Genomic DNA, 60,948 nt, shown 5'->3' with positions numbered 1-60,948 from the left:
AGTAGTAGAGCTGGGGATGGGCCTGGGGTCTTGCACGTGCTAGGTGGGTGGTCTGTGACTGAGGTATATTGTCAACCTTGATTCTGTAAATGTTAGTAGTAATATATGTTCATAAGTTACAGGCATGATTTAAAAAGTAATAATAAAAATTTCTTGATTGATAAAATAATGATGAAACTTTGTATGTTAATCTAAGAAATTACTTGGAAAAATTGAAAACCCAATATGATCGTGGCTTCATGTGTAATGCTTTTATGTCAGTTTTTCTTTTGGTCATGTATTTTTTTAAATTATTTATGTGTGTTTTATGTACATTAGTGTTTTTCCTGCATAGATGACTATGTGAGCGTGTCAGGTCCCCTGGAACAGGTGTTCTAGACAGTTATGAGCTGCCATGTGGATGCTAGGAATTGAACCCAGATCCTCTGGAGGAGCAGGAGTGCTCTTAACTGCTGAACCATCTCTTCAGCCCCTGGCCACATATTTTTAACATAAGAGAAAATTTTGAAAAAGCATTTAAAATATTCAATGGTAAGTAATATGCTAGTCTCTATTGGGTGATGCTTTTATATTTTCATATCAAGCAGAAAGAAATATATATATTAGGTTTGGAAGTTCAGAAGCCTATATTCACACCCTACTCATAATTGAGTTTCTTTTCACTATGTAGCTCAAAATATCCTTTAACTTTTGAGCTTCTGCCTCAGCAGGTTTTATGACACCCGGCTTTGTATCTTCCTGACTGTATCTAATTCTGCTTCAATTCAGGCAAATTGCCATCTCCAAGCTTAGTTTACTCATCTGTAAGACGGAATGATACTTTTGCTACTGTGTGGTAACCAAACATTAACTAAGTTTTTGAACATTGAAGATGCTCAGTAAGTAATAAGCATAGTCTCTCAGTGTGTCTCAGGATGGCGCACTTTTCATAGACTTTGCTATTTATTTATTTTCCTTACACAAACTTGTATTTTAAATTTTGCTTAATTATAGTTAATTCTTAATTTTGATAAAGGTTTGAAGGTTTGCAAACCTTTCACAGGCTATACTATATACTTTGAATCTTCTTATATAATTGTGTGAATTTCATTTTGGCTTTCTACCACTTGAATGCCCCGGACTAAAGAGGTTGGTAAATGTATTACTAAGAACATTTCCAGGAGAATGTGGCAGTTCTCTTTGAATTACCTTGCCTTGCTGAGCCCAGCGACCTTGAGTGTTTGGCTCAAGCACTTCTCTATCAGTTAGCTTGTGCTGTGGAACAAACACTCCAAAACTCAATGGCTTCAAATAGCAAACACTCAGCTCATCCTTCCGATAGCAGCCCTTATGGTATGAACCTGGCTCTACGTACATATCTGCGTTCCCCTCTGTCTTTGGAGTTGGCTGCAGCAGCGAGCACATGCCTTCACATGCCTTTGATCTTCCAGCAGCCTAATTCATGCTGATTCACACCATGGTGTCAGGTTCCAAAAGCAACAAGAGCAGTCTCCTGAGGTCTGGAGACCATACAGCATCTCTTTCATTGCTTTCTACCAGGCGAAGGCTGTTGTAAGAATGACTGCTTCCAAAGGTGGAGATTCAGACCCCATCTTTTCATTGCAGAAGCTGTAATAGAGAAAGGTGAACAGACTGGGGGCATTCGTGTAGTCTATTCCAGATGCATAGCTAATTAGTCAGTATGCCGCAGTGAGAAATCTGCACTGATGACTGATTAGTCTAGACAAACTACAATATATTTTTTTGCCATAAAACAGAGTAAACTGACAGCTGAATGTGTTCCTAATTTTCCCTTGATCTCGTAATGTCTTTAGATTTGCATGACATTCAGTCCAAAGAGAAAAGCAAAGTTTCTTTTTTTTGTATTTTCCAAGAGCTACCCACCACAGAGTTAGCTATTTCCGAAAAGTAGACTGCTGTCTCGGTGACATTCTGAAAGAGGGATGGTAAAACCTGTCTTCCGTGAGCCGCATCTAGGACAACACTGTTGAGAAGGATGAGGAGTGATGACAGTATACGTAAGGACGTTAATGTCCCCCAAACAGTCACGAATGAAAAGTTAAAGAAATACTCACAACACTTTAAAAAGTGTGCCTCGGGCAATCTCAAAAATGTTGGATATTTCTTTTATTGGAAAAATGTAGCTTTTTGTAAATAAAAAAGTTTCGACAACTGAACGTGACTTTAAGACCTGGTAAAATCAGGTGAGTGACGCATCTGATCATCTCAACATTGGTTTTTAAATGTTAACAATGGGAAATTGAAAGCTGTGGGTTTTTACCTGTACATGGAGTAGCTGCTGTACTGAAAAGGTCCCCAAGAAAAACATTTTTAGATTTCAATGATGCCTAGGCTTGCAAAAGCTTAAAGAATGCAAACTAAGTTTTCCCCATGCCCTACTTTCTACGACAGCTAGAAAGCAGGCCTACTACATTAGCATTTTGAAAGAAATAATTTTATTTGATTTGCTAGCAATAGTCAATAGTGTCCATGGGATTGAGACAGCTACCTATAGAGGATGATCAAAAGGTGACTTATTCATGTTTCTCCACACACACCTGGAAGCCATAGACATGTTATACGACTAACTACCAGGGTGTGGAGCACAGGGTTTCCTTTATCAAGCCATGTGAACTAGAAGCTGTTTGGTTATCAGCATGTTTGTGCATGTGTGCAAAGGCCAGAGGACAACTTTGGGTGTCGTTCCTCCGGCGACATTCACCTTTTGTTTTTGAGACAGGGGTCTGTCATCAGCCTGGAACTCATCAAATAAGCTACCCAGTCTGGCCAGTCAGTCCTAAGGATTCCCAGTACTGGGATTATAAACACACAACAGTATGCTTATTTTCTACATGAGTTCTCAGTGTTGAACTCAGGTATTTCTGCCTATAAGATAAGCACTTTGCTGGTTGAGCTATGTCTCCAGGCTGCATGAACTTTTCTAACCAGACAAATGTTATGAAATCATGGTTTGCAAGCATTAAATAGCTGTAAGTCTGTTAAAAATAACCAAAATTTCATGATTATTTTAGAAATGGAATGATACAATACAGAAGAAAATTCAGGAAATAGAGACAACTTTCTATTAGACTTGCTATTTCAGGAGTCTCTTAACTCTACTCCACCATTTGTGGCATTGTACAGAGTGCACAGGTTGTACTAGGATTATACATATATGCATATAACATATGTAACAGTAATTGTTGAAAAGAGAGGCCGTGATTTGAAAGAGAGCAAGGAGGAGTGCATGGGAAGGTTTGGAGGGAGGAAAGGGAAGGATGGAATGATGTACACTAGATTATCATTTCAAAATGCAAGAGAAATTTTAAAAAGAAAATTATAGAATTTGTTTAAATCAAACATCTAGCTTCCTTTAACTGCGAATGTTTCCATTAGAGGGTCTATAAACTTTAAAGTCATGAACTTTCTTTCTTTCTTTCTTTCTTTCTTTCTTTCTTTCTTTCTTTCTTTCTTTCTTTCTTTCTTTCTTTCTTTCGAGACAAGATTTCTCTGTAGCTTTGGTGCCTGTCCTGGAACTAGCTGTTGTAGACCAGGCTGGCCTTGAACTCACAGAGATCCGTCCGCCTTTGCCTCCCGAGTGCTGGGATTAAAGGCGTGCACCACCACCACCCAGCAGTCATGAACTTTCTAATGGTCTATATTAATCCCTCATGAAACTCCCTGGCTTTATGAAGATTAGGAGTTTTCTTGTGATGCTATGTGTATAGAATTCTGAAGTTTATTTGCATATGCTAACACATCATAACTCTCTTCATATGTGTATGCTCACCCCGTCTTCCTTTTCTGTACTTTCTATCTTTTGTTCTGATAGACCTCTGTGACTATAGATGACTGCTGTGGCCAGTGGTTTCCTATAGTGAATTTCTCACTTGCCTCTCATTCCCTTTCTCTGAAGTTTAGTTCCCAAGTGCTGCCTTTAGTTCTTTCCGAAGAGAGTCTTATATAAGTGAACTAATACACAAATAATGTTTTTACTTCCAGGTAAGCCCTATTACTTCTGAGAAGCCTCAGAACCACAGGGGTAATACTGACAGACACCAAGGGTGCAAACAGCAAGAAGAAGGGCTGGAGAGACCTAAAGACTACATACACAAACCATTGAGTTCAGAGAAATATCATATGACTAAATACTTGCATGCCGTTAAGAACTGGTAGATAAACTGAACAGAAAATAGAAGAGTCAGAGGTAATTTCCTTGAAGTGACAGGATTAAGCTTAGTTAAAAAGAGTAAGAGGGGTTAGCCAGGCGAAGAAAGATCAAAAGTATTCCAGACAGGGGACACAAACATGATTAAAGATATGGGTGCGGGGAACAGAGTATTTTCTGGATTACTGGACTGCAAAGGCCAAGGCAGAATGACTGGAAAGAGAAGTAACTGCTATATTGCAGAAGCGCTAAAGAGTAAGAATGCTTTGGAGTGGGAACGAGGGTAAAGTGCAAAAGAATTATGAAGCCCTTGTTTGTAATGACTTCCCTGGTGCTGTCTGCAGAGACTTCTGTATATTCGCGCACTTGGTGTTGGAGTTAAGTTCATCACATTTCCCAGCTTCCGGCAATCAGTATCCTATTTGCACAAAGCTTTTCTCTTTTATCTGTACCTTTTGATGCTTATTATTTATCAAATTTTCCCTTTCTCCTGACTTTCATTCCCATCCCATTGTATCTATTATATCTGCTTTATAAAGTATATTTTAAAACATGCATTTTATATTTTCACAAATAATAGCTTACTTGTGTTTCTTGTTGTTTTCATCCAGCTCTCTATTTTTAAGATCGTGTGACATTATTCTGCATCTGCTTAGCATGTCTGATAAATCACAGTTGATATACTGTATTTTCACTCCTTATAAATATTTTGCTATGGCAAATAGCTGTTTCCTGGGCATCCTCATTCACATTCTCTGTTGAACTAGATGAAAAAACACCTACCCTCAAAGTTGTGTCCCTAGGTCCGAATCACAAGTATGGTACTGTTTGTAGTGATGTGTCAAGAAAAAAGAGGACAATGGCCATCAAATTCTAGTATGTCTCAGGACTCCTCAGTAAAGCTTGTAAGACAGACCGCAGGATGCACGAAACCCAGAACAGGCATCCTATCAAGTACCACCCACCTATACTTTCATGACTGAGAGTGAGCACCTTCTTTAATTGTGAGTAACCTATGGCTTTGTTCCTTGTCCTAGCCAGACTAACGAACACACTAAGGTGTTCTTACTTAGTAAATAAATAGGCGTAAGGTTCACTTCTCTAGAAAATTTATGCATGATACTGATGCTTCTGTCCAAGCACCATCTTTTGAGAATTACTACTTCCATTGCCTGAGATACACCTTTGACCCGATGAACAGCAATATTTACATCCCCTAGGAGCTTCTTAGAGATGCTGAATTTGGGGACCTACTCCAAGCTCTAAAAACAAAACAAAACAGAATTTGAGTTTGAACAAGATCATCAGTTGTTGGTATGGACACTTAAAAGGTGGCACACTTCTGAGAGAGGATATATCTTTCTACCAGGGGAACGAAGTCCATATGGGTCACATATTTCTTGTACTCATCCAGAGTGTACTTTTCAGGAAACAAAAGTTAATTTTGTCACCTTAGAGCAATATAGTGGGACATATTCTACTTAGGGTGTATTATTGGTGGGTGGGGGGCATCAAGTTTGTTCATTTTTTACTAGAGGTACTGGTTTTGATTAGAAAACTATCTCATTTCTGCCCCTGTTCCCCTCTCTTCCTTCTCACCCTTGTGTGTCTCTCTGTGTGTGTGTGTGTGTGTGTGTGTGTGTGTTCATCCGTGAGTGCATGTATGTAGAGGCTAGAGACCAATGTGCTCTTTGATCGGTCTCCTCCCTACTTTTTGAGACAGGGTCTTTCACTGCACCTGGCACTTATCTATTTGGCTAAAATGTCTGGCCCACCAGTGTCAGGGATCCTCTTATCTCTATATTCCCAGTTGTGGGATTCTAGGCGTGTGCCACCCCCACGCATTTTACATGAGTTTTGGAAATCAAACTTGCGTCTTCAGGTTTGTGCAGTAAGCACTTTACTAACTGGGCTGTCACATCAGTCTGGACTGATTTTTTTTAAATGTGCCTAGCTTTTACTTTTATCTCCTGCCTAATGCGGTTACTTGAAAGGCATGAAGGGTACTTTGGCTGCTTTCTCAGGTTTTCATTTTGTCCCCCACCCCCAACAAACCACAAAAGAACCCAAAACAAACAAGAAAAATGAGCAGCCCAGCATGCATAGACATACCTACGGGCCTCGACTGTCGTATGAGGTCAACACAACTGTGTGATTTGAAGAGCTCAAGCAGTTCCTATTCCAGAGCAGCTCAGAGGTGGAAAGATAAAATCTCTCTTCAGCACAACCCCAGAAACTGCAGATAACAATGCATCACTAGAATCTGCTTCCAATGGCTTGAGCATGAGATACCAAAGTAAAGTGACACACAAGGAAGCGTTACTCTTAGTGTGCAGGAGACTCTACGTTACTGATCTTTAAATCATCAAAATGATGTCGCATCCAAAAAATCAGGTCTAACTTTTGTAAGGACTTCAAATGCCCCCCTTGTCTGGTTCCTCTCTCTTGAAGCTACAAGTGCAAACTCACCTATCTTCTTGAACAGGGAGAAACAGGGCATGCGGGTGGGGGTGGAGCAAAGAAGGAGGGAAGTACTCCCCAACATTTCAGAAATACAATCTGTGTGTTTCACAGTGTGCAGACACAGTTTTGTTTATGGATGTCCTTGTAAAAAGTAACAAGTGCGTACTACAGAGCTATGGGAAATTTTGTGGGAAGGAGATGGAAACGCTTGCAGTGACTAAGGGTTATGCCTGCTCATGTTTAACCAGGAGCTCCAGGCCTGGGAAGCGAAGTGGAATCAGCAATTACCCAAAGGGAAAACATCAGTGCCCCCATCAGGAGAAAACGGGAGATGCAATGAAGTAGTCAGACTATCCTGACTTAGATTCACCAAGCACATACACGGTCAGGATTCTGCCCTCATTCACTGTTACCTGCAACTTGGAATACGCCCTCCTTTTGCTCTCTTCCTCCTAATTTGCATGCTTGAATCTAGATACTGCCAAGCTGAAGTAATTTTTATCACAAGGCTAACGTGATTTACCCTCATTGGGATATTTATCTAGCTCTTTAAAAATGATTTCTGTATTAACATAGCCATCTCCCTCATTATTTTTTTCACTTTTGATATATATCACAATATTATTAAACAGCAACCCCTTATCGCTACCTCTTTATAGCTGCTGGTAATTTCTATTTTTATTTGCCTTTCTAATAATTTATTCTATGAAATACATGTAAGTGGAATCATGTATTTTTCCTTTGTACTGGCTTATTTCACCTAGCATAGCACTTTCAAGGTTTATCTATGCAAAAGCATGCATTAGGATTTCATTCTCTTTTGAGGCTAATATATACAATGTATACAACATATATAAAATATGCTGTACATATACCATTGTATATACACATATATAATGATACATAGTTGTATGTACACGTATAATGATATATATAAATCTTTTAGTTATCAATATATGAAAGGATGGTTTGTTTTCATCTTTGCCTGTTGTGAACTTTTGCACAATGTGTATGTGTTTCAGTGTCTATTTTTAGTTTTTTGGGTAATATTCAGAATGAGATTGCTAGATCATATAGTACTTCTATGGTTATGTTTCTCATTTTTATTTTGAGTTATTCAAACAAACGAAAAGCCCACACAATAATGTAAGAACTACCTATAAGAGCTCTTAGTCAGAGACCTACAGCTGTACCTTTCAACAATTCAGTCTAATTAACCTAATTCACCTGCTTGTTACTCTGAGCAATAAACCAATTACAGGCTGTGGTTCCTCAAAGTATAGTGTTCACTTCATTGGGTCTCCAACAGAATGATTCTGACTCTACATTTGTGTCATTTTCTTCTCTGTTTTTAAAATGATTTATTATATTATACAGTGTTCTGCCTGCATGTACACCTGCCGGCCAGAAGAGGGCACCAGATCTCAGATCTCATTGCATTTGGTTGTGAGACTCCATATGGTTGTGAGACACCATATGGTTGCTGGGAATTGAACTCAGGACTTCTGGAAGGGCAGCCAGTGCTCTTGCCTGCTGAGTCATCTCTCCAGCCCGTTTTTTGTTAAATATATATAACCGAGCATTTGCAGCAGCATATGGGGTCCTTTTCCAGTTTCAGCTATTGATGGCCTGTGGCATACTCCTCTTCTTGAGCACAGCACTTTCTGTGCAGGAAGTAGGATGCTTTTCTCTTTTCTCTACCTCCTGGTAAGTGGTATCTTTTTGGCTACCCTTGAATAGTTGAACACTGAGCATTTGCAGTTCCTTATCTGTTTAGTGTATAGCTTTACTGTGATTAAGGCAGTGTAGAATTATTTCAGTCCCTGTTCTTAGAATGGGAACAGAAATGATACAAGGCACTTCTGGAATATATATATGTATTATTCCATGTAACTTATGTGTTTGTCTATATATTAGCTGAATAACACTAGAGGGACCTAAATGTTGCAAAGTAGAAGCTCTAGACTATAAAGTTACTTTCTTGTGTGGAGGACAGCGCAGGAACACTACTGTTCGCACAGTACTTTGTAAGGAGAACGAAGTCAACTTATTTTATGAAGCCATCAAAAGTATGTTTACCCTTTCAGTTTGACAACCCTCTTGAATAAAGACCCAGCCATTCTGTTAACTAGTCTTCATCATCCCCAGCACTGTTTCTCAGTATAGGCGCACACTCACCCTTTGATTAGCCAGCATCTTAGGTGTGATCCCCTGCTTTCTTGGTCACTCCTCTTAGAAGGCAGGTAACCCTGCCTTAACTTTCTTGTGGACGAGTACTTATTCCATGCATGATAATCCATTTGAGGCCACAAGTCCCGCTCTGAAAATCCCTTCTAGCAGGCTTAGCAACCATACATAAATATGCTCTCCAATATCTTGCTATATCACCCTCAGGTATTGAATAAGTATATAGTAAACCAACTTTATGTTGCTTAGTTATTTCTTATTTTACAATGATTAGTGTGCAAAACTACTGTTTTAGTACGAGTATGTCAGACGTCATTAGCAACTTGGGAGTGGGAATTCTGAATTATTCATTTTGTATCTTCAATAGTGCCCAACATACTTTCTTGCAAACTCAAGCGCTAACTAGATGATGACTTTAATGGGGTAGACAGCAGGAGGTTTGCCAAAAGACCCTATCTCTTCCAGCTTAGCAGTGTATGTATATTCATGAAGTACAGAGAGGTTGCTACAGTATTAACCTTTGCAGTCTGAAAGAAAAATACTTCTTAAACTTTTGCGTAAAACCCAGCATGAATCATTCTGTCAAATTATTGAGGCATAATTGTGTGTATAGTTATCAAGTATATAGTTTAGTGACTTTTGGTAAATATAGACAAAACTTTAGAGCCATAATATAAAACAATTCCTACATATATCCAGAAAACTCTCTTGTTTTTCTTTAAGCAAACTAAATCTCTTTATCACTGATACTTCTGTTGACCTAGAAAGACATTGATCTTATTTTTATCACTAAAGATTTTTGTTTATTCTAAAATTTTACACAAACTACAAGTAACATGTGCTGCTGTACATCTACTTTCTTTCATTCAACTTTACACTGATGAGATTTACCAAAATAGTGCGCATGTTAGCACTTCATTTCTTTCTGTTGCTGTCCGTTGTACCCGCATCTCCTTGGTGGAAATCACTCATGTTTCTTCTAGATTTCTAGTAGAGGGCTAATATGATTAGGGCTATTGTGAAATTGCTATTGTTCCCCCCCAAATATCTTTGTAGACATATGTCTCTCTCTAGAACTTTGGAGTAGAACTGTTGGATGATAGGAGCATAGGAGAGATGCATTTTCTAACATTAAAAGAAACTCTAGTACTTATAAACTCGCACCAGCTGAGGTTTCCTGCACAAACCTGTACAAGTTCAGCCAAGCCATCATTCTAGCTAGGGGAAAGAGAGCAAATTTTCCTTGCGGTAGCTTAACCATGCTCCACTGGATAGTTTCATACCAGGGACTATATGAGAACAATTTGGATATATATGTATGTATGTATGTGTGTGTGTTTAAATTGTTTTAATATATAAAAATATATATTAAAAAGGAACTGGAATTGGTATAATAAAGAAATAAAATAAATAATAGCCACTAATGATTGCCCAAAAAAAGGAAATGAAGCTAGGGTGGAGGGAGAGAGAGAGGTGGAGATCAGAGCTGGGCAAAGGAGTCAAGAGTAAATATGATTAAAATAAATTGATTACAATTCTCAAAGAATTAATAAACTATTATGAAAAAAAGAAACCAAAGACAGCCTAAAGTGGGTGTGCCATTTTTCACTTCCAGCAGCAGTGTGAAACGTGTAGCTCCTTCCCAATCCTGCCAACAGATAGCAATATGAGGAGAGAAACCGAGAGAGGATTAGAGGGGAAGAGGAGGAATTAGAGGCGAAGACATAGCAGAGATGAGAAATGGGGAAGAGAGGAAAGAAGGGCACTGTAGAAAATGGAAAGAGTAGAGAGGAGGGAAGGCTGCGTAAGAGGAGGAGCAGGGAAGAGGCAGAAGACAATGGACAGGCAAACACAAAGCTCACTCTTTCAGATATGAAAGAGTTTGTCTTTTTTGAAGGGAACCATATCAGTTTCATAATAAGCCTAATGATCCGAAATCCAAATTAGTTTATCACTTATTTAGCTTTGAGATGGTGCTCTGCTATATACTCCAGGTTTCCCTGGAACTCACTATGTTGCTCGGGCTCATCTCAAACTTGGAGTCTTGCTCTATCAACTTTCGGAGCACTGGGTTTATAGGCATACACCACCGTATGCCACCAGCCCGATGTGCACCTGCTCTGATCTTTCAACAACTAGAATGCACTGCCTCTCGGGAAAGGAATATGAATGCGTATTCTTCCCGTTGTCGGAGGGCTGTAATGAGCGTGGAGTTTGGGCAGTCGGTAGATTTCAAGTGTAGTTGTGATGGGAAAATACAAGTCTGGAAGCTTTATTTTCGTGTTAGGAACTGGTAATAACTTTAAAGTTCTTTTTCATGTTGTAAAACTTGGCTGCTTGGTACTTGCAGTAAATGTATGGTTTCTTTTGTTCAAGCATAAGAAGGAAGGATTTACTCAGCATAGGCATATCAACACAATGATCAGCAAAGGGAGAATGGCCAGTAGCTATGACAGGCAGCGTGGGGAGAGAGAGAAAGGAAATCCGACATGTATTCTTAATGTTACTTCTGCCCAAGCAAGCTCAAAGCTAATTTTGTTCAGCAGATCAATGGCATATGATTTCCAGACCTAGTCTTCCTAGGTGAAAATACGGTCCTTCTGGTGGTGATGAATTTGAATATAGAAAATCAAAAGGCATCCTAAGGAGTGAGAACAACCATAGGGGACTTTTCAAAAATCCATCACAAGTGAATTCCGTTATGAATATCTGTTTACTTTCTAAATCTTTGCTGAAGCAGCCCCAGATACACAGTTCGAGTGTTGGAGAAATATTCATCAGCCAGAAGAAAGTGAATGGGATGTGTTTTTAGCCTTACTGTGAGTTCAGCAAATTGTGTCACAGGAGGGAAATTGGTAGTGTAATAGAGGAAACTGGTAGCTTAAAGAAACATCTGGGCCATTTACCACTAATCAACTTTCTGCAACACCCTAACTGTCATTGTCAAGGCAAAGGGGATGAGTTTCTACCTTCTCCTCCTCATTTAGGCCTTCCTGTTGTCTATTTATTATCTCCTTTTCCCTACAATATGTCCTTAACAATTGAGTTTGACGGATCTAGTGTATGTCACACATGGGAAATGTGATCTCTTACGCATTCATTAATTTGATCAGTATTATTGATGCCCTGATATTGTTTACTAGTTAAGCTCATGGTGCAATTGTGAATCAAACCGAACCAAAGAGAAATCTCCTTTCATACCAGCAGGGGGAGACAGACAATCAAACAAGAAATATGTCCGTTACAGAAAAGTATTAAGAGGTGGTATATATGGAGAAGAAAAGTAAAATAATGCAAGTGGACAGTGTTGAGGGCAGGGAAGGGGCTACAATGGGATAACTGTCATTATAATGCGGATGATTTGTTATTATTATCAGTATGTTTGAAACCAGAATTCACCAACCTGGCAAAGTAGGATTTATCTCACCACTCCTACAGCTATCGTTCACTACCACGACAATTAAAACTGTCACAATGTTTTGAGATAATCTGTTTCCTACTCTGGAGAAGTTGGAATTTGAATAGACTTAAGTTCTGCATAGGTAATGCAAGCACCATGTTTCTCAGAACTTACTGCTTGTCAGATGATTGGTCAAACACAGAAATGAAGAGACCAGCACTGCTGTCTAGTTTCAATGATGATGTAAATTCACTCTTACCCTGTTACACAGTGCATGTGCATAGAGATAGCCTGTTCCTATTCTTTTCTTGTGAATGGAATTCCATTCCTAGTGTCCAGAAGTACTTTTCATAACATGGTTTTATTGTTAGTCTAGTGTTTTTATGTGTTATGATTTTTGAACAATTCTGTTATTTAGTTGGTGTCATTAGTCCATTTGCCTACTTTTCAAGCCTTCACTGTGATAATACTTCTATGTGTAATTTCAAGGACAGTGATGGTTCCGTTTTAAAAATAATTTGGAAAGGGTAGAATTTGGGATTCATAGGACATATATAAATTGCAGGTCCAGAAGCTACCCATGATTTTTTCTGTTTTGCCACAAATTGCTCTCTCTCTCTCTCTCTCTCTCTCTCTCTCTCTCTCTCTATATATATATATATATATATATATATATATATCTATCTATCTATCTATCTATCTATCTATCTATCTATCTATCTATCTATCTATCATCTTTCTATCTAGAGAAGGTGATTTAAGACAGGGTCTCTCTGTGTTGTTACCTTGCCTGTTCTGGAACTAACTCTGTGGACCAGTCTGTTCTCAAACTCAGAGATCCACCTGTCTCTGCCTCCCAGGTACTGGGGCTAAAGGTGTCCAAAAACTATTTTATTTATTTATTTTTAAAGAGATACCTATTAGTATTTGACTTTAAGCTGTTCAATTTATCATGGACTTTTCCTGATTTATTGGTCACCACCCCTATTATGTAAATAATCTTTCAATCTCTTTCTTTTTTCTTTGCAGGTTCTCACCTATTGAGGCCTAGTTTTCACACTCTAAGGTCTGGGATTACAGGCCTGCACCACTGTGCTTTACTTAACACACACACAGACACACACACATATGTGTGTGTGCTTGTGCCTATATACAGAATATTATATGTGTGTGTGCATGTGTGTGTAAAACTTAGCAAATTGTATTATAGTAATATTTGGACTTTATTTTTTTATAGAGGTTGATGTGCTGCTATTTACTTTCCCCCAAACCCTCATCTAATAGTTCCAGGAGTGGGAATATTAATTCAATAATAATTTTTTGTTCACAAATTAACATACTGAAAACCTCACAAGTTACAATGCTTGTAAGAATTATATGAAGGCACTGGATTGGGGTCAAAAGTAGGACACTTGCGATCTCTCCTGACTTTCTCTAATATGAATGTCTTACAAAAGTGAAATTCCTTTTTACTGAAGGATGTTATAGACTATCACAAAGATTGAAAACCTAAGCTCAGTTCCTGAAGAATTCACGTGTCTACCCATGACATTTCAACTAGCAAGAATAGCGTCAGTATGAGAAGAAGACAGAGGGTGGGCTCGACGAACATTTTTATTCCTCAAAGTACATGTAAGTGTTGCACACTGTATTTAAAAAACACAATCCTTTCCCCCCTGTGGACCTTGGGGTCCACTTCAAACAGCTGAGCTGGCTTACCGAGCAGAGCTTCCACTGCAGCATCCGTCCTGCTCTCTATCTTTTCCCTGCTGGCTTCATTATTGAAAATGTGCTACTGTCACATATAAATGATGGTGCTCACTAAGTATGCTCAATAGCATTTTCTTTTCACTCTGTTTTTCTTCCGAATACAACAATACGCCATTTTCCCTTCTTTCAAAAAGATCACAAGCCCTTGTGACTCCTACCAGGCTTACAATGCGCCATGAGTGGCAGCCCAAGTGACTGATCCATAACCTTTGGGCGATCAGGCAATTAAGTTGTCCGTAAGCTTCGCTGTGCCAGCAGAGCAAATAAAAATACATGGGGATCTAATTCTGAGTTAGCAAAGCTGTCTCTTCATGATGTTTTATGGGGTAAGACTTTTTCTTTAAGAAAACATTCTATAGAGGACAATAAAATGTATTTATGTTTTTTATTTGATCACTACAAAACATAAGCTTACGTCTATTGCTCGTCTTGTCCAGGGCTGCAGTTCACGTTCAACCTTTAGCATTTGCTTCTACCGTCTTTCACTATAGCTTGGAACGGGACTCAGGAAATCTGTCTCTTGGGCTGCAGATACAGTTCAGTAGTAGAGTGCTTGCTTAGCACTTTTGAAGCGCTAGATTTGACCCCCAACCCTAGAAAAGACAACAAACCAACAAACAACACCAGAAAACAAATTTCTGACACTCAAAGAAAAATGAAAGTCAAAAATAACCCTTGCGAAGGAAATTTGCAATATTTTCATTCCCACAATGCTGGGAGTTGTCACCGATTTTATTTTCCCTAATGAGGCAATAACTCAAGAGCTGGTCCTCTTCTGTCATAAGACAAATATTATGAAACAGAACTGTCATTTGTCTCTGAGCTATGCTTTGTGCAGAGGCATATGTGTATGTGCTTGTAAGCAAAAAAGGGCATTTTCTCAGGCAGGAAAGAACGAGCTCTGATAGACTTATTCCTAAGTGGTTTATCATAAAATCTCAGTCCTGAAAAAGAACATTAAAGGTCATATGGTTTATTCTCCTGTCTACAAATTTTCTCATTCAAAGCAGAAGGTTCAAGTTAACACATTTTAGAAGCTGCTAAACATTAGCATCTCCTAGTAATACCTCTCTTCCAAAAATGTTCTCTGACATATATATTCTTCAAATTGATTGTCTTTAGAATTTCATGACATTGAGAAAAATTGCACACATTCTGGTCTGGGTTATAATATTCTTAGTAAAATGATATGGTGTTTTTTTTTTCATCTCAGGAGAATGACTGGCTCACCTTCCTGTTTGGTTTTGCTGCTATTTACTGGCTCTAGGAAGATAGGACTTCTTCAACTGTCCTGCAGTTGATTATGGAATTAATGGCCCTCCAAGCATCACACTACCTTGCCTATGCCCATGTGTATTGTTCACAAGCCTGCTTCCTCGATAGTAGACAGGGCATGCGACTTTCTCCTACCAAAGGAACCTTAGAAACTAAGGCATGAGCTGGGAAAGGGCTTGTGCATTGAAGACTGACTTCTGTTTTCTATTTTGCATGTACATGTGTGCTTGGCATGTGTGTGTGTGTGTTTTCTTGTGTGGGGGCACATGTGTGCAGATGCATGTGCACAAATTTTCACTTGCATGCGTAAGGTCAAGGTTGATGTTGAGTGTCTTCTCCCATTTGTTCTCTATATTCTGAGCCAAAGTCTTTCACTTGAATACAGAACTTGTCTAATAGGTCACTCTGGGTAGTCCATCTGCTATGGAGATGACCCATTTCTGTTTCCTAAGCATTAGGATTGCAGCCACTATACCCACCTTCCATTTGTATGGATGCTGTAGGGTCAGTCAAACTCCAGTTTCCTGTTTTATTTTGACAGCTCCAATAAGATCCTTTTGCAAGATATATGTGGCACAAAAACACCAATAATAACATAGACATGTAAGTGATGCTGTCTTTGAACATTTGATCCCAGACTGAAAATGCATAAAATAATACTAGGAGGAGAAACCTGGAGATGAATCCTTTGTTTTTCTCCTGTAATCCTGCCCACTTAGCAAAAAGCAAAAACAAAAAACAAAACAAAACAAAAAATCCAACTAACCTTGACCATATCCAATTTTCATTCTATTTTTCTTTAATATTGAAGATAAGCTTTGCAGAAAAACCAGCAGCGGCAGCAACAACAACAACAACAACCAATTTCTAATAGGCAGGCCTTCAATACTACTGACTAATTACATTTCTATTATATTTCTATTGAAATAAATAAATTTGAGATGAACATTTTATCCTTTATTATCTTTTCTTATATGTCCACATTCCTTATCTCCAGCAAGTAGTAGTGGTATACACATTTGCAGTTGCAACACTTGGGATGCTGAAGAGAGTGAGTTCAGATTGTGCATTTGGGTTGTGAATTTTACGCAAATTTGAAAATGAATGGGAATGGGGATCATAAAAAGAAATAAGACAGACTCAGAAAAACGATCACATTTTGTTTTTCATTTATATAATGTAGATTTAAATACACACACACATACACACACACCTATGCACGCACACACACACATACATTGTCATAGAAGCACAAGGGAACAATTTGGGGATAAGAAACAGAAAAATAGAAGACAAAGGGATAAGAGAGGGTAAGAGAGGTGAGTCTGAACAATGTCCAAGATATACATGGATAAGAATATTATAATTGGAACTCATTGTATTGTATACACATAGGTTAAAAAGGAGAGAATAGAAACAATAACATTTAGCAATTATTACATTTATTTTAATATATGCCTACACATTCTGTTTGTTTGAGACAGAGTCCATTATGAAGTTTCTGGTCTTCAGCTTGGATCGTCCCTGCTCAGTACCCCGAGTGCTTGCATTATAGGTATTCATCAATCCATACTGTCTCACAATGTCCTCGATATGCCAGGAAGTAAATCTCAATTCTTCCTCATTTCCCTTGAGTGTGGTTTTCTAACCAACAGAGTGTTGGAGGGGTACAATGTAACATTGCAGGAACACAACTTATCAGACCCTCAACCAAGTGGTCAAGGTTACTATTGCCTGGGCTAAGTCTTTGATGTCATGTGTACCCTTTGGTGAATTGTATTCAGAAATCCACAATTTCAATCAAATCATGAGATAACGTCATAAAAACCTGACCTGAGGAACTTTGTACAAAGTATTTGACTAGTACTCTTCCAAAATGTCAAGCCTGAGGCTGGGAATGTAGGCCAGTGGGAGAACACTTGCTTAGGATGTACAAGTATGTTCAATGCTAGGCACTGAAAAAAGTCACAAGAGTCATATAAGACAAATATTAGGTGGCTAACTCGATGTGGAAGATAACTAAATATAGTATCTCTCCCGGATTGCATACTGACATAGAAAATTTATATCATGTAGTTTGAATGAGAACATCACCCACTGGCGCAGGCATTTGAACACTTGGTTCCCAGCTGATAGTGCTGACTGGAGAGGTAGAGGAGATGTGGTCTTGTTTGGAAAGTAAGGCCCCGGGGATAAGATTTTAAGGCATATAGCCTCACCTTACTGACTTTCATGCTTCATGCTTGCTGTAAAGATGTAATCTGCTAGCTCTTATTCCTGTTGCCGTATCTGACAGTGCAGCTGTCTGCTGCTGTGCTGCTCCACTGCAATAGACTATTATCCCCTCTGGAAGCTGGACCTGTGATACCAAATGAACACTTTCCTTCCCTAAGCTGTTCTTTTGGCCAGTGTTTTATCAAAGCAACAGAAAAGTAACTAAGACATATTAGTTGTAAAACAGATGAAATTAGGATAACTCCAGTGTGTAGTGTTGTATGAATGCTAATTTCCTAGTTTGGATCATTGTACAATAGTTAAGTAGAATGTTAGCATTATAGGAATCTGTAGGAAAGACACATAATAATTCTCTGTACCATCTTTGCAACTGTTTTTTAAAATTTGTTCTTTATATTTGAGAATTTCACACATGGATACAATGAAATATAATCATATCTTCCATATTCCCCTACATGTTACCTTACAACTTCATGTAATTTTTTGCTAACCCAATTAGTGCTGTCTATATAAGCATGGGAGTGAGGCCATCCACAGAAATACAGAAAACTTACCAGTAATCATATCCTCTAAAAAATCAATGATTCTAACTCCCGCATCAGCTATCAACTGCCACTGATTCTTCAATAAAGGCTGGGGCCTGAGGATTATTCCATTTTTGTGCAGATTTTGGCTATCTTAGTCTTGTATGGGTCTTGTACAGGTAAACAGCTACTGTGAGTTTATGAGTGTTAGAGTCATGTCACCTCTAGAACACAGCATTTCATAGCATTGCCCTGCTTCTTCTGGCTCTTCAATGCTTCTGCCTCTTTTTCTGCAATGTTCCCTGCGCCTTGGTGGTGGAGTTAGTATAGATGTTCCATTTAGGGCGGAGTCTCTTTCTTTCAGTCCTGTGACCAGTTAAACACCTGTCTGCGGTCTACTGAGCACTGAAGCTCCTCTAACCAAGGTTGAAAGAAGACCAGATCAAGGAGTATAAATCTAAATATTCACAAGATAGTTTACTTGCATGATCATTCACAAAACAAACAAACAAATGAAAATACTAGCTTCTACCTTAATACCTACCGAGCAATGATCTTCTGACTAGGATTATGGGATTACATGGAATTCCCTCCTGTGGAGCAGATGTCTCAAATCCAGTCAGAAAGTAGTCATCTCATGACCTTCATAGCAATATTCCACCACTGGGGACATCTTGCTTGAGAGGTCAGTAGTGTAGCATGCAGGGTCCAGCACTGGAGTAGAGGACTGATGCTGTTTCTCTCCCAGCAGCCTACAAAGCACCTTTTAGCATGATGAAAGCTAGCTAGCAAGCAAGGAGGAAATTTCCCAGTCAAGTTGAAATTTTCTGCAGCCAAAGTTGCGGTGTCTTCTGCCATGAGGTCTTCTCATGTAGGGCAATGACAACAGACCTGTGTTCTTTTGGAAGTCTGGGGGAGCAGCAACTTATAGGAAGTCATCACATGCCTTGTACTGTGATTTTCATGTAACAATCCATGTCTTCTGGGTGTGGCTTTGTCTACCACACCAGGTAATTCTGTTGGAAGTCCTTTTTTTAAAAGTTGTATTTTGATATTTACTTACTAATTTCATAAAGTTGTTTCTCACATCCTTAATTTGGGTTAACCCACGGTATCAGTAATTTTTCACTTTGCTATGAGAAAACACTGTGACTCATCCTGCACCATAGTCTAAATACGCTAAGTAGAAAAATATAGGTAAATATATGAGGTATCTATAAGCTGGGGCTCTGGACAATCAGATGGTTCTTCTTGATATCCTCGTTTATTAGCTGTGATGTATTTTGCAAGTTATTATTTCTCTACTAGTTTTGATACCATTTATGAAATGGGGATAATGCCTTATACACTAGATTACTATAGGGATTAATAGAATAATATAGTCCCTGGCACATAGGAATTATTGGTAAATATTGCATACATTTCTATCAGTAATAGGTCCTGGACTTCACTATTACCTTCAAAAATGAGCACCATGAAGAAATAAGAATAATTGTTACTCCATTCTATTTTATATTCATCTGCATCTCACACATGCGAGTATTTATGAGGTGTACAGGTCATAAAGATGGCTGAAATTTGCTTAAAGACAGTCCGTTTCCATTTCCATTTGAAAGTTACTTTGCAAAGTGGTAAGAAAATGTTAAGTATAGATGTGAGCTTCTACAACCTTGTCATTTGAATGTTTCATAAGCAGCTGTATGTATTATGAATATACCTATATGTTCTATGGCTTTTCTTCAAGGGATTTTAGTTGTTAAGATAAATAGGCTCACTTAAGAAGAAATGACTTAGCTGTGGTCCACTGTGGCTCAGCTCTACTCTCCTATGAAATGGTCCATCATTGTTATTGCAAATTACATTATACCTCTGAAAATGGGTGGTCAAAGTACAGTACTAGGTCTTTTGTTTTGTTTCAAACAGGGTTTTTAGTCTATACTTCAAGGTGGTTAGGAACTTGTTATATATCCTTCAAACTACCCTGAAGTAGAAGTGTAATCTTCTGCTTCGGACTTTCAAGTGCTTGGATGACACTCGTGGGTCACCACGTCTAGCTCAGGAATAGGGCACATTCAATTACTCTGAATTATTAGCAAATTTTAGAAGATACCACATATTACATGTGGGATTAGTTTTAGATTTTTTCTATCTTATAATATTCATATTTTGAAATATTTTCTTATTACATTGATAAAGCAGTCCTCTAATTTTTAAAAGAAAATGGAAAACATCCTTAATTTCAACATCAAAGTTAACCACAGTTCCCTATGAACTATGAAAACAACTGTCTTTGCAAGATAAACCCATTGAATTAACAGTAGTGCAAATGTTATGGACACAACTGGCAGTGTTCTGTTTGGCTTTAAAGCCCATTCCATGAACCAGAACTCATGTCTCATACCATTAACTGAGCCAAACGACCATGGATGGCCACACCATAAGCAATAGGAAAGAACCTATTGTTCTGCTAAATTGACAAAGTAATAAACTCTTCCATAACCCTTAATGTTTATACCCATAGATAGACGCAATTCTTAACCCTCATCAGAGAAGCCTTTTCTTGCAGTTGATGGTGATTGATACAAAGATCTACAAGTGGCCAATGTGGAGAGAACAAGAGTATGGAATACACAGTTCTAAAGTAGGTCCTCTGCATCACACCTCATTCCTCCAGGATGTGGGGATCATTGCCAAAGAGGGGGTGGGAAGATTGTACAAGCCTGGGGCAGTAGATGTTTGTAGTTAAACAGTTGTTTTTCCAGATATGATAGGAGAGTTGCACATGTGAACTCATAGTAGCTGTCTGTACAAGGCCTGCACCAACCAGATCAAGCTGATACAGATCCCAGCACAGAAGGCAACTAATGGCTGCCATGGAAGGAAAAGTCAGTTTTCTTAAGGGAAGAGGCCCCAGAGAGGCTACCCATCCTCCAAAAGGTGCTCCTACATCCATGCATATACAAGTAGCACTAAGTGGACTCGGTGGATTGAAATGCAGATCACATGAAATTGGGGGGGATAGGGGAGAAATTGAGGGTGGAGTTGATAAAAACACATTAATTATAAACATTTGAAATTCTCATATAGTTAAAAATTAGCCACAATTAACAAGTTGGATTTTCGGCCAGTCGTTCCTAACTAGAGCTAGGTACACATGGAAAGGACCTCAGAAATTACTTGGTCCAATATATTAATTTTACAAATAAAGATAATTCATTAAAAAGTTGAATTTTTGCCTGGTGTGGTGGTACATTTTAGTATTCAGGATGCAGAGTCAAAAGGAACACACATTCAAGGTCAGTCTTGGTTATATAGTAAGATTCAAGCCAGCTTAACCAGCCCGTCAGACTTCTTTCTCAAGATTCAAAACAAAAAGCAACAGCAAACAATATGGTTGAATCAATTTCTTGTCTTATTTCAATTTGTTGAAACAAGAACAGACTATGACAGCAATTCTGTAATGTAGATGTGTTTGTATAAACCCTGAGTTGTAGCATAAGCCTAGCAAAGATTTGACCTCAAGTACTTGATAGAAACCAATTGATTTCTAAGACCGTCATGGTTTGATCATTGTCCCATAATGAAGCAGTCACTTTGTGACCATGAAGGGGACAAAAAAACCCAAGGAGAAAAAGCCAAAATGGTATTATAAAAAGAACATGCATGCTATATCATGAGATAAAATTGTAAGGGCCACTCAGGAATTGCTTACCCTCAGATTGCTTGGAGAGAAAATGAAATGTTTCTATTGTTCAAACTCCTACAAATTGGGAAGTTGGATATTCTATTACCTGTAGCCTCCTGAAAATCTGAACTCAACCAATGAACCAGTGAGAACACACAAACACTTGCACATGCAGGTACATCATCTGTTTTCTGCCATGCTCCTAAAGATCTTTAAGAAACATTTGTAAATGTTTTCCTAAAACCTAATAGGAAAGGTTATGTTAAGATCGTTTGCTAGTAGGTGTGTATCGAAGGGAAGCTTTCAGTGCTGACTTTGACATTTTGAACCATGGAAATGTACCACTTGTTGAAAAAAGGTAAATATCAAGCTGTTGTAAAATTTTAAGAGCAAAGTTAAATCATGAAAGTTGTGGTGGCAGAGTAAATAAAACATGGAAACTGACATGGAAAGCTCTAGAGAATTAACACTGTATTTTCACTTGTGAAAAGATTTATCTTCAGAAAGACAATGGAAAGAAAAGATCAGACTCTAGTAGGATTCTCCGCAGTTTGTATTCATGCAAGAGAAAATTTGCTAACATTTCAAATATCTAGCAATAGGGTCTTTCCCAGAAAAGCATTTCAAAAATATCTGAGGCTATCACAGGTTATGCCTCTTCAATTCTTTTGAGAATTTTGTATCTGCATATACTGCATTTTTATCAAACCAACTCCCATTGCATTGCCTTCCACTACCTCCCTTCTCCCCTCCTCTTCTCCAAATGTTCCCATCCTAGTTCTTAGGCTGATTTCAGTATAGGAGAAATGCTTAGGCTACATACTCAGCCTCATATTAGTCACCGTGTTCCTATGATCAAAACTCCCGACAGAAACAATTTATTGGTAGAAAGATTTATTTGCCTCATAGTTTCAGGTCTAAGTTCGTCAAGGTGAGGAACATATGGAGAGCTCATACTGGCAAAAAGGTTTTGGCCATCTCGGCACACCAGGAAGCTGAAGGAGTGTGACTAGAACTAGGGATGCCTGAAAACATCAAAGGACCATTCTTTTTTTTTAACAGCAGATTTCTTTTTTAAAAGACTTGTTATATATGCCTGCATATATGCCTACAGGCCAGAAGAGGGCGCCAGATCTCATTACAGATGGTAATAAGTCTACCATGTGGTTGCTGGGACTGAACTCAAGACTTCTGGAAAGAGCAGTCAGGACTCTTAATCTTTGAGCCATCTCTCCAGCCCAAAAGGCCCATTCTTAATGATTTACTTCTACCAATTAAAGCTTCACCTTCAAAAGATTCCACAGCTTACAAAAATAGTGTCACAGACTTTCAAAATATAAGCTTGAAGAGAATGATTTACTTTTAAGTCACAATAAGTATTTCTTGTCGTTCTGTGATAATTGTATACTGGAATAGATGTTTACCAAAATTTACCCAGTTTCTGATGACAGCAAATTCACCATCAGTGTTGTTTTGAAAGCCTTATGATGGCCACAAAAATGCCTTAAATAATAATCTGAGCAAAACTTATTGTTTCATTGTTACAAGGCATCCATTGGTATCGCAAGCAATTGTCCTTATATGATGATTCACAATTTTTAATAACCTCATACTAAGCAAAGAGAGCTATTCCTGAAATAAACAAATAAATAATAAATAAAACAGAATATAAAAAGGAAGCCAGACTCTTTGCTAACTTTCCAATAATATCAATGTCAGGGCAGTGAGGTTTGCTTTTCCCTGGTCTCAGGCCTAATTGTTCTGTCATTATAAGACTCCCTTATTCTAAGGCAAACCAGAACAATTTGTTACATTAATTGATAGGTGCAGTTTCAGGGCAACAAAAAATGAGAGGAAAGGGAAAACAAGGCAGTGAAGCAGCAAAATCAAATGCAAAGTGATCTATTAACAAACCAGTCCGAATTGCAAAAGAATATACTTGATTGATGACCTTGGCAACTTATTTCCAGACAGGATGCCTCAAGCCGCTGCTCCTTAGGTACATCTCTTGACAGGAGGTGTCTGACATTGTCTTCCTGTTTCCTATTTTCACTGGACATTGTAATTAAACAGAGTGTTAAACCTCAGCAATTTCAGGCTCTGTCATCTTGCCCTTATGAAAAGCTTCTGTGGAAACCAAATTATGTGCCACCTGCTACAGTCCTGACACTGAGAGGGACCTGGGAAAGGTAGGACCCCTGTAGGCCTATGGCAAAAGGCAGAATGGAGGTTTGTAGATTGGTGAAGGCAGCATTCACTAGTGGCTAATGCTTACATACGGAGAGTCTAACAGCCTCAGATTTGAATCTCAACCCTGACATTTGCAGGCAGTATCATTCCCCACAAGTTAATCTCTGTAAATGAGGATTACAATTGCAATCTTCATAGAGTTCTGAAAAGTAAACGAAATAAGACCTCTGCGGTTATTACAGACCTCTTGCTATGCAGCAAATATTTCAGAAGCATGACAGAACTCCAAGAGAGGATTCTAGTGCTTATTTCTGTTAATTGATGGTGTTACTTCTTAAAAATTAATCATGTGTCTACTTAACCTGGCAAATTTCAAATAGATTTCTTTATTAAATGCTGATAATAATAAGCACTGCCACTTTTTGAGTAAGAGCGATGTATCAGGTACTGTGCAATCAACTTCACACACTATTCTGAAAAAAAGGAATCCGTGTTTTAAACAGATTGTGCAATTTATTCACATCTCTATGATTGAAAGTAACTGTAAAGACTTTAAAATTTTTTTCCTATATTTTATGTCATTTGAGGTTCTTTTTTTTCTTTCTCATGGTTTATTTTTTTTATTTTTTTATTTTTTATTTTTATTTATTTATTTATTTTTTTTTCGATACAGGGTTTCTCTGTAGCTTTGGAGCCTGTCCTGGAACTAGCTCTTGTAGATCAGGCTGGTCTCGAACTCACAGAGATCCTCCTGCCTCTGCCTCCCGAGTGCTGGGATTAAAGGCGTGCGCCACCGCCGCCCGGCTGGTTTATTTTTTTTTTTTTTTTATATTTAAAAATTTCCATCTCCTTCCCTCCTCCTCCCCCTCCCTCCGCTCCTCCTCCCCCTTCCCGCCCCTCCTTCTCCCCCTTCCCTCCCCTCCCCTCCACCCATACCTCCCCTCCCTCCCTCTCAAGGCCAAGGAGCCATCAGGGTTCCCCACTCTATGCTAAGTCCAAGGTCCTCCCAACTCCCCCCAGGTCCAGGAAGGTGATCGACCAAGCTGAGAAGGCTCCCACAGAGCCCGTCCATGCAGAAGAATCAGAGCCCAGCGCCAATGTTCTTGTGAAAAATAGATGGAACACTTAAACTGGAGAAATAAGGAATGCTTAAAGGTAGTGTACACTTTTAATTCCAGTACTCAGAAGGCAGAGGCAGGTGAATCTCTGTGAGTTCGAGGACAGCCTGGGCTACAGGCGTCAAAGCTATGCAGAGAAGCCCCATCTAGAAAAACAAAAACAAAAATATTGTCTAGATAGCTAGCAAATTGCCTACCTATTGTTTCTTACAACAGGACATACAGAGGCCAAGAAAGATGGTGCAGAACATGAAGGCAAACTGGTTCAGTTGAAAGCTATAATCACTGCTATACCATAAGAAGGTGGTTGGAGAAAGACTAACACATCCACAGAAGAGTTAGCCTTGAACAATGAATCACTGGGCGGGCCCACCTATGAAGCAGATGAACTCTGCTAGGCATTTATGGAACTATAAATCTCTTCAAACTCTATTTCTATTCTGATAAATCCATGCTCCCTTATGCCTATGTCCTTTCCTGATTGTCATTTAATTTTCAATCTTATTCTTTCCAAGCCTCTCACCAGCTAGCCAACTTAATAGTCAATCACCTTGAACTACTATGGAATGTTATTATAAGCTGTCTCTCCCACTAAAGGAAGTGGACAACTATATTTACAACTTGAATTTGTGTTCTCTGGGCAGTTTATCCTTCACCAATGCCTTTCAAGGCCACCTGTGCATAGGACTATAAATTGTAATAGCATTCGACTTCTCTCTAGTGTTAGGATGCTATGAAGATCCATATGTGAACCAGGTCTAAAATTTTGCTTCTATTTCTGGTCAAAGAGAACTCTATTGGAAGTCATATATGTGGATTAAAAACAATATGGCAAAACACAGGTATGTGACAAAGAGTCTAAGCCTACACATTGTGCATCTTATTTATGTCTTTCCTGGACTTGCTCAATCCAATATTGTATATACAATTTCAAATATGAAAGAATATTCTACTTTGAAATCCAATTTTATGAACATAAAGAATAGGTAACACCAAGCTGGCAGCATCTTGGTCAGGCTTTCGCCTTCCAATAGTATCTAGCAGCAGGCAAGATGTCTTCAAAAATATTGTTGGTAGAAGATTCTGCTGCTGAGATCTATCAGAGACTTGGTGCATTTCTGTTGTTTGCTCTCACACACTTCCCCTATGACTCTGTTGAGAGATAAACACTACAGATCGAGTTTTATCTTATCCAAGGTCTACCTTACTGTGTTCAAGAAGCAGAGCCAAATATATATATGACATTAAATCCAACATCATTATGATAGTCTGTAAGGAAAAGCAGTTGCTCTCTTTTAGAGATGATATATCCCAACATACTTCACACTACATACATCTAGATATGTAAATGATGCAGCTAGATTGGATTTCTTGTGGTGTCATCATCTACCCTCTGCCATACATATATCTTGACTGCTTACTTACTACTTACAGACTGTACCTACTCACTGGGTCCAATTACCTCAATGTCATAATCATACTGTATCAGAATGATATTCTACAGGAAATCAAAATGATCAAGTCCTCTCCAGACTCTATTATGGAAGAGAACATGTGAGCATATCCCTGCATAGACTTAGTTAAACTGTTGTCCCTGGTGTGAAGGCAAATGGCTTCTGATCATCATTGCTGATAGAAATGACTTAAACGTTTTTGTTAAGTCAGTGGCTATAAGCCAGGTGTCAGTCTGTTCCTATAAACTTAACATATATAGAATCACAGCTGTGTTTAGAATCATTATCTTGTTAAGCCTGTGATCATCTATATTCTAGGACCAGCTAAATTCTCAAGTCAAATAAGGATAGGAATAGCCGTACTGATATTTTCAAGTCTTAGGCTGTGGTAATTTATCTGTGTAATACTCCATGCAACATTACTTCAATTTTACTATACTGGTGTGACCTAGGAGATATTCCTAGGACTTCCATTTGACCCTCACTGCTATATGAGCCCTAACTTCATAAATCAGGAAGTCACAGTAAATTGTGTGTGTGTGTGTTTCACTGTATAGTCTGTAGCTAGAGAAATAAACCCAGGATGTGTCAATAGCCTTGCTGCATTTGGATCAAGTTTCTGTAACCTGAATTCCTCATTAAAGTCTCAAAAGCTCCTCCCATACATGCTGCCTAAATTCCAGAAAAAATAATTATAGCTTTTTCTGGTAAGGTTTCATTTCCTAGAATTTGCACTTGTTCATATGGTGTTATGGTTTCATATGGTGTTATGGGAGCTTTCATTTGGGGATGCTACCTGCCATGACAGATTCGATGACTAAAAAGTTTTGATGGAGAAAAAAGTATGTAGTAACATATGTTCTATTTATTTGGTTCTGGAAAAATACCAGCACCAAAACCACAACTGTGATTGGAATAACCAGTTGCTTGGAGGAGAAACTGCAGAGTTTGTCTCCTCCAATAAGAGAGGCTCAAAGTTATCCATTTTCTCTGTGTCTGCCCAAGTGTGACTGTTTCTTAGGATCTCATTTAGTAGTTTGTTAGCATAACTCTCGGTTATATAAGCTGAATATTGGCCTTAGGAAGAGGGGTATGGGCAGCAGAAAGTTCAGCAAGGGAAGAGTTACCTGGCCTGTTCTCATTTCTTGTGTGTCTCCCATTCTTCTGCTACTGCTTCTACTGTTTGAACCAAATCTTAAGCCAGGGAAGAGACTCCGTAGTGGTGGGGAGGGGAGTTACAGAACAGAGTACAGATTGGTACAAAGTACATGAGAGGCCAAATGAAAGCATCCAGCAGAATTTTAATTCCTGTGCTTCTCATTGTGTTCTAAAATGCCGACTCTGATCTGTTGTTTTTAATATCAACAGCAAGAGAAAAATGTAGGAGAAATTTCTATTACTTTTATCACTAAAGGATTTCATTTCTTTGTGACCAGAGAACCTAATTCTATAGTAGCATTCATTAAGCAGTTTACAGATGGCAGTGACCACAGACTGTTCCAAGGATGGGAATATTTGTAATAATAGTTTAAGGCATAAGGTACCTCATATATTTTTGATACACTGGAATATTGAAATAAGAAAATGTATAAGAAAATAAGTGCCAGCATATACCTATACTAATTTTAAAATTGACCACTACTAATTTATTCAATAAAGGGTTATTGAATAGTATTTCCAACACATAGGGAAGCAAAACAAAAACTAATAAATTTTGTGTTATATTAGGAAAATCGGGCAAACATTGTGATGGCTTGTTTTATATCAACTTAACACAAGCTGTAGTCATCTGAGACGAGGGAGCCACAATTGAAAAAATGACTTCGAAGATGGGCTGTAGGCAAGCCTATGGGACAGTTTCTTAATTAGTGATCAATGGGGAAGGGCCTAACCCACTGTGGGTGATACCAACACTGGGTGGGTGGTCCTGTGTTGTTGGGGTTTCTGTCCTGCCCGGTTCCCACAATAGTTAAGTCCTAAAGAAATCATACAGAGGTCTACATTAACTATAAACTGATTGGCCCATTAGCTTAGGATTCTTATTAACTCTTATAACTTATATTAGCCCATTATTCTTATCTATGCTAGTCACATTGCTCGGTACCTTTTTCAGCAAGGCAGTCACATCTTGCTTCTGTGGCGGGCTCACAACTGCTGAAAAAGCTTCCTTCTTCCCAGAATACTCCTGTTGTCATTGACCCACCTCTACTTTCTGTCTGGTTGTCCCTCCTATACTTCCTTCCTGGCTAATGGCCAATCAATGTTTATTTAAAATATAATTGACAGAATACAGACCATTCTCCCACACCAGTCCTGGGTTTTTATAAGATGAACAAGCTATGAGAAGCTAGTATGTAAGCAGCACTCTTCCATGGTCTCAGCATCTGCTCCTACTTCCAGGTTCCTGTCCTGCTTGAATTCATGCCATGACTTCCCTCACTGATGGACTGTTACCTGGAAATATAAGTAAAATAAACCCTTTCTTCCCCAAATTGTTTCTGGTCATGGTGTTTTATTCATTACAACAAATCTGACTACAGAAAAATGAGGGCGTTCAGAAGAAAATGAGTGGAAACAGAAAATCTATATAACTCTGAGAGTGACTTTCACTGATGTTTGGTAAAAGGAAGAGTCACGGTTATTGAGTAGTCTTTCCCCCTTTATAAATGTAATTTTTGTAGTTCATACCTTTTCAAAGTTTCAAAGTTCTTTGAAATTAAAATATAATCATATCATTTCTCACCTCCAGCCCATTCCATGTACTCCCTTACACACACACACTTTCTCTCTCCTTCCCTCCCTCCCTCCTTCCTCCCCCTCTATCTCTCCCTCTCTCCTTCTCCCTCATGTTCATAATCCGTTTTTCATAATTCCTTGCTATATAACAAAATAACCCTAAACCCAATGGCTTACATGCCTTTAAAAAGCTAAATATCATCTCCCATGACCCTCACACTCCCAATTTATTCAGGAGATCTGGTCTTTCTCTCCTTCCTATGTATATCCATGTATGTCTGTCTTTGGGTTCTCCTTGTTACCTGCTTCTCTGGGCTTGTGTACTGTAAGCTGGTTTTTCTTTGCTTTATATCTAAATGCCATTTATGAGTGAGTGTATATTGTATTTGTCTTTCTGGGCCTGGGTTACTTCGCTCAATATGTTTTTGTCTAGAAGAGGAGAGGGAAGGAAGGGAGGGGAATGGAGGAAAGTGTATAACTCAATAAAAACAACAGAAAAGGTAAATATCAATCATTTTCTATGAGTTGGCTATCCATTTTGGTCCAGGTAATGTTGAATGAGACTGACTGATCTCAGATGGCATTGTTTACAGTTCTAGCCATCAGTTATGTCAGATGAGGCAGGCAATAACTTGGTTACATGTCTCTTGCCATGTAGTACAACAACCTGGGATCTTGAATACGGGCATTATTATAGCATTCCTAAGAACTAGAAAGGCAAGTCCTAGAGTACAAGGACTTTTACAGTCTTTGCTTATGTCACATGTGCTAGCTTACCACTAACTAGAGAAGGTCACATAAACAAACACTAAGTCAAAGTAGGTGGGAAATAATTAAGACAGGGCATGGGAGAGGAGATGACTTCAGCCTTATTTGCCAATAACCTTCCACGATTATTAGGGTTTTATAATTATATAAACTTAGCCTCTGAATTGTTCATGTCAGAAGTCTTGAAATTACTTTCTACCTCTCTTTTCCTCACCAAGTGTAAAATAGAAAATTATTTAATTAGTTAAATAAAATGCATTTTGTTAGAAATAATTTTCTCTTAGTACTTTAATAATGTAACCATTAAAACATTTTTTTGATAACAGAACCATTACTCTTTAATTAATTATATTCAGAGACTGGAGAGAAAGAACATAATTGTCAGAATAAAATATGAAATTTATTTTAAATACCAGTAATATATTTTATTACATCTATTCAAAGAGGTAATCACTAGTAAATGGCAACATTTAAACCCTTAGAAAAATATTAAGCGCTACTCCTGTTTTAGGTGATTGTGTGCTTGCTTCTTATCTGAGAGTTGGCAGCAGGTAAAGTGAGCTGGTTTTCTATGCCTGCATTGTTAATTTTCCTTCTTCCAGCTAATTGACTGATTTCTGCCTTTTCTGCCTGCCTCCCCAGGGGGTCACTTTCTCTGACAAGAAAACTGAATGGCACTAAAACGTCCCACCATCATTAGTTGGCACAATCATTTATAGAGCTTTTAGAAAACTCCAAATGGAAGTTTTCCTTCATGAATTGCTGGGATGGGATATTGAACTGCTATCAAGCAATTGCTGATCCACATGCAAATTAGCTTTGTAACAATTTTCGGCCTCAGTTTACTCATCTGCAAAGCAGTAATTTGATTTGAATTTCTTCTCTCAGTCTGTGGTTCTTTATGTCAACATGATTTCTGTCTATGCATCAGATTCAGTGCTCTGTTGACTACAGTTATGGAGGAAGTAACCTGATACAGTATTGGTTATAGTTGTAGGTAAGATTGATCACAATCATTATATAGAACCATGTATACCATACTTCAGGTATACATGCAAAATTCAAGAGATAATGCCAGAAAGCATATCTAAAACTTTGTGTGTACCATTTCCAATTTTCTGTGACTTGAATTGATTCTATACTTGAATCTTGATGTTTTCTTTAGGTGTTAGAAAATATCTGTGTAGCTTCACTATGACTGAAATGGCATTTACTTATTTTCCAGAGCTCTTCAAGCTGAACTGATCAGGAGTCTTTATCATTTGGGGAGCCAGATCCCTTTGACTCTGAGTACAGTCAATCATTAACATACTGTGGATGTGCACATAAGCACATACATATGATTAAGAGGACTTCTGCTGTTCTGAAGTTTATAAATTTGGTCTGATTCAATTTGTGAATTCTAGGGATCACGTTCCTATGCTACTGGGGTTCTATTCAGAAATGCAAGCTATGTCCCAATGTATTTTCCCTTAGCATTTTTAGTTTTTACCAATTATAGTGTGTTTTAAGTTAATATATTTACTATAATTTTAATTGATTTGTGTGCAAGGTGAGAGGTGGTGATCTAATTTCATTCTTACATGGGAGTATTTTATTTTCCCTGCCCAATTTTATCAAAAGGTTATTTTTGTCTGTGTTTTTGATACCTTTTCTCAAATATAGCCATTTTACTTCTCTTTGGTGATGTGGGAGTCCCCTCTGTGTGCTGTGATTACCATTAATGAATAATGAAACTGCCTTTGCCTGTTGATAGTGCAGAAATTAGGTAGGCAGGGAGGACTGAACTGAATGCTGGGAGAAAGAAGGGCAGAGTCAGAGAGTTGCTATGGATCCACCACCAGAGATAGACCTGCTAAAACTTTGCTGGTTGGCCATGACCTTGTGGTGATGTACATATTAATGGAGATGGGTTAAATTAATATGTAAGAGATAGCCAATAAGAAGCTAGAGCTAATGGGCCAAGCAGTGATTTAATCAATACTAAAAATAAACTTCTATATGACTCAGCTGTTCCACTCCTCAGCATGGATCCAAAAGACTGGACATCCTACTCCACAGATACTTGCTACTTGATTCACAATAGCTAGAAAATTGAAGTAACCTAAATGTACTGCAACTGATGAATAGATAATGAAAATGTAGTACACATACCCTATGTAATGAAATTATGAATATTGCAGGTAAACGGATGGAACTAGAAGTGATCATATTGAGTGAATTACCAAGACCCAGAAAGACAAACATTGCATGTTCTCTGTCTACAGCAGCTTCTCTCTCCAAACCTTCATGGGTGGACACATTTATCTCAGAATAACTACAGAAACCAGGAAAGTGAAGAGTGACCATTGTCAGGGTAAGGAGGGGGAGTAATAAAAAAGGGAATATGAGGGTACAGTGATCTTATTGGGAAAATAGGAAAAATTGGGGCTCTAATTAGGGAATGTGATGGAAATAAATATAGAGGAAGGAGGACAAAATAGTAACAGTAAAGATGTCTAAAAAATTGTACTATTAACTATCTACCTAAAGTAAATATAATACATTTATAAGTCTGTGTATAAATATTCATATATAGCTTAAATGAAATTTTCTCATCTTTGCTGGCAATGTTCCTTCCAGGAGCAAAAGACTACCTAGCAGAACCTCCAACATCAGGCATGAGAATCCCTTTTTGAGTTGTTGGCCTGTCTTATCAAAGAGACCCCTTCAAACAAACATTCTATTGCTATCACCCTTTGTTGCCTCCCAGAGGTGGAAGGTAAATCCTTACTGCTGAATACACCATGCACATAGACACAGAGACAAGAGGCTCCTGAGCTGAATCTAACCTTATTTCCTACTTCCTGAATACCAGTTTTCATGGCACCAGAAGTCACCATGCAAATTTCCAAAGGAGGGAAGCAATAAACAGTCCTGGCCAGCTATGATGCCTGTGTACCACAATGGCAACATAATTCTAAGAGTGCAGTGGTGAAACGGTTCTTCAATTTAATATAATGCCTGCTCAACAAGAGGAAAATCCTGCCTGGTATAGGAAACCAAGCAAACTACCAGGGTTACTGAACGCATGGATCTTGGAGGAGAACTTCCACTTTATTAAACAAGCTTGTAGAGGTGGAGAATGCTTGTTCATTTCCCAGCTGCCAAGACCCAAATAATAACACAGAAACTATATTAATTATAACACTGTTTGGCCAATCACTTAGGCATATTTCTAGATAACTCTTACATCTTAAATTAACCTATTCCTATTAATCCGTGTATCTCCACAAGGTTGTGGCCTACCAGTAAGGTTCTGGCTGGTGGCTGGCATCTTTCTCCTTCGGCAGCTACATGGCATCTCTCCGACTCCACCTACTTTCTCTCTATATCTCTGTTTGGATTTCCTGCCTGGCTTTACTTTACTAAGCCATTGGCTGAAACAGCTTCTTTAATAACCAATGGTAATTAAAACATATTCATAGCATACAGAGGGGAATCCCACATATCTCCCCCTTTTTTCTAAATAAAAAGTGAGGTTTTAAGTTTAACATAGAAAAATTACATAAACAAAACAGTTATCAAGCAAGAATTATAGTTGTAATATTTAATTCATTTACACTTGGCAAAATAGGGCTTAAAAATATAGATAGTTATAAAAAATAAATGGTTTTAAAAATAAAACAAAGTCTTTAAAGGACAGTAAAAATTATATAAAAGAGTATAGGTAGATATAATTTAAAAGAATAAAGGTAATAAAAAGCCACATAAAGATAAAACATATACAGAGAGACTGAATTATGTATACTATACTATTGTGTTTTCTTTAAACTTTTTGACTGCAGAGAGACATTTGATGGTAGGGACTACAAAACAAAAACAACATATATATTTCAAAGGTATCTTGACTTCAAAATTTAAGTCTAAGGATATGTTACTTTTATTTTTCTTTCTTTTTTTTTTTTTGGTTTTTCGAGACAGGGTTTCTCTGTAGTTTTTTTTAGAGCCTGTCCTGGAACTAGCTCTTGTAGACCAGGCTGGCCTCGAACTCACAGAGATCCGCCTTCCTCTGCCTCCCGAGTGCTGGGATTAAAGGCGTGCGCCACCACCGCCCGGCTGATATGTTACTTTTAAAAGAGGTTCTGTGTTTGTTTCCACAAAAGATAAGAACCTGTGGATTCCTTCCAGGCTAATATGGTTTGATCAAACAAGACTTCCTAAAGTGATGACCTAAGTGGTCCAACATCTACAACAGCTTCAGGACTGATGGCTGAGATGGACTAATCACAAAGAATACCCCATAAAAGACCTGATTAACAGTGCCCCAAATCAGCAGGGAGTAGTCTAAAAAACTACACCCAAATTCCCAAATATTGTTTATAAATGATTGTTTTCATTTAAAGTGGGTTGATTGCAAATGATTAATGGTCACACCCAAGTTCTATTAAAAAATAAGGAGGATATGATATAGAGATGAATACTTTCTATTGGTATGGATATTGATCTACTGATAAAAATTTAAGGTTGATGTGGTTACACTGTGTATATATATTTTGTTCTTATTAAAGGTATTGTGTTTGTGCAGCTCATTTAAAAATGTAATTTATAGTTAAAATACAGATTAATATATAGTCATCTATAATAGTCAAGCTTGTAGTTATATTAGTTAGGGTTTCTAGATGTACAGAGATATATTGCAGATGGATAGGTATTATTCAACCCTTTCAAAGACCTACAGAATATGGCATTTAAAATATTTTAAGAACTTGGACTTTTCTCAACATGAGACATGTCTACTTCTGGCAGCACCAATTACATCAGAGAGGTTGACGAACAAATAGTTATGGAATTTGCCTTTAATATGACAAGGCTAGCCATTTGGGCAAGAAACTGTTCTTGCCTGTACTGTTTGATGTTATATTATATGAACTGGACATGCAGGACCCACAAAAAGTGACTGCTAAACTTCCCAAAAGAGGAGATGGTCCTTCAGGGTTCTTGCCTCACAGAAAAAACTGCCAGACATTCTTCATGACACAAAAGACAACAACTAATAAACTTGGCCATTTCAAGGTAAAACAGATCTTCAAATTTCCTGCTTCATAGAAAAGTCTGCTGGATACTATGGGCCTATAGGCCAAAGATGGATGCCCCAATGTTGCAGAGGAATCTTGGGAAATGTCCAGACAGCTACCTGTGTCTCTGTCATTTCTATGATTTTGAAAGTTGCTTGCTCTGCTGATGTGGGATTCCCTCTGTATGCTGTGAATACCATTGGTTATTAAAGGACTGTCTTGGGCCTGTGCAAGGCAGAATATAGGTAGGTGGGGAAAACTAAAGTGAATGCTGGGAGAAAAAAAGGAAGGTTCAGAGAGAAGCCATGTAGCCCCGCTGGAGAGAGATGTTAGAACACATAAGTGATAAGCCACAGCCACGTGGTAATACACAGATAACTAGAAATGGGTTAAATTAATATGTAAGAGTTATCCAATAAGAATCTAGAGCTAATGGGCCAAGCGGTGATTTAAATAATATAGTTTCTGAGTGATTATTTGGGGGCTGAGAAGCCGGGAACAAATAAGCAGCCTCCTACTACAAATTGGTGCTACAACGTGGTCGAGTACATCCACGTAAAACCTGAGGAAGCTTGAAAGGAACCCTAGACACACAAAAAACAAAGTTTAGTCATACTTTTATTTTTCAGCTGGCAGCATGCTACAGCTCCTTTAAGAGAGGTCATCCTGATTCAGTGGTAGTAGCAAAAAAAAAGTGTGGGTTTTAAATGGCGGTTTCCTGGGCCATGCTGCCAGTGTGGACTCTGGCTCTTTTAGGAAGCCAAGCACTTGAATGGCGTTTGTGGGCCCAGGTGCTTATGTGCCCACTCGGGTTTGGGAGCAAAGTAGCTGAGACCATGCCCATAGTTCAGTGCTCCCCACCTGGGCAGGCAGTGGAATCAGGTCTACTAGGCATGCATAGGCAGGAAAGCATGGTGGATTCCTGTCACCATACACAGAGATATTTCCAGACTGCATTGTGCTGCATGGCAGATTTAGCTATTGCTAGATAAAAAGGGTGTATGTGCTGCATGCTCCTTCTCAGAGTTAAACTGGTGATCATGGTTCTTACCTGGTGGTCACAGAGCTGGCATTAAATGGTACTTCTGCCAGTTTGAAAAGCAGAGAGAGGCAGAGCCAGTACCCAGGGCCACTGTGACCAAGCTGCTTACCATTTTAAAAGCTCTCTAGGACAGAAAAGGATTACAAATATACAATAGGACAGATTGAGACACTAAAGACCTCTAAACAAGACATAATGTGTTAAAAAATGTACACAGGCTTGGGAGAAAAACAAAAAAGTATTGAGAGTTATAAAAAACAGTAAATGGTTTATAAAAATAAAACACAAGCTGTAAAGAGACAGAGTACAGACAGTCAGAAATTAAAGGAGTAAAGATAATAAAATAAATATTAAAAGTAATAGAGTAAAAACAATTAAGCTACATAAAGGTGAAATGTACATAGAGAATCTGGATTATGTATATTATTGTGTTTTCTTTGAATTTTTGATTGTGAAGGAGCTAAGTAACCAACATATATACTTTAAAGGTATCTTGACTTCAGAATTTGAGTCTAAGGATATGATGTTTTGGAAAAGAGGTTCTTCTTTTGGTTCTACAGAGGAAGAATACCTCTGAAATCCCTCCACACTAATGTTATTTGATGGACCAAGACTCCCTGAAAGGTCACTGTGGATACACCCCAAAATTACTTTGCCCAACAAAAAACAGGAAACAGTTTGGAGAGAACTATAGGATATATATATATATATATATATATATATATATATATATATCCCATTTCAATATCTCTAGCCCTGAGAAAAATCCAAATTAAAGTTACTTTGAGATTCTATTTTACCTTGGTCACTTTATCAATAAAAATAAATGACAACAAAATCTGGTGAGGATGTGGTAAAAGAGGAACTCTTATCTACTCTTGGTGAGAGTATAAAACCAGTGCAGGTATTATAGAAACCAGTGTGGAGGCTTTTCATAAATTAAAACTAGAACTACCATGCAACCCAGATATACCACTCCAAGGTGTATATGCAAAGGACTCTATAGCCTACTACAGCAATACTTGCTGTCCTGTGTTCATTGCTGCTCTATTCACAGTATCTGAGAATTGAATTTAGCTAAGATGTCCATCAACAGATGACTTTTCTTCCTCAGCAGTCTGTTTAGCACCTCCCCAAACTATGGATGCCATCAAGCAGGAAAGAAGGTTCCTGGTCAATACAAACTTGATTTCTTCCTGGCCTGTGATTGAAGCATATGCTGTCTTCAGCAAGAGTCTTAGAATCAATTCTGGTGGTTAATGGAGAGAAATGGCAGTAGCTCTCAGACCTTATACAGAAGTTTCTTTGTACAATGATGACGGTTAATGCAGGAACTCACAATAGTTCAAGGTACACAGATTCATGTCTGTGGAGTGGTCAGTCTCAAATGAAGCATTTTGATCACAACCCCCAGGGCTCAGGGATCCATTGAGGTAAAGGAGGAAGGAAAACTGTCAGAGCAAGGGGTTAGTGAAGACCAGGGCAAAATCCTTTTGGACATAAAAAAATCCTTTCAACTCATGAACTCATAGCAGCTGTGGTTTCTTGGAAAAGACTTGCACAAGATCAAACCAATCAATAATCTACTCATGAGCCACCATCCCTAACTGAGGCGCTACTGACAGCTGATGGCTTCTGGGGAAGGCGAAGTCAGTTTTCTTTAAGGATGTGGTGTAGCTCCTGGAAGGTTCACTGTGCTACTGTGGGAGGCACAACACCCATGAGTATATATGCAACACAAATGGTACTCAGTGGTTATTTAAAAGTAGAGGATACAAAGTTTAGAGGAGTAAGGGGGTGGAACAGGTAGTGAATAAGATCCAAACCACATTGTATCCATTGTGACTGTCTCGAGAATTAATAAAAGCATTCTATTAAAAAGAATAAAAAGAACATTTCCTGAGTCTAAGTGCCACGATAAAAGGCACTGTAACTGTTGTTGAGCTGGGTCATGACTGACCCTGTGGTCCTAACCCCAGAAGGTAACTGAGCCCGTCAACCTTCTCCGTTTGAAAGTAAGTTCCTCACCTCCAGGTAAATTCTACAACCTATCACGTGCACCTCCATTTCATCTCTTTTTTTTGTTCTATGCTCCCTGGGTTTCTCTGTTCAGTTAAGTGCTTTATGAAGCTAAGTGTCACACTGAGGTCATGAACCCTAGAGGAAAATCACCACCACTTTGAAAAGGCTGAGACAATGTATTCAGAAAATTCAAATTTTCGTTTTTCATCTAGTTCCTATGCTTTATTTGAAATTCTCTTTTCTCCTACTTTCTCTCCGTCCTGATCTTAGAAGCATACACACAGCTCCGTATCTCTCCAAATATCATGTGAGTTTGATTTTTTTTTCATGACAACAGTAGTCATCTCACACATGCAACTCAATTCACTCACCTGAGAAATGGGGCATAACTTCTTTGTGGAAGAATTATTTTGGGTAATATGTTTCCCTAGCTGTAGGGCTCGGTTGTAGGTCCGGAGTCGGCAGGCGCAGGATGTGAGCTCACAGCCGAGATTGCAGGCAACCACAGGCCAGAGGCGGCTCCGAGTTTGCTCGCCACTCGGCTGAGAAAAGGGGCATCCTCACGGACGCACTGAGAGTATGAGGTCCTGGCCTCTGTGGGCCACTCATTCGTGACCACCTCCACCACGGTAGAGCCTTCCAGTCCTACCTCCTGCCGTGGGGTGATCTACCTGCAGCGGGAGTTGTCAGGGGACACCTGTCTGTGCCCAGCCTCAGGGGCCAAGCCCAAGATAAGTGGCTTCAAGGGTGGCGAGCTGGGCAACAAGTACATGCAGCTTAATGTGGGTGGCTCCCTGTACTACACCACAGTGCGGGCCCTAACCCACACGACATGATGCTCAAGGCCATGTTCAGTGGGGGCATGGAGGTGTTGACCGACAAAGAAGGCTGGATCCTCATAGACAGATGTGGAAAGCATTTTGGCACCATCTTGAATTACCTCCAAGATGACACCATTACCCTCCCACAAAACCGGCAAGAAATCCAGGAATTGATGGCTGAAGCAAAATATTACCTCATTCAAGGGCTAGTGAATATGTGCCAGACTGCCCTTCAGGGCAAGAAAGACTCCTACCAGCCTGTGTGCAACATCCCCATCATCACCTCCCTGAGAGAGGAGGACAGGCTCATCCAATCCTCCACAAAGCCTGTGGTGAAGCTGCTGCACAACAGGAGCAATAACAAGTACTCATACACCGGCAATTCTGATGATCACCTACTGAAAAACATTGAACTCTTCGACAAGCTGTCACTGCGCTTCAATGGTCATGTGCTCTTCATCAAGGACATGATTGGTGATGAAATTTGCTGCTGGTCTTTCTATGGCCAGGGTCGCAAGCTGGCAGAGGTTTGCTGTACCTCCATCGTGTATGCCACAGAGAAGAAGCAGACCAAGGTGGAATTCCCAGAGGCCCGAATCTATGAGGAGACTCTCAACATCTTACTCTATGAGACCCCTAGAGTCCTTGACAATTCCTTGCTGGAGGCCACAAGCCGGAGCCGCAGTCAGGCTTCCCCCAGTGAAGATGAAGATACCTTTGAACTGCGGGACCGTGTCCGCCGCATTCACGTCAAGCGCTATAGTACTTACGATGACCGGCAACTTGGCCACCAGTCTACTCGTAGAGACTAATGAGACCCTTAGGAAGTCAGAGCATGAAACCATCTCTGCTGTCCTGTGGAACACACCCCATTGGCCACCTATGCTGCTCCTGCTAGCTGGGAGCCTGTTCTAGAGTGTAGCAGTGCCAGGCCCTGCTTGGTAGGTCAGGGATCCTGGCAGAGGAAAGGCCACCTTGTCTTACCTGGTCCTCCTCCCCTGTCACTTCTACGTGCCACCCCACTTCCTGTCTGACAGGGAGCTACTTCTGCTCCAGGGTGAGGGCACTGACTTCCACCTCCTGCTGAGAACATTCCCCAGGCCCTTGGCCCAGTGCCCCTTTCCTCTGCTGAAGAGCTCCTTCAGTTCCTCAGCTGAGGTCCATGGGAACATCTCTGTTCTTTCAGGAAGGGAGGCTTCTGGTGCTGCACGATTCAAGTTTGAACAGAAAGGGCAGCCTTCTTTTTTCCTAAGGTTTTAAACATAGGTATCACCTGATTTTTTTGTTTGTTTGTTTTTAAATCTAGATGTTAACATGATGGCCTTGCCTATAATGCCGTGCTGCCAGCAATGCCCACAGATTTGGCCCAGGTTTGGCCATGCCCAGCTCCTAATGTCATATCCCAGTTTATGTTCTGGCTCTGGGTGGTGGTTCTGTTTAGTGATGAGTCTCCAAGTAACCAGCGTGACTTAAGCCTTTTGAAAGGCCTTTATTTCTTTCAGGTCACCTGACCATGGAGGTAGCAAGGTCTAGACTGGATGTGAACTATTCCTCTGGGCTTTGGTTTTCCTCCCCTTCTTTGCTGATCTTGGCCCTCTTAACTGGATTCTTTCCAGAGAAAATTTCACTGGAGGGAGCTGTCTGCCAGCCTGGCAAAGTGTGGCCCTCAACAGTGCTCACAAGAAACACAGGTTGTCAACTCCATCCCTTGACCACTCTTAGAATTGCCAAATGGCTGCACATAGCTCACCTCTCAGAGCCTATGGGCAGATGCCAGGCCCAGGGTTGGGCTCTCATAAGGCCCTGACCTGACATGATAGAGCAGGGGAAGTGTGACTTGGTAATCAGGCCTTTGACGTGTCTTGACTGTAGAAAGAGCTTTAAGCTGTTCGGGTCAGGCGCCTGGCGACCAGCAGCTACTGGTTCTTCAGACTGCACTGGAAGGAAGATGACAATCCATTTTTTTTGGCCAAATTTAGGCTTTGGCTTTGAGGCTTTCCCACAGACTTTGGAATGTTGTAGCATGAGGCCACTGATCTATTTTCTCAGCTGTCCCCAAGAAGCCCTTTAACGTACAGATTCCTGGCTCCCTGCTGCATATTTCTAGTTTGTTCCTTGACCTCCACATGCCCGTTAGCCTCTACTTGGTGCTTTGACATCTATATCCTCAGGTGTTCAGTGGTGTCTAGTTCTTGGGCCTAAGGAAGAACAGTAACAAGAGTCCAGGGCTGGGCATTCATCTTTTACTGAAAATATCTTGGTTTAAAGAAAGCACTAACACCGAAGTGATTGAGCTTCTTTGCTTTGTGGGATTTCCCACTCCTAGTCCTACAGTAGCTCTTGGCAGGATGAGTTTTTCTGATCACAAGCAGCCCAGGGGGAGTAAATACAAAGTATGGATGAAGGCCAAACTGGGAGCTGTTAACAAACACCAAGTAGCTACTGGCTTTGCTGAACTGGGGTGGGTGTGACTGGTCTGCCTGAAGAGTAGCACAGGTTCTGCCATGAAAATGTGTCTTTTACTGCATACCTGCAATCCTTGATTGCTTACCCTAAGTGACAGAGGTAAACACTAACTTCTAATAAAATTGTGTTACACTGCAAAAAGAAAGAATTATTTTGATTGTGTATTTTGATATATGCACATGTTTTATTCCTATTCATACCAATCTCCGAGTTCTACTACATCTGATGGACACAACAATTCATGGCATAATGTTTTCTAAAAACTTGTGTTATTTAATAATGCTAGTTTTATGATCAATTAATTACATAAGCGCATTTTAGTTTTTCCGAGTTTATTTAGCTTTACTATTTTGATTTACTTTACTTTCTGCTAAACGTTTTGTCCACTCAGAAAGTGTTTTTTTGTACACCTGCTTCCTTCTCAATGGTAACTAAGGGAGAGAAGACAAAACTGGGAGGGAGGCCAACATCCTAAGAGCATTCCTGAGGCCAGAATGTTCCTCTCTGAGGAGAAAAGACAGGGTTCCTTATAGAGTGGGGCTCAAGGTTACCTGTGGTTTTGTGTCATGTCTTGTGAAGTTTGCCTCAGTTCATGGGCTCATAGCCAATTTGGAGAATCAGAGACTGATGTGACCCACAATTTTAAGCCTACAAGAGCCTTAAAGACTACTCAATCAACTGCTAAACATTACTTTAGGTTTCTTTCTTAGTGCCTCCATAGTAAATGACCATTTGAATGCATCTCTCCACTTAAAAGATTTGTGGCTCTACTTACTTGAAAATCTTAAGAGGAATTTCAACCATTGCCTTTATTAAATAGGGTCATCATGTACTTGAGAGTCCCTAATAAACTGTGAAGTAGGATTCCAATTTGGGAAAGGATATTGTTCATCTGTCATAAAACTATTCTTCTAGATAATAACAATTGTTAAATTTATTGTGCCTTTAATAAGTGTAAGTCTTACATAGTAAAAGGTAAAGGAAGTGCTTTAGCAACTACATCATGGAATCTTGGAAATGTATGCATGGGGGAAACACCATTATGCCCTGTACAAAAGAGCACATGGAAGCTTACAGAAGTCACAGAAGTTGCTAAGAGCCTTTCACAGAAACTGCATGGTAGCTATTTCCCTTGTAAAACCAACGTATGTCTGTGCACTTTTTCAGTTTATAAACTTTTTGGCATAAATTATTTTAATTTGATTTTCATTTTGAGACAGTTGTGTCAGTCAGCTTCAAAGCTATCAATTCTGCCATCTATTTTTGTACTGATCACTACAGAGAATCATTAAAAGCATGATTTTTTTAAGTAAAAAGTACTCATGATTTTATTGTCTTCATAACAAAATCAGCTTAGATTTGAATCACTTTTTCTTCTCATCGCCTCCCAGATCAAAACGCCGGCATCTCACACTGGCCAGCATACTCTGAGAAGTTGGGCTCAGCATATAGAACAATCTTCTTTGTAGTTTTAGCCTTTTGGTGTAGAAGATTCTTTTGTTCATGTGTTGATTTCATTGGTTAATGAATAAAGAAACTGCTTTGCACCTGATAGGGCAGAAGGCTGGAAAGACAGAACTGAATACTGGGAAGAAGGGTGGAGTGAGAGAAGCCATGGATCCCCTGCCTGAGATGAACACTGGTTAGAATTTCTGGTAAGCCACTGGCACGTGACAATACACAGATTAATGGAGATGGGCTAAACTAATATGTAAGAGTTAGCCAATAAGAAGTTAGAGCTAATGGTCAAGCAGTGTTTTAATGAATACAGTTTCTGTGTGGTTATTTTGGGGGCTAAGTTCGCCAGGTGGCTGGGAAGAGCAAAGGGGCTCTCCATGCAACAGCCTTTTTGTTGAAAATAGGTTTAGTTTGATCACCATAGCTATCCTGTTTCCTGTCATCATGCCACTTTCCTTGGGCATACAAAGGATCCTTGACCTTCTTGTACTGTGTCACTTGGTGGGGTTGATGTTTGCCACATTTCTTGCAGAATGTCCAGAAAGTCTGAGGAACATTCACCATATTCAAGAGAGGGCACTGTGGCATAGAAAGAAAGAGGCAAGGCCAGCCACCAAAACATGGTTTTTATTATAAGTTTTTATTCTTTGAGAACTTCATTTATGTATGTGTATATATATATATATGCATATATATATATATACACACAATATGATATAATTTCCTTCCTCCAAATTCCCTTATAACCTTTCAACACCCCCTCCAAACTTCATATGTGCATGGTGTGGGTCCAACCACTGGAAGATAGAAAACCCACCAGTGGCACATCCTTATAAATGAATTATTTTCCTTTTTTCAGCAACTATTTACTGCCAATCACTCCTTAGTAAGGGGCGAGGTCTAGAAAACACTTCCCCTATTTATACTGGAATTCTGGCTGACTTGATCTCATTATAGTTCTTAGACAAGTAACCAAAGCTCCTGTGAGTTCATGAGTACAATAGCCATGACATGTCCAGAAGGCAGTTCTAGTTGAAAACTATATCTTCAGAATATCATCAATATCATAGAAACATGGGTTTGGGACTAAACATTGTTTCTGTCATTTTTGGGGGAATAAAATATTTCTTATGTAGATTTTGATAAAGAAGCAGGGTATCTGATCAATATTCTGAAGGAAGATTTAAAATCATAAGACACTCAGCATAAAAACACTCTCCCATTCCTCCTTAGTCTCATTGAAGTCACAATTGAGGCAGAGTTCAGCACCGAGAGGTTCCTTCATGGCAACTAGACTCCATCAGTTTCAGTTAACAATCTAACAGCTTCGATGTGCTTTTTCTCACACTGGATATCTCCTACTCTAGTTGCTCCAATGTTAGGAAAGTACTCCTGGAATGCTTAATGAAGAGGTATATGCTTTCTCAGTGCACTACCAATAGGACCCTGTTTTGTAGGGTTTCCAACACTTCCCTGAAAGTTCATCATACACAATATAAGGAAGCAGACAATGTGTATTCTTTGGGTGTCTCCCCACATCTTTCAACAACCACATGTCTCCTCTTCATCCTAATGCTTTCTTTACTTTATTCCATCTATGTTTGAAATACGAAAATAAATACAAGTCCTCTCCCTGAAGTTATCATGTCCCAGGAACAATAATGTCTACTCACTTCTTCAGTTTTCTTGAGATCAAGAGCTCTATCTCCCAATTTCCCATTCTATACTCTCCCTTCTTCCTATCCTTCTTTTATTTGTGAATTTATTTTTGGAAGTGCCTTCTCATCCCAGGCTGGCCTTACATTTTCTTTGGAGCTGTAGATGGCCTTGAGCTTTTGACCCTTCTGCCTGCACCTCCACAGTGCTGAGATTACAGGTGTGTACTACCATGCCCAGTGTACATGAAACTAGGGCTGAATTTCAAGGCTTTGCAAATGCTAGGTACTCTACCAACTGTCTCCATCCTCCCCAGTTTCTTTTTGTTCTGTGCATGCTATACTGTGTCTTCTAAAATGGAATTAATTAAATCTACTGTGGTTTGGAAAAGGGGACAGAGTGAATAGTACAGAGTTTTTCACAGTGCTACAGATTTCTGGGGCCCTATGGTTGTACATAGAAACCCGTCTCCAGTGTTCATTATATTTTCAAAATGTATGCTAAAGTGTTGGGTTATGTCTTTTATTTCTTTTTGTGGGAGTCTGCCACCCAGCTCCCAAATAAATCACTCATGGAGGCTTATTCTTAGTTATGAATGCCTGGCCTAAGCTTGACTTGTTTCTTGCCAGCTTTTCTTAAATTATCCCGACTACCTTTAGCCTCTGGGATATTATTGTGATATTATCCTTCCCTATTTCTGTATACTTTACTTATTTCTCTGTGGCTTGCTTCGTAGCTGGGTAGCGGAGTGGCTGGTTCCTGATGCCCCCCTCTTCTTGTTCTCTCATTTGTTCCTTGTTCTCGGTTCTCCTATTTATACTCTTTGCCTGCTAGCCACATCTATTCTTGCTCCTCCCTTGCTATGGACCATTCTTCTCTTTATTAGGACCATCAAGTGTTTTAGACAGACACAGCAACTCAGCTTCACAGAGTTAAACAAATGCAATGTAAACAAAAGTCACACACCTGAAAATAATACTCCCTAACACTAAAGTATTTAGAGCACCACACTAGGGTATATTTAAGCACACAAATGGTTTAGTAATATATTTATATATACACATACTTATATTTGTATATTTTTATGTATATACATATATCTGAGTATGTGTGGGGAGAGAGAGAGAATGAAAGTACAGAGCAATAAGGCAAATGGGATAAAATGCTAATAATCAGAGGTGATTGCAGACAAAATATCATTTGTGCTAGGTCCTATTTATGTTCCTGAAATTCTTCATGATTGAGACTTCCTTCAAATGAAATGGTGACACTAATCTTTTTGAAATGGAGTTTTTATTTGTAAAAATACAATATATGTAACTTCTTTTCTATGATGTATGATTTTAAAGTGAATGTGACATGCCCAAGCTGATTTTTAAAAGGCAGAAGGAAAGAAAGAAGGCCAAGGATCTAAGGCAAATCCCAACTCTCTGGATCATTCATGGTTCCCCTTTTATTCATTCAGTTGTCTGCTTCTCAGGAGATTTTCTCCATTCTGCTTCCTCCATTTAACTCCAGATGGGTATGGGCCAAACAAACTTTTCTTGTCCCCACATGTTCTTCACATTTTCTTTTCGGTTTCTTGCTTTGACAATCTACTAAGGTGACAAACAATGAATCCAGCTAAAAGCCAACGAGGGAAGGTGCCATGATAGATAGTTCATACTATCTTCTTTTCAGCTATTCATTTTTTCCGGTTTTACCTTCTGGAAGTCAGACTAAGGATAGATGAATGGTAGAGGGCAGGGTCTGTGATAGTGCAATATCAGTCACTGCTTCCCCACTTTGCTGCTCTACATGACACTGCAGGTTCTCCCATTCATACAGGGCCTTTGTTTCTCCACTGGATGAATCTAGGCTGGTCTTGTGACCCAGCCACCATAACCCAAGTAGAGGTTTGAAGTCCATACAACAGGACACTAAAACCGCCCTGCAAATGAATTTGCAGTAGCATTCTAGCTGAAGAGAGACACATTTGTGCAAATGTCAACCTTCTTTACCCTACTATAATAGGGCCAGATGCAGTTCATGTAGGTAGGGCCATCTTAGCCCATCCATGCCCTAAAAAGCCACTAGCTGGTCACAGACAGACAACAAGTTTAGTAGAGGCCAGCAGAGCAGCCCAGACTAGATGATCTTCCCGGTCATCTCAACAAGGATGTAGAAACAATTTACGCTTGTTACTCTAAGCCACCAAATTTTAGGAACTAGAATTGAAACAGAGCTCGAGACAGGCAACAGAGTACTGAATGGGGACTTTAGAGCATTGCTGTAGCATCATGATGTACAAAAAGATCCTTTGTGTGCCTAAGTGCCTTCCTCTACTTTCCCTCTCATTCCCACGAATGGTCGTTTGCCAATATAAAGAGGACAGTTATGTATAGTGGAATAGATTACAATGAAGTTCGTTTTGAAAATTTTACTTGGTCCAACCTAGTATTCTTTTTCTCTAAGGCTATAAAATGACAGCACCGAAAGGGAACAGCTTTTTTCATATATGCTGCTATACTCTTCAGAAATTGAAGTAGTGAGATGTACATACAGGTAACTTATTAGTTTTCATGGCATTTTCAACCTAAATTCTAATGTCTTCGTCAGGAAGTGATCAGATGTAGATGAGCAGCAGAGGGATTGTTGAGAAAATACTACCCTGCTCTATATTTCATAAAATCAATGGCCCCATCTATCTCCGGAGAGGGCAGGAGGCAGCAGCCAGAGAGGGTTTTGTAGTTCTGTGAATAAAGGTTTATTACTTTCTTCTGCCTTCCATCAATCAGCTCGGAGTTAGGAGAACTAAAAAGGAAAAAGCAAACCTAATCTTTGTGTCTGCTCATAAAATAGAACAGGCAGAATTTCCCTTAGTTGTGACCTTGAAACTAACTTTTTCAAAGTTGGAAGGAACTAGAATTTGATTAGAAGTCAAAACTGGAAGAGAGGAATCTGTAGCTTTGAACCTTAGTGTCAACATTTGTCCAGCTGTTATGGCTCAAATCTTCAAACATTTATGGACACCCGCAATGTGCTGGGAGCAGAGGAAGTGATGCAGGGAATAGAAGCATGCACAAGATGAAGTGCCTACTCTTTATAGATTCACGTAATAGAAGAAAATTAATAATATGCATTGGTGCATTCCAACAGGAGATAATAGGTGTTAGAGCCAGAGGAAAAGTAAATGCAAACCCAGGAAGGTACAGATTATTTTACTCGTTGAGGCCAGTACAACTTAACAAAAAATTTGAGGCTGAAAGGGGACTTTGCTTACTTAGAAGTCAGTGATAGCTTCCCAAGACAGGAATAGTTGCTCTAGGGACAAAATCAGAAGTCATATTTTAAGGAAGTCCTGGAGTACTTATTCTTAGATGACTCAGTGAAAGAGTAGTCATTTCATATCCTGTTAAGCAATGTTTTTTAAGATATGGGAAGGTAATTCCTGAACAAGGAGGGGAGCAGAAGAAAAGGCAGAAAACAAACTGGAGAATGCATTAACCAGAGCAGAAATTATTGGAACCCAATGAAAATAGAAATGCAAGGCTCAACAAGCACTGTTGGAAATTCTAGTTGAGATTAAAGATAACCTGAGAAAAGTGATATTAAAGGGGAAATGGGAAAAAGCTCTTTGGGAAGGAGAGGGAGGGAAATACATAAGAGGAGAAGAGGCTAAAATAACAATAAGGGTGTCTGCAAAAAGCTACAAGGGATCATACTATTAATTATTAACCTAAAATGCTGTAATACACATAATTCTGTATATATATGCAGAGAAATGTATATATGACAATACTAAATATATATGTATATAATATATAACACATTATGTATAATATATAAAATATCACAGAATATATGTACATAATATATTGTAGAATATATGTATATAATATAATGCATTATATAACACAATATATAACACATAATATATAACATATATAATACATAATATATAATATAATATTTCTTACCAAGGTTATGTTGGGGTGCCAATCCCCTGAATCTCTCAGGACTGATAGAGCAGGCAAAAGCTGACTAAAGATATCTGAGGATAAATAAATTAGCTTACATAAGTCCTTTTATCATGTCCCAATTATTCTTCCTATGCTCTCTCCAATGCTCTCTTGTTGTTTCCCTCTTGAAGTTCCTCACCGTCCCTTGCTGCTCCCTTTCAATGTTCCCTCCTAATGTTCCTCTTCAATGTTCCTCCAAATCCTACAAGGTTTCCAGTTTATACACCCACACAGACATAGATAGCAATTCACAAGATGGATGGAGATTGACAAAGTAGGTGCCTTATGTCTCAGAAGGGGCGTGGTTGTGAAGCTCCCCTGTAGATTCCGGGAAGATTAGGACTACACTTGGCCTCTGGGCTAAGCAACAGGGTGCTATGGGAGTGCTGTATTTGCTAGCACCCAGATGAGAAGGAGTTCTTTCTCTGGGACTGCTTTAGTGAACCAAACTTTTTTCCTGTATATTTAAGGGTAAAGGTAGAAACAGTTAATTTCCTAGACTAAGAACTTGTGTCAAATAAAAGGTGAAGGTAAGTCCAGAATATTAATAGCTTTTTAGGGTAGAGCAAAGGCCAGTAGGTTATATTCTCCTAAGTTGGCTGCTGAGAATTCAGGGCCGCCCCAGACCTGTTTTTCAGTAAGAGCAGATATGCTGTCTTTCTTTCTTGTCAATAAGTCCTGTCAATAAGGATCATTGTGGGGAACTAGCCTTATGTAGATTTGACTGTGAGAACAAGGGCATGGCTGAGTGAATAGGGCCCTGCAGTGTGATGAGAGGTCATCCAGTTGCCAGTAAAGGAAAAGTCAGGTTTAAAGAATGACTTATACACTGCTGGGATATTTTGGAATGAATCCCATTATGGAAAGGGAAAATCCATGGTCTCACAAGATTCCTACAAAATTGACAGTGACTATTCAAAAGACGGGTGTTCCTGAAGCTTTGCAAATCGAGCTTCTCATCAGATGGACTACACCCCCATGAGTCTGTCGAGTCATCTGTCAGCTGTACTTTTACTGTATAATGCTGTGGTCACCAACAACATCTTCAATGAACTTTTCTTATCTGAGCTGATAATGCTCCTTTCAATAGTCAAAGGCCACTTAAAAAAAACCCTCTAATACCAAGCATGAGAAGCCCTCTTTTGAGTTGTTGGCCAGGGATGTCCAAGAGCCTTCCAAAAATGTACAGTCTTTTGTAGTTTCTTTCATTGCTTCCCAGAGGTGGATGGTAAACCCCTATTGCTGAAGACAGCATTCACTGAAGATGCAGAGCCTTGAACTGGAGGTGACTTGAAAGTCCTACTCCCTGAGGACTATATATCATGGCACTTGTAGAGGGCAACATGCAAGCTTCCAAAGGAAGGAGGTAACCAAGAGTCCTACCCAGCTCTGATGTCTATGAACCACACCAATGACCAGACACAATAACACCAGGGATGCAGCAGTGGAACACATACCTTGGCAGTAACCAAAAGCTCTCTAATTGGACTTAAGACCTGCTCAAAAAGAGGGAAAATAAACCTGGTACTGGAAACCTAGTTAACTATTCAATGCTACTGAAGTCATGGTTATTGAAAGGGAATCTACACCCACTAATTTACTAAACCAGCATAAACCCTAACAATAATCTATGAACACATGTCTTTATACCCAAAGAGAAGAGTAGTATTTGCCTTTTGTTAAGGAGACTTTTCTTTGTAATAGACCGAGGTCATTACAGAAAACCACAATGAATCAAAATTTGGAGTGTGCCCCAGTCCCAATGGTACATATACAACACTATCACACCACAGACATGGGGGACATTGCAAAAGAAGGGGCAGAAGGATTGTGAGAGTCAGAGGATAAAGGAGTTTATTGTGAGATTGTGTCTCCTAGTAATGTCAGTAGTTATACTCGAAACTCTCATCCACATGACTGCCCAGACATGAGCTGAACACCAATGGACATGCCAAACTAGATGGGAGAAATCTCAGAAGGCCTCAACCCTACACCAAGAACTATAGGCAACTGGAGAATGGAGAAAGTGGGAGAAGTAGTCTTCTCTGGGGAAGAGCACACCAATTGGTTGTCCACTGCTAAGTGGTCATCCCCCAAAACATAAATATAAGTAATAATGTATGGACTGAGTTGTTATATTTAGGAAAACATATATGTGTATATATTATATACGTGCAATAAAACTTAACGAAAAAAATGAAGCCATGAATTTGGATGAGAATGGGGAAGAGTTTATAGGAGGGTTTGGAGGGAGGAAAGAAAAGGGTGAAAAACATTTATATTATAACCTCAAAAGAAATTAAACAAAAAGGAACTTGAGGTGCCGTGCATTGTATGGGAAAACAACAATTTTTGTTAACGAAGATGCTAGCAATTCAGGATCACCTAATCTGATATTATGACATGATGTTTTCTAAGTCTCTGCTGAGGCTGAGATTGGGCTGCAGATTCATCATAGACATTTAAGATGTCTTATACTGACAACTCTCTGTCAGTCACACACTCTTATTCTCTTATGCAGAACTCTTGGAAGGGCTGTGTCTCCCATTCTCTTGTCCCCAGATCCCAGGTCTGCTTTCTTCTCCAGAAGTCTTGCACAGTGCTGCATTAGTCAGGATTTTGTCTCTATGACCAAAATTCCTGAAAGAACAACTTAATGTGGAAAAATTATTTATTTTAGCTCACTGTTTCAGAGATTCTATCCAACATGGATGACTTTTTTGTTGTTTGTTTCTAAGCCTGTGATGGGACAGAACATCATGGAAGGAGAAAAAAAATACACAAGGAAGAGTCTGCTTACTGCACGCAGCCAAGAAACAGAAGAATAAAGAAAGGAACCAGGTAAGATCTAGCACCTGAGGGCATGCTCCCAGTCTTCATCCTGCTAGGTACAACCTTATATAGTTTCTAGATTTTCCTAAATAGTGACACTGATTAGGGAGCAAGACTTTATGTAGCTTCTTCTTTCTCAGCTCTAACAGGTGCTCAGCTTCGCCATTCTATTTAATCTAAATGCCAGTTTTCAACAACTTTTTACATAGTTCATCTCTTTTTTAAAAAACCTGATCTTTTATAACATCTTAAAAAACCATGCAAAAGTTTAAAGAGCAAAACAAAATCTCCCAAAAATTGTTTGCCAGTAGTCTTCATATTCTCTCTCTCTCTCTCTCTCTCTCTCTCTCTCTCTCTCTCTCTCTCTCTCTCTCTCTCTCTCTCTCTGTGTGTGTGTGTGTGTTTCCTCTCTTTTTCTTTCAATATATACCTTGATTCAATAGAAATTGTCTCAGTAAAGATTTATATAGCATGTTTTTTTTTCTTGTCCTAGATCTAGTCAAGAATCATGAGTTTTTCATGGCCTTTTCCTTTGACTATCATTACTTTGACAAATTTAAGAATCAGAGGCCCAGGTTGTACATTTAAGTCTGTGGTAGAGTTTTTTCTTTCATGTGCAATATACTGGCTTGATTCCAGGACACACACACACACACACACACACAATTTTGTATAATTTCCTTTAATTTATGTCTTCATAATGCCTTTTTAAGATTTTTCTGTTTATTACCTCTTATAACCATCTGTTATAAACAATTCTAGAAGGCAAATAAAGTCACTTTGTACAATAAATAGAGCATCATGTGCTTCACAGCAGATGCAACAGAGGCAAGAGGCCCCATGCCACAAGCAGGGTGTGAGCTGCATTCTGTTCTAAAAGGAACAGTTTCTTAAGTGGGACTCAGAGAGAGTGAAAGGTTCAGAGCCTGAAAATCGAAGATAAAGTGTTGGAGGAAGGAGAGAGACGGGGAGAAAGCCCCGAGATCTTACAACACAGGTTTAGACAAGGGTCACAGAGTCCACCGCTGACCAACTACCAGGGGGACAGGGGGACACATCGGCTCCTTTAACTAAACCACAGTGTATGGCTGCGCAGTGGAGGATTCCGATAATGAAGAGGGTAGGCCTGAATAACTTAGCGACAGCATCTTAACAGTTATATCCACCATGCCTGTCCCAGCTGGTGCCGCGCTGTTTACTGGACAGAACCTCGTCCTCTCTGTGAGTTTTGTTGGCTCCCCTTTAAACTCTGGCTCAAGTCCCAAATGCGGAAGACGTTGGTGGTTGACTGGCTCCGTTGTAAAAAGTCTGAGTATGTAAAGATGGCAGTGATCTGCCCAGTGACTTTGTTTTGCCCCAAATCCCCGACGAAAAATTTAAGACCATTAAAAATAACTTCAAAGTAGAAATCAACGTGGCAATCAGCGGTCCGCAAACCTGCCTGCAGCTTTGGTGCTTAAGAGGTGAAAAGAAAAGGCGAGAGCAGAAGCCTCTGAAAGTTGCCGTGGTGTGGTTTGTCAGTCAGCATTCCTCCTTCACAGTTTGTTTCCCTTCCTTTGGGAGGTGAGGGAGGAAGTTGAGGAGGAGAAGGTGGGAAGAAGGTTGAAGACAGGATATGAAAGAAGAAGCCTGTGTTCCTTCTCTGGGCAGCAGGAGTAGAGCCAGGGGAGGGTGCTGGAGTGCAGCCCGGGCCCCTGCGGTGATGGCAGGCAGTAAAGCTTAAGTCTGCTGCAGGAGGAGGGACAAGCAGCATGCCAGCTGAAGGGCGAGTGCCACCCTCAATATCCATCTGGCCTTCTGCATGGACAGGAGTCCACCCTCGGCACTCCTCAGCTAAACGGAGGGCAGGAAGCCCACTCCATCCACAGGGCATGTGCACGCAGCTGGGCTAGGCGGCAGCACAAGTGGAAGTCTGTGGGTGTGGGGAGAGCTTCTACTTGGGACTCAGGTGGCTGGCGGACACCTAATCTAACATAGCACCTGGGCAGGAAAGAAATGAGCATTGAAGAAAAAGATCAATTTGGTGATGTTGCTGTCAGTTTGGCACGAGGGAGAAAGGAGAGCAACAGGAAAGGAGAGCCTCGGCTGGGTGTGGAAGATGAGACTAGGAGGGGTGAGAATGGGTGATTGGGGGGAGGGGAGCTCAGTGGGTTCCCGTGGGACCCTGGCACATCTCTGGGATCAGTGTTAGAACCTTACCTGCCCTGAGGTATGGTTAGCTGGAAGAGGCATGGAGGGAGCAGTTGGCCCCAGAAAAGCAGCTTAGGACCTGGTGCCCAGTGGCCCAGGTCCACTTCATAATGCTTTTTAAAATTAGATTCAGATTATACATTTTTACAGGATTATGGAATAAGTAATATTGAATCCTTGGCACAGTACATGAAAGAATGCCAGGTAGCCTATTCTTATTGTTGCTCCCTTTGTGTATTTAAGGTCATCTATGGAAGTTTTATCTACTGTGATGCTAATTTTTCCTCTACTTCTACCAGCCCATGCAACCGATTGAGTCACTATTCTGCTCAAAGTCCCACCGGATTTCTTCATCCTTAAAAAGAAATATAATTACCTTTTCATGGTATATAAGCTAGGACATTATGTAAACACACTTCTGTTATGCCTCTACCTCCTACCACCCCACTCGCCACTTCCCCCCAAGAAAAAAGTGCAATGGCCATAGTCACACGGGCTGTTCTGACATTTTTCCAGACATGCTAAAAACTCCTTTCGTTCTATGCTACCCTGCATTTGCTGCTACTTGTACCTGAACTACCCCGTTTTTGTTAGCGGGTAGAAGAGGAACTTTATACAGTTTTATCCCTTACTAAATTCAGAACTCTGCTCAAATGCCACATCCTTTGAGAAGCATTCCCAGAAAGTCTTACTTAAATGTCCATCACTTATTTCTGTCATTTTCAAAGCCCTTAGCCTGCTCTATTTTTTTCAGACATCTATCATCATCTGATTACCATCTCCAGAATGTCTGCATTAATTATTTTCATGTTCACCACATATTCCCAGTAGCTTGAACAGTACCTGGCACATGACATTTCATAAATATTTGCTGAATAATTGAACGAGTGAACAAATGAATTATAAATTTTTGTCTTCTAATCTTCTTTGGATTCTTATATTGCTGAGAAATCATTTTAGTTGGTACCAATTAATCTTCCTAATGGATACTTCAGACATTTACTGTTATTTTAAAATCTCTGTCTCTGTTAGTTCCACAGATAGTCACAAAGAATGTTTGTTGTATTTTATTGGCTCCAGAAACTTTAGAATGCTTTTCTTTGTGCCCATTTCTTTAAGGTATGAGGCAGCTATAAGCTTTCCACTCACCGGTAAAGCTATGGGATTTTCAACACAAGCGCTGGCTTGTACAACATTTTTAGAACAAGGTGCCCTCCCTACCCCCCATGTGGAAGCAGTCTAGGACACCATAGCAAAGGAGGAATGTTGTGCTTCGTATAGATTAGGGGTAAATTCCCTAAGAGATGAAGTGAAATAGCTGCTCAGATTGCTAAGAGAATACTGTTCTTTGGGTAATTCCCATATATTGTTAGCCGTTTCCTTCACACCCCCTTACTATCTTTGAAGAAGTGTGTCTCCAATGGCTTCAATCAATACTGACTTCTATAGGGAGCATTACTCACACCATACACTCCATCACCCACTGCATCTGGTATCGTCACGCTCTCTGGAATCTTGCTCTTCTCTCCAACTCTCTTCTGAGTTCAGACAAGTTCATCATCTTAAGGAAGTCTCCTCTTTCCATTGCCATATTCTGTATGAGTGACAAAATACTTGATAGAAGCAACTAAAAGAAAGAAGGGCTCATTTGGGCTTCCAGTTAAAGAGAGAACACATTTCTCTTTTTTGAATTGTATATGGATTTATTTTTATACAATATATTTTTGACCATGCATTCTATTCCCTTATCTCCTCTCAGATCCTGTCCTCCTCCTTACCAATCCAGCTCCATGCCTTCTCTTTCTTTCTTTAGAAAACAAACAGGGAAACAAACAAAAAACTAGAATAAAACAAAACAGATAAAAAGAAAAAACAAAGTAAATGCATAAGAGGCACATACACAGAGATTCACACATACACACAGAGATACACATACAGTGATACACACATATACATAGAGATATACACACAGAGAGATACACACATGTACACAGAGATATACACACAGAGATACACACATACACACAGAGATACACACATACACACAGAATCTGTAAAAACACAAAGTTGGAAACCATAATGTATAAGCAAAAGGGCAACAAGGTAAACAAACAAACAAACAAAACGCTCAGCAAAAAGCATTACGAGACAAAACATCTAAGGAAGGATAAATTTCTGGAAGGAATATCAGCCATTGCAGCTGGGAAGGCAAGGTAGCAGGGCCATGAAGCAGCTGGACACACAGCAAGTGGACCGGGAATAAATAAGGGTAGGCAATAAAGTCTTAAGTATTGCCCTCTAATGACCTACATCCTCCCAAGGGACTCTGTCTCCTAAAAAGTCTACAACCTTCCAAAACAAGGCCTTTAGCTGGTGACCAATTGTTCAAACACACAAATCTATGAGAAACATTTCATAGTCAAATCACCAACAATCTCTCCTAAGGCTGAAAAACAGAGTCATTATTTATTCTAACCAAGGTTTTGAGAGTAGATAGCATAGCATGTCACAGAAACTTCTACCTACCATAATCCTTCTAATTCTAGGCATTGGTATCGGTAGCCTTTTATCTTCTACTTCTGATTCTGTTTTCTTTTGATTTGCTATTGATTTCCTCCTATTTATTTCATTGCTGCTTCCTTGGGGTTTTTTTTTTTTTCTTCTCTTCCCTCTTTTAGATCCTCAAATATTGAAATTTCCCATGGTTCTATCCTTAGGCATTTCCTACTTTTTACTTTAATGAAAAGCATTTGTTCATGTATATGATTTCTTATGATTGCTATGCCTACGTTATGAGTCCCCAAGAGACCACCAGGAGTCTGAGTTTGTATGCACAAGCAAAGAGCCTTTGTTTGCAAGCTCGAGCTCCACCTGTCTATCTACCCCAACACAGCGCTTGGATCAGGGAGAGCATTGAGCTCAGCTATGGCAGGGTTTTTAAGGAGTAAAGGATTGGGGCTAGGGGAATTCTGTATTTAGATGGCGGTTGAACTCCTGATTGGGCAGGAGTGGGGCAACAGCAGTCTTCTCAAACAGGGACTGGTACTCATGTACCAGTAAGTAAGTAAGGGAATTGGCAACCTATATACAAGTTAGGTAAGCTATTCTTAATGCTCTGGAGCATCTAGTACTTGTTTGTCTCAATTCTGATTGGTCCCCCCCCCCCAGGTTACAGTGTGTGGGTTTTTTTCCTGGTTATTGTAAGAGTGAGACCTAGTCCCACTATTGTTAGTCTGCTGCCTGTCATGGCTGTATTAATGTTGTTAGGCCTCTTCAATGGCAATAACTTTTTTTTGCAATTGTAAAAACTGCTGAATGTTTTCCATAAGACTCTGAACTTTATATCACATCCTGTAACTTAATTCATCAGGAGAGGCAATTAGGAGAGGAATATGGCTGTAAATAAAATAAAGCGAAGACCAATAGAAATCTATGGCAAGAACCTGTTTCATTCTCTCATGGTGTATGTTTTCATGACACTGTCATTTAAGTGTCCCCAAACTTTCAGAGAATGGCAAAGCTGTACCAGTCCTGTTTAAAGTAAGCTTTTTAAATCTTGCACAAAATGTTTAATGTGATTACCCCTAATAAGTATTTAGGAAAAGGAATTCTGTGAAACAGATAAACTTAGGCAAATTATGGATTACGAAGCCATCACATTGTTCAAAATCACACTTGCCATCTTCATATGAAGAGCTTTCTCCTCAGAGAAACACACTTTCTACAACTCTAGTTTTAGAACATAACATCACTAGGCACCCAGCTGTTTCACCTAGGAACTTCTGGATTATCCCTGCCCTTTAACGTTAAACAATCCTGCCTCCCCACCACCAACCAGTCTTGACATATCCACTAAATTACTAAATCTTTATGATTCCTATCCATCATTGTTGCATATTTATCTTCATCATGAAGCCTCATATTTAGCTATATTATTTCTGATCCATACACCAGAAACACTGATAACATTTCTCTCTGTTCCATTCATCTTTTACTTAGCCATCAGGATGAATTTACTTTTGTCATTTACTCAATATCCTTTAATTTGTAGAGTGCATCAAAACTTCCAAACATATAGATTGGGTTACTATTTCTAATTTTTTACTCTCCCCAGCAACACAATTATACTTCTGTACCCTTTTCCATTTGGCTTTGTAATTTTATACATAATGAAAATGCTATATACTTTCCCATTGTATGTGACTTACATTGGTCAACAAAAGAATGTTAATTATTGTGTTATAAGGAGATTTTAAGTATATATAAATGGATCAGATCCTCCTCTACGGCTTTAGGCATTGTCAGGAGAAATGCATGGCCATAAATTACTGCTACAAATTGATGGATTCTCTTCCTAGAATCAATCATGTGCCATCTGGAGCTAAGCTCAGCTTAATCTGAACTGGCTCACCAAAAATCAACTTAAATAAGTTAAACCTCAGGTAACCCACTTACGAATTAGAAAACATATGTTTTTTTTTTGTTACAAACTACTAAAAATTTAAATGTAAACTACATAACATTATTTCAACAGTAATTGAATAAAACACACTCTACAACTGAAACGGAAGCAGACTTGCGCCAGTCTTAAGCCATTTTTTCTCATGTACTCATAAGACTTGTTCTCACATATTGAATATGTGCTCCTTCCCTGCCAGTCTGACTTGTATAAGCAAGCAGGTTAGTGATTAACGGACGTGAGATGCATGCATGCTCTTGTCCAGAACAATCAGTGTTATTTTCCTATGTTCACTCTTTGGTTTGGTCTTCAGCTATAAAGTTGCTTGGGACACTCTCAAAACACATTCAACACGAAGCCTGCACTTCTCCATCTGCTTTTTGCAGGTAAAGACTTAGGGTCCATTTTAGGTATGATGTTATACTAGCAATATCTTTTGGGGTTATAAGTTCAGAATTTTCCCCTTTCTTTTCACAATGACCCTATTAGAACAAGTCCTATCATTTTCATTGCTAAACAGAAGAAGCTGAGGCATGGATAGCTACAGTAGCGTGAAAGGCCAGGCAGTGAATCACAGATGTGAGATTCAAGTCCAGGCAATTTGACATTATAACAACCATTAATCACTGTCCTCAATCCCAAGTGAGTGATGTTGGGTCTTCTTGTATCTGTACCATTGTGTGTACCTTGATTAAAACTCTGCACATTTCATGAGGTGTATTGATTTATACTATTCCCCCCCACACACTTCACCAAGAGCTTTGAGAAGTCAAGGACTCAATCTCAGGTGTCCTTATACATCCAATATCTTGTAAGGTGGCTTGCCTGGAGCTAGCTTTTGCTAAATGTTTGGGAATGCAATTTGCTATTGAACTACTTTGTCATCAGTCAAATTTCCATCACAAATTGCTAGAGAAGTGGTCCAAATTGCCTTTCTCTGAAACATGAAAATGACACAATATATTTGGAGAGCGATTTATAGAAAATCATGTATTTCATTCAGATGCAAAGGGTACAATGATAGGAAAAAAATTTCAAATTTCCCCTCAGGCACTTGTTTTTAAACATCAATCAAGCAATCAGCAAATCTTGACTTAGTACTCTGTATTCATCAAAAAGAGGCCAGCACTTGTACTGGTGGTGGCCACAAATCACTCTGTGCTCTTGTAGCTGCGTTTCATGCTTTCTCCTGACCTGCTCTTGTTTTTTTATATATTTGAGCTAGGGAGATCAATGAATATGGAAAGAAGTTAAGATAAAATAAAAATTTTATCTGACAGTCTTTTTCTGATATCTTCAATGGCTTCGGAAAGTTTATGGATTCCTAAAGAAGAATTGCCATTCTCTTTTAAAGAAGGGTGAAAGAAAAAGGAGACTTTGTGAATAAAAGGGATCAGGACAATTAACCCAGCCCTTTCAAATCTGAGATTATCTTCATTGATTAGGTTGGTTCGTAATTGTCTAAGGCAATGAGAATGACATCCTTGAGCTAGATAGGAGGGAGGTCTGTGAATCACACACCACTTTATTTTGAAGAACAAAGATCAGGACTGAGAAAATTCAGTCAGCAAAGTGAAGTAAAAATGTTGGAAGCTTTCAAAGTACAGTAGGTAAAAATAACCTTTTTCCCTTTTGTGGAGCTTACATGCCATTGATAGGAAGGTGCTAAGATTGTGGAGATGAAGTGCCAGTTGCCTGACTTAGCACAAGTAGAACAGACACAAAAACTAGAGACAATATTTATTCATGCTGCTGCACTCATGAAAATAAATAGGAGGGTGCAAACAATAATGGGGGGTGTCTCAATCACTTCAAAGTTTAGCTTGTTAGTAGAAACTTTTCTTTCACTGAAGATTATGTATATTTTTCTTTTGATTGTGAAACATTTTAAGAAGTTTTGTTGCACCAACAAAATTGAAAGAAAAAAAAATTCAATAGAATTAAAAAAAGTCAGCAGATATTCATCAAGGAAAAATAGTTGAGATACATTTTCTTCTTTACTATTGACTTCTTACTAGTTCTCTGTGAATATATTCAATGGATAAAAGAGACTTTGAATGCCCAGTGATTTGTGACCAAATTTTGCCCGAGTTTTAGAGAATTTAAGCAGATGTACAATTTCTTTATCAAATGCATTTGCTGTATCAACAGAATGCCTTTTTATCCCAGATGTGGGGAGTGCAATTGAAGAAGAGTAAACTTCAAGGTTAGAGAAGGAATACAATGATGAAAGACATAATTGAGGCATAAAAGCACAGAGCTCAGTATTTTGTAAGCTTGAGTAATTTAAAATATAATTTCTATATAAAGAGGAAGTTAGAAGCCAGTGCTTTTGCAGGTTGGTAGAATGAGAGAGAGGATAAAGGATGCACAATCAGGGTACTGTGAAGGCTCACATTTCCACAATGAGCATAGGAAGAGCTGGTATTGAACTCCAGGCTGCATTCTCATGTAAATCAGGTATCATTCCATTAAAACACAAGTTTTCATATATTCTATTGCAAGACAACTTATTTTCTACTTATGTAGTCATGAATATGTATGGAATCTGTATGGTATACTTGACTGAGGACATGAGACATTCTCTACGTTGTTACTTCTGTCATATTTCCTTTTGGACTACAAGTCACCATTGGTCATGCCTTTAGATTTGGGTGTATTGGCTTATAAAGAGTACTAGTATAATTATTTTGGAGGTGTGGGGGGATTATTTTGCATCTTTTTTTATTTCCTTTTTGAGACAGCATCTACTTATGTAGTCCTGGATGGTTTGAAATCCTCAATACTCTTGTTTGAATTTACAATTATTTATTGGGATTATAGGCATGAATCTTCTTTAAAACAAAGCAAACTTTTTTCATTCGACATATTTCAATCATATTCTTTTCCCCCTAACTCCTCCCAGATACTGCCCACCTCCTCATTTCTACCCAACTTCATGCCCCACCCTGTTTCTCCAAAAAAAAAAAAA

The 60,948-nt window shown here is 39.2% G+C and overlaps 1 protein-coding gene across 1 annotated transcript; it reads left to right on the top strand.

Annotated features, from left to right (window-relative positions):
• The first annotated feature begins 5,930 nt into the window (after window positions 1–5,930).
• Window positions 5,931–39,727, top strand: LOC119804217 (BTB/POZ domain-containing adapter for CUL3-mediated RhoA degradation protein 2-like). Its single transcript, XM_042054319.1, is given in 4 exon segments — window positions 5,931–6,050; window positions 20,544–20,723; window positions 38,772–38,916; window positions 38,919–39,727. Coding segments are annotated over 4 exon segments (1,254 nt in total).
• The last annotated feature ends 21,221 nt before the right edge of the window (window positions 39,728–60,948 follow it).

The sequence above is a fragment of the Arvicola amphibius genome, chromosome X (assembly GCF_903992535.2).
Source record: "Arvicola amphibius chromosome X, mArvAmp1.2, whole genome shotgun sequence".
Classification (NCBI taxonomy): domain Eukaryota; kingdom Metazoa; phylum Chordata; class Mammalia; order Rodentia; family Cricetidae; genus Arvicola; species Arvicola amphibius.
The sequence above is the reverse complement of the archived record's forward strand: the minus strand, read 5'-3'. Positions and strand labels throughout refer to the sequence as shown.